The sequence below is a fragment of the Polypterus senegalus genome, chromosome 8, assembly GCF_016835505.1.
Source record: "Polypterus senegalus isolate Bchr_013 chromosome 8, ASM1683550v1, whole genome shotgun sequence".
Classification (NCBI taxonomy): domain Eukaryota; kingdom Metazoa; phylum Chordata; class Cladistia; order Polypteriformes; family Polypteridae; genus Polypterus; species Polypterus senegalus.
In genome coordinates, this window is record NC_053161.1 from 180394508 (window position 1) to 180465252 (window position 70745).

The window sequence follows — 70745 nt, forward strand, 5'->3', positions numbered from 1 at the left end:
TGCCTGTTGAGCGCGCATACGTTATAGCTGGAGAGAGGCTGGGTGGCTCAGTGTCCTGCTGCCTTATAGGAGCCTATTAAACCAATAACGTCATCGGAGAAGCTGCGTTTGTCTGGTGCTGCCACTGAGCCGTTTGTTTTTGTGATCATGAACTGAGTTTTTTTTTTTTTTTAATTAGTGTAAGATTTCCTGTAAATAGTTCTTGTAAAATTTAGTAAAGTTCTTCGTGTCTTTTTTGTTTTTCAATGGAGCAATAATATATATATATATATTAAAGCATATATCAGTACGCTCAGTTCAGATTGGGCCGTGTCGTAAAGTTGAGTTTATTTTATTTTCTTCATTAAGCACATGTGCAGTGTGTCACAGCTCAGATATGATATCACACACTCCACTCTTTATCACTTTAAACACTTCAGTCTGGCCGCTTCTTTTCTTAAACTGTAAAGGCTCAGCTCTTTTAATCTTTCCTCATAACTCATTCCCTCTCTCTCTCTCTCTCTCTCTCTCTCTCTCTCTCTCTCTCTCTCTCTCTCTCTCTCTCTCTCTCTCTCTCTCTCTCTCTCTCTCTATATATATATATATATATATATATATATATATATATGTATAGAGAGAGAGAGAGATAAGGGATAAGTGTAGGTCCCTCCTCTCTTTCTCTCTGCAAAGACATTCTTATTAATTGCATACTTTGAAAGAAATGCTCACCGCCTCTTCTCTACTTTTAAGTCTCTCTTGCAATGCAACAGTCTGTGTAGCCTAGCAATATTCAACCCAGAATGCAATGCATTTTTTGTATGTCTCGAGGTGGGGTTAGTAGTCTATGATACTGTGACCACCTGTCCAACTTAAGGTTGATGTTCTTTGATTTTGGAAATTCTGTATTTGTAAATCTAAACTATCAGGCACAATATTATGTAGTACAGGTCACCAGTGCAAGTGACACAACGGTAGCTCCGCTGACGCACATTAAGGAGATCATGGGTTCGTGTCCTGGGACCTCCATATGTAGAGTTTGTAAAGCAGTGAGAGTTGCAAGTTGTGGGATACAGTCCGGAAACAGACAGGCAGACATGCTGGTTCTCCACACACACGTTTATTTGTATCACTATGTACAGTGCTCTGCTCTGCTCCGCTCCGCTCCGCTCCTCTCCTCTCCTCTCCTTTCCTTTGAGCTCCGTCCACTTCTTCCTGACGGAAGGGAGGCGGCCCCTTTAATGCAAATAATGCACGCCCGTATTGGCTCCAGGTGCTTCCTGAGGAGCCTCCGCCGACACACCCCCGTGTGGCGGAAGCACCAACCGTGTAGCCAGAAGTCCTCCAGGTGTTCATGCTCCTCTTCCCCCCAGCACTTCCTGGTGTGGTAGAAGTGCTGAGGTCCAGGGCTCCCAAGGCATTGTGGCGCCCCCTGGCGTTGACCACGGGCCCCTACAGGGTTGGACTTCCAAGCCCTTTACCTGTGGCCCCCAACACAACCAGGGCAGTCGCCCCCTCATAGTCTGGAGGAGACGCAAGCCCTCCTCCTGGCCTCCTGGGCGTCCCGGCTGGGTACCACTCCCAGCCGCCCGCCACAAAGTAAAGCACTCTGCAAATGTAAACAATTATTATTAGAATTATACTTGATGATTTGTCAATTTCAAATTTTAAAACGTTATGTGTTTTCATCAAATAAACAAAACATGTAGCACTAGGACTTATAGCCTCTGTGTACCTTCACAGTCCTTCAAACTTGATCCAAATGCAATGTATGCACACCGCCACCTTTATGTTAATAAGCTGGTCACCACCTCTGTGACTGTCTTTGAATTGGACGCCACAGGGTGACAAACGAGAAACAAAGGTAGAAATCAAAGCACCGTACATGTGAAGTTGCTGTCTGTGTGACGCTATAGCCTCACCGTAATGCTGATACCTGGTGGATTAAATGGATATGGGGCAGGACTATCAATGTTTTAAGTGTGAACAATATATCAGCAAGTTTACCACGGGGGAAAGATTTTTTTTTTCTTTTTCATTTAGGATTTTTGGGCTAACTCTCCGGTAGTTTAGTTTATTTTCTAGATGTTTTACCATTTGGTTCTATTGCGAGTGTTGCGCGTAATCGATCGTTTTTTTTCCGTTTAACAAGGGCACAGACGCTAAATGCAGTCACAGGTGCCTGGGAAGTTTAAACGACAGCTATAGGGGGAGTCCAAGTTGCGTTAGTAGTGTGCGTGTATCGTAATGTTCAAGTTTGTTTATTAGTAATCTCGAGGTTAGGTATAAATGTGGTGTTTTGTTGATTGTTGTTTTATTATGTAGATGTTGTTGTCGGCTATTTTTGATTTGTACTAGCAGTGTACGATTTCCCCCCCGTCAGGACTTAAATGGTTCCTTCCTATGATTAGGTAAGCTGATCCTGGCAATGGAAAAGGCTTTAAATACTGTTGTGGTGGCAAGAAGTGGGAAAAAAAAGAAAAGGGAGAAAAAGCAGGTAGTGCGAGGGACGCCAGCCTAAGAGGTGCCTAGTGGCTGAGCTGTTGGTTGCTGTAAAGGAGTGGGTTAAGCTCCTGAGGACCAGAAAAAAACGACTCCTGAGATTTTTTTTTTTTTGGAGGAGTTGTACTGGTGACCTGGACTGAAACAGAGTCTAGTTTTTGGTATTATTTTAAGGCTGCCCTGGACTTTTCATGAACGAGAATTGATTATATTAGGGTAAGAGCCTTGGTGTTTCCCACTTTCTATTTTTTTTTCTTTTCTTTATAATTTGATTGTGTCTTATCACTGGATTATTTATACATTTTTGTTCATTTTTTTTTTTTTTTTTTTCAACAACTTTAATTTTTTTTTTTTTTTTTTATTCCATCATGGTATAAATAAATTACCTTCTGTTTTGAACATCTGCCTCTCTTGAGCCTCTCTTGTTACTCCCTCAGTCCTGTTCGGTCCCAAACTACTAGCAGGCCATCTGCTTTAGTAGACGGCTTGTGATATTTTGGTGGCAGCGGTGGGATCCACTGGGGGAGTTGGAAGATCTAGAGAGAGCAGAAATGGCACCTAAGAAGGTTTCTGTATCCGTGCCAGATTCTTTATCGGGTGAAGAACCACAGACACAGTCCCCAGAGTCATCGGAGGCAATGTATAAAGAGACACAGACATTGGAAAGAATGTTCCAGCAGTTTCTACAAGCACAGGAGCAAAAGGAGAAACAACAAGAGCTGAGGTGGAAGTCGTTGCAACATCAGTTTACATTACTGCAGGCGGAGGTGCAGCAAAGACGTGAGGGAAGTCCTTCAAAGAACCCTGGAGTGGGTCGTTCACCACCTGTAAGTCCCAATCTAATGTATATGGATGGTGTGGAGGCTAACATCAGTAACTCTGCTGCAGGACCTGCCAGGTGGGTGGAAGGTTTAAAGCTTCTCCCCTATAAGGAAGGTGAGGATGTAGAGATGTTTCTTTCCACCTTTGAAAGAATGGCTGTTTTCTCATGGCCTAAAACTGAATGGGCAATAAGATTAGTACCCCTATTAACTGGCAAAGCACGCACAGCTTTTATGGCTATGGACCCTTCTGGATTATTAGACCATGAGTCACTTAAACAAGCCATTTTGAATAAATTTGAGATTAGTATTGATAGTTCTCGTCTGTGGTTTAGAACTGCAGAATGGAAGGAGGGTGAAACCGCATTAGAGCTGCAAGCTAGATTGAAGGATCTATGCATTCGTTGGCTTAAGCCCCAACAACATGATAAAGAGACAATAATTGACTATTTTGGAGCAGTTTTTGCAGGGGGTGAAGCCTGAGCTGAAGACTTGGATTTTAGAACATCGGCCAAAGTCTTCACGCCAAGCCGCTGAACTGGCAGAGGTCTTTCAAACGGCTCGAGGCTATCCCATGAATCTACAAAGAGTGACCAAAACTAATAGGGCTCCAATGACTTATCCAATCCTTCCTAGTGCATCCAAGGTCATGGTAGGTCATGGTTCTCTTACCTCTAAGAGTGGGAGGGATGGGGGTGTAGCCAATGTAATATGTTATCAGTGTGGACAGCGGGGTCATAAGAAAATACTGTGTCCTATGGCCAAGAGTAGAGCAGGGTGTGAGGAAAATAAATTTTATGTACCATGCCCAATTCCTTGGAAATTGGGGCAGAAGAATCAAGAAAAAGTGGTTAAAGTAAAAATAGCAGGTCGAACCAGAACAGCATTGCTTGATACAGGAAGTACTCAAACCCTTGTAAGACGAGATATCCTTGATTAAAAAATTGCTGTCGACATCTAGGAAGGTGGTTCTGAGATGCGTCCACGGAGATGAGGTTTCTTATCCTCTGGTGAAGATGTGTATTGAGATAGGAGGTCAGATGTATGCAATGTCAGTGGGAATAGTGGATGACATGCCATACCCAGCCTTGCTTGGACTGGATGTGCCAGATATTGATGGCTTACTGCAGCAGAGCCTGGTGCAGGAAGCCCGGGTCTTGACCAGAGCTCAAGCAGCTGCAGTCAAAGTAAGTGACCAGGTGGACTGGAACACTTTACCTTTTTCCCAGGGGAATGAGGTCTCAGTCCGTAAGACCCACAGGCAGCGGAAACGGGCAAAAATTTTGGGCACGCCTGCCCTAGATACTGGCATTGCTCCTGCCTTAGGTGATCTTGATTGTTCACCTTTCATTACAGGGGAGATCGGGGCCTTGCAACGTGGCGATCCCAGTCTGCAGTCCTGTTTTGTCAAAGCTGAGAAACAACATCAGTCAGTTACAGGAGAAACCTTTGTACTAGACCAGGATATTCTTTACCATCAAGATGGGCATGGCAAACAATTGGTATTACCTAAAGAGTTTAGGGTCAAGGTGTTAAAAATGGGGCATGATATCCCATGGGCCGGGCATTTAGGGCAAATTAAGACTAGTGATCGTATTGCTAAATATTTTTACTGGCCAGGTTGGTCCAAAGATGTGGCCAGTTATTGTAGGAGTTGTCCTGAATGTCAGCTTGTAGGACCTGTTAAAGGAGACAGAGCTCCGTTAGTGCTGTTACCTGTGATAGAGGAGCATTTTAGTAGAATGGCAATGGATATTGTAGGTCCTCTACCACGTAGTAGTAATGGGTATCGTTACATACTGGTCCTATGTGATTATGCAACGAGATATCCAGAGGCGTTCCCATTGAAGAAGGTTAAGGCTACTCAGGTTGCTAACGCCCTAGTTCAGTTGTTTTCCAGAGTTGGCATCCCTAGGGAGATGTTAACCGATCAGGGGGCTAATCTTACCGCTGGGCTAATTAAACAGGTGTATGATCTGTTAGGGATCCAGGGTTTGAGAACCACACCTTACCATCCACAGACGGATGGCCTAGTAGAACGCTTCAATGCCACTCTGAAGCAAATACTAAAAAAATTTGTGTCTGACACTGGAGCCGACTGGGATCAATGGCTGCCATACTTGCTTTTTGCTTACAGAGAGGTCCCTCAGGCTTCCACCGGATTTTCACCATTTGAATTCGTCTATGGGCGAAATGTTCGAGGCCCTTTAGCTGTGCTGAAAGAAGCATAGAAAATGGCAGTGGTCAAGAACACCTGAATATTTTAAGTTATGTTGTTATAATGAGAGATCGATTGTCTGCAATGTCCGAGTTGGTTAAAAAGAACATGTTGCAGTCACAAAAGAAGCAGAAAGCCTGGTATGATCAAGCCTCCCGTACTCGCAGTTTTCAACCCGGTCAGAAAGTCTTATTGCTGGTGCCCCTATCGACTAATGGTTTGTTGGCAAAATGGCAAGGTCCATATGAGATTGTTTCACAAAAAGGCCCAGTAAATTATGAAATTTATATGCCAGACCGGTCTAGAAATAAATATCAAGTCTTCCATATTAACCTGTTGAAAGAGTGGAGGGAAAAAGCTAATTCTGAGGTTCAGCTTTTGATTCGTAGAATTCAAGACGAAGAGGAATTGCCAGAGCAGTTCCTGCCTGAAACATCATCTTCTGCCGTTCTACCTGCGTTGGACCATCTTTCGGAGAAGCAACAGGAACAGTTAAAAGCAGTGATTCCGGAGCATATGTTCAGTGAAATACCTGGTAGGACTAATTTAATAGAGCATACTATTTGCCTCACCTCTCCATGTCCCGTACGACATGCAGCAGAGTTCCAGCTCGTCTGCAGGAGACACTAAGGAAGGAGGTACAGTCTATGCTCCAATTAGGTATAGTAGAACCATCTACCAGTGAGTGGTGTAGTCCAGTCGTATTGGTCCCAAAGAAGAATGGACAAATTCGCTTTTGTGTGGAAGTAGTATAATGTCAGGCGGCTTCTGTCAAAATTTAATCCGAGTTTGATTGATGAGATTAAACCACGCCCCTTTTTAATCGAAGACCGGAAGTCCCACCCCCACCCACCATCTGTTGTTAGTTGACCTTGGATGACCTTTCAGGAAGTCCCCCCCACCACCGGTTGTTTTGTTGACCTTGGATGACCTTGATCCGGGCCCCTGGTGATTAATGACAGGAAGTCCCCACCCCCAACCACCGGTTGTTTGTTGACCTTTAGCCCTGCCATCTGTTTTCCCCAGGAAGCTGTCAAGGGCAATTTGATGGATGCCCCCCACCCTCCTTGAACCCCCCACCACCCGCCCCTGCTTGGCCACCTGCATTAGCCCCATCTCACTAGGGCAAGTTCAGACATGCCCAAGGGCTGCCTAGGCCCCCTTGAACCCATCACCAACCCCCACCACTTCCCAGCCACCACCCCTCTTCCAAAGACAAGTTCAGGCATGCTGCAGCCGGTCCCAGGACAAGTTCAGGCATGTTCCTATCCATACCCAGACTGAATGGCCTGCCTAAGCCTCACCGCAGCACATGATGTCTGGCCCCTCCACTTCCTGGGCCATTTTCGAGGACATACACACACACACACACACACACACACACACACATGCTCCGTTCCTGCCAATATTGCTTTGGGTAAGAATCCTTATATCTATGTAACAATTATTTTTAAAATATCTATCTATCTAATCGATGCTATATCATTTGTATGCCACTTTTATTTTTACCTAAGCCCACTTACAGATCAAGCCTTTTCACAGAACAACAGCCATCTCACAGACAGGCTCTGAGTTTAAAGCCTTTCAACATCGCACACAGAAAGACAAGCAGTCTCTGCGCAGCCCCGCAGGCACACTGAAATACAAGCTGTCCGGCTCTCAGATCAGACAGCCCCCGCGCTCGCGAAATGGTCAGGGCCGAAGCTCTACGCAGCCTCCGAAAAGATACGTAGCTGTAAACTGCAGCCTGTATGTCCCTGCAGCGCTGACGAGGATTGATTCAGACCCTACTGAAGCGTGCGCGATTGTCTTAACACAGATGCCAAAACCCCACCTCCCACGCCCGCTCAGCGCTGATTCAGTCCAGGAGCGTACATGCTTTTCATCAGCTGAACGTAAGCCCCCATCCCCATGCGCTTAGCACTCAGATACACAATTCAATCCCCCGACGCATGTTTCTTAAAAAGTTAAAGGCTTTCATGATAACGTGTAAAAAACGTGATAACTAGTTCGCTATAAGTCCTTTAAACATCACACAGTTAAATAAGATGCAGCAGTTCCCTTTTAAAGCACATTGGAGACGTCTAAATGCTAAATGAATTAATATATTTATAATTTGTATTAAAATCGATCTAAAACCAACCCTTTTTCTACCCCTGTTAATCCTCCCCTCATGAAGAAAGGCGTTTAGTTTTTTCTAAAAGTTTGAATGCCTTAATCAGAGCGGATATCTCGGGCTGTGGTCTTTGGGGAATCGGTGGCACTTCCGCATCATAAACGGCCTGAGCCGCTGATGACCTTTAACCTCGGAGCAAAACAGAATGCGTCTGTTTAATCAAATCTACCAGTTACAACGGAATCTATTAATCAAATTCCGGATAACCCTTAACTTTGTGACCGGAACAAAATTTTTGCAAAGGTGAAAAGGTCTTGCGGAGATACGTACAGATGTTTAAACAAATCTATTAACCAAATTCCTGACTTTTTTAGCGTCCGCCGAAAGTGGTGCCTAGACACCGGACAAAGGCCATTATACGGATGTCCGATTAAAATGATTGGGGCACATTCCAAAACACCCAGCTTTTTGGGTCTATAAAAGTGTTCAGACTGGTCCATTACTCAGCAGGCCGTTAATACTGAAAGAGGACACCGAATCTCGTCGGAAACATCAAGGATCACGGTATGGCATATTTTTGATTATTATATGCGCCAAACAAGTATGTTTTTAGAAAACGGATGGATGAACCCTTATATTTTATTCTTACTATGAATAATTTCCAAGTTTATTCTCAAGTGCGTGCGTGCGTGCGACTGTGTAGACGCATGAGCGCGTATAATAAAGATGTAGCATTTATATCCATCTATCTGCGTGTACGACGATTAATGTACAAATTCATAGGACTGAAGCAAACAATATTAGCTTTTTCATACCGAAAAGGGCTTTACAATCAAGTAGTTTTTGTCTCGGCGTCTGAAAATTCAAACAGAGCCTCTTCTCTGAGAATACTCAGGCATGGTTTAAAAGCGCAGGCCGGTTGTGTATCAGCGCTGGCGTAGTAAGAGGTCAGTATTCTGAACTACGTACAGAAGGGTCCCGTTTGTGAAATGCGTACTCTTTCGAATCGGGCTTACTGTAGCAGGGGAATGTCTGCACCAGGGTCCGCATGTTTTAAAAGTCTGGGATATCGAAACATTTTAACTTTATAAACTCTCATTTGTTACAACCGGTTGGAGACAGCCTCCAATGATGAACGGGATCCAGGAGCATATATCGAAGCGAATGCTTAATAGACATAAGGCAACTGTGTTTTCATTCATTTCGCTAAATGAAAAGTAATTATTTTAATACGGAATAGTAGCCCCACAAAGGCCGGGTGATTTTAGACGTGCAAGTTATTTTTAAAAGTAATCCCACACTGCACAAGAGACAGATTCCACGTGTGTTTTAGGATTTGCTGCGGTCAATGATGATTTTAATTTTTCCTTTAGCTTATTTTTATAACATTGGAGCCTTTTGACAAAGGAAAACTCTGTAAATACACTTGTGCATTAAAACGGAGATTTAAGAAAGCAGGTTTCTACCTTAAGACAGATTACTCACCTTAACCCAGTTTTGTACGTGCATGTAAAAGCACTCACTGTTGTTACACTAGCACAAAATTGATATTTTCTGTCTACTCAAAAACTAAAATTCTTTCTATTAACACAGGTGATAACTGGAAAGCATTTTCACTATTTTTAATTAAAAAGTTAAACAGAAAAGCTCAATTATGATTTTTGTTTTGTCATGCTAGGGTCCTAGGGTGACACTTGTGCCCTTTATACTCTCTTATGTAGACCTTAACACATATTCTTACCAAAATAGTTCATCACTTCCCAATTCCTGTAACTTCAGGTAATTAGACAGAGTGAGCTCCATAACAGGCAAGAGAAAAGTATTATAGGTCAGATACACAGAGCCATAAAACAAAAGCACTGAACGCCACACAACCTGGTATTGCTAGATGTATTTTGTTACCTGGAGAAAGAAGAAAAAAAAAAAAAAACATTTTTAGTAGTCACGTAAAATGACCAGTTGCTTTAACATGAAAATAAAACATCTTTAGAAAATAAAGCATCTAAAAGCATCTTTGTAAAGGACCGATTTTAAAACATAAGAAAAATCCTTGTTCCAAAAGAGTTCTGCCCATTTTTCCAGCAGTTTTCTTGACTGATCTCATTTTAAATGATAATAGCCAGTATAAAGTCCGTAAAGGAACTGGGTAGGAACTGGAGACATCTGATATCTTCTAGCATATCTTTTTTGCGAACAGAGTTTTCATAACAGTTTTAATCGAGCCCTTAACGTTTTTTTTGAAAGTAGACCACTATTACCAATATGTCCTTTTTTAAAATTAATGATATACCATAGATGCATATTTTATTATAATTACTTAACTTTTATCAACTTTTATCTAACTCAATATTTATTTTTCTAGTATCAGAATGTAGTTCAAGTTATTTTGTTTTCGGTTCAATAGATGTATTTTTCATATTTGATTCTTTGTTTTTCACATCTTTGCCCCTTTTTGTTACTTGCCCCTAGGGGCCATCCCACAGTTTGAGAACTACGGTTGTAGGGGATTATTTGTAAAACGCTCTGTGGCACTTCAAGCTAAATTAGATTTCCTTGGTTATTCAGCCGTTCATCGGTGTTCCATTTTGTTATAAATTGTATTTAGTCTCTCTTTATTTACTAAACATTTTATATTTTGAATAGAAAACAGTTATTTTGTTCAGGCTTTAATTTAAAACCGCATTTTCATCAACAGGCTATAATCACTTTGGTACTTAGGATGCTTTGTATAATACAAAGTTTTAGAAATTCTGTTAATGCTTGGTAATAGCCTTCCATTTTACATCAGTTATGAACCCCTGAAAATAAGAATGGTTATAGTAGGTTATAGGAGCCTGTACACTACAGGGCCGATGATTAGGCTTATACTGGACACGTTAGGCAAATCAGGATGGACATTTTTTTAGTAAATAGTTACATAATATTATATGTGTTTTACAAGGATTAAAATTTTACTAAAACTTTGTGGTTTATTCTTTCTTTTAGTTAGTCCAGGTTACATAGGACAGCTATCATTGAAAACTGCTTTTCCCTCTGTTTGTGAAAAAGCACCCTTGGTTTTGGTAGCATTCAGGGTGAAGGGAATGTAAGTTTAAACTGTGATTCCAAGAGTCAACAAGTGTCTGCAAACGTCTTGAATACGAGTCAAAGGACCAGGGTTTGTGCAGGGATCATAGTCAGGGGCAGAGTTACGCTAGACATTATTATTCCAAAATGTAACATTGACTCGCCCATATCACAAATATAAGATAGTAAAAACTAAAATTTACAAATACTAAGTCACAGAGGAGATTAAAAACATAATTAAGACCGGATCAACAAGGGATCACCCCAAAATCACAGCACACTACAACAGAACCTACGTTTTCTGAGGTATATTATCAGCTAAACTGTCATCTGTTTACCAGTTCCACGGGTTGCAAAGAGTTAGGGAAAAACGTTATTTAACATCTGCTAGTATGAGGCTGATTAACATGAGCGGTTATTGTTAGAATCTTATCTGGAACTAAAAGTCAGGTTTGTGTTCCTCCTGATTCAGGAAGAATATTAAATATTGGAGTTTAGAATATGAACTAGACTGGTAAGGACATTTATGCCTAAATAAATAAATAAAGTTAATTATGAAATAAATAATTACATGAAAAAGTGGATTTATAAAGGAGTTATTACAATTTGAAAAACTGCTGTGATGTATAAAAAACATTGATAGGTGACAAAACCAGCACGAAAAGAAACCTTTTGAAATAAATAAGCTTTTTTGACATGCGTAGTCTGGAATAGTCTGAATATGTCTTAAAGAGTTCATTTTAATAAAACAAAAGGCAAATTAAAAATAATAAATAGTAAACCCGAATAAAACACAGAAGTATCATTTAATGATATCAATTAGTGTTAAGTATTATCAAGCACCGGGATCTATTTATAAGGATTATTTAATTTAGTTATAAACAAAATGATTGGTTGCATTTTGCTTTGAAATTAACAATAGTTTGATACCGCTTTAAGAATTAGAATGCAAGACAAACCTATACACTTAATAACAAATATTGCGGATGCAATAGGAGTATCTCGGATCTCTGTTTTATTTTAACCTTTTGACAGGGAAGTATACCACCTATATTGAAAATGAACAGCCGACATGCTAACGAAATAGATATAATCGAAGATGTTTTAGAATATGGACCTGGGCACTAACCCATGATTCTGACCAACTAAAGGGTCTTTACTTAATTGTCGAACTTCCTGTGGGTGCTATGGATCTCGTAATGGAGAGTGCAAAAGATTCTAGAATCTTTACTCTGTAATGGTCCATATGACGGAGATCTAGCGCCTGTGTCCACAGTGTTAACCAGTCATAGGACATGATGTTCAAAATTCACCTAGGGTTTTTCAGAAGAGATAGGACAAGTGCGGTGTGTGTTCTGTATTCTCTTTTCTGTATTAACTATTCACAATGACCATACTCCCGAGACCTTAGGTTTTTATGCAGAAGTACATTTCACAGACCCGAATAAGAGACATCCATCAAAATGTTCTTGACACAAAGGAGGCCCAATCAGGCCGGTGGGGTGGGAGTCTCTTTTCAAAGAGTCTTTGCCCCAAGCGCCTGGATTTGTTGGGCTATAAAAAAATTTTTCAACGACCCTCCATCCTTGACGGCGAAAGAAATTAGGGTTAGAATTTAAAAATCAAATGGTACTTTATTGGTCATTTTCAAAAACAATATTAAAATTGAAAGAGGTTTTACCAACCACTTCAAAACATATTACAACTTAACAGCGTGATTAAAAGCAGACAAAAACTGGTGATCTCACCGTACATTCAGTTCAGACACTTCATCTGATTTTCCAGGACGTATACCCATAAAACCTTAAAGGTCCATCAGACCTATTAGGTCCATAAAATGGCGTTTAGAGAAAGTCTCAGCTATTTCAGGTATTTTTGAGTAAGAGTCAGCATCCATGTTATGAAAGGCTTGTACAATCAACTCTGAATAGACTGTTCATTTTTCCAATCATCGACAGCACTTTGTACAAAGGCGTGAATCTGGTGAAAAGTAGAAAGATGTTGAAGCAGCACAGAGTCTTTATGACTAGACTCCTGAGCCACGGTTTGTGGAAAACAGACAGCCGCTGTTGCTGAGCCGGTCAGTGTCAAACAGACACGTAGGCGGGTCTGGCTGGGTTGGTCTATTAAACATCCCTGCCCGGTACTTTTTAGGTGCCTATGCGTTATTATATCCGGCAGAACTGTAATCAAACTCTTGAACAGCTATTGAGCCTTTCGAAATGTCTCAATCAGGGTCCGTCAGTTTGTTCAGGGCCAGGTCTGCATAATCCCATCCTTGGGTGATATGTTCCAAACGGCTGGTGCCTGTACCAGGTCATCCACGGCCTGAATGGCTATCTCCTCACTCCTGCTAGGAGCCCTGGAACATCATTAGCAGATACAAAATGTCAGGTACTGGCGGTTCTCCAGGAAACGATCCGACCAATACATATCACCATGGGTAGGTACCTGAGGCTCAGGATCCTAGATCTGGTCAGTTCAAGGCATAAGAAGGTCTGGCCAAGAAGATTGGTCTGGAGGTTAGCTGTTAGTCGTAGAGTACTCGGAGTCGGGCACGATAGCCTCAGGTCAAAACAGGCCATCGTAGGTGGCCGTCTGGTCCTTAGACCATCATGCCTGATCAGGAGCATAGCCGAGAGATGTTGATTGTTAACCGTTCAAAACACGTTGTTGAAAAATTTTTATAGCCCAACAAATCCAGGCCGCTTGGGGCAAAGACTCTTTGAAAAGAGACTCCCACCCCACCGCCTGATTGGGCCTCCTTTGTGTCAAGAACATTTTGATGGATGTCTCTTATTCGGGTCTGTGAAATGTACTTCTGCATAAAAAAACCTAAGGTCTCGGGAGTATGGTCATTGTGAATAGTTAATACAGAAAAGAGAATACAGAACACACACCGCACTTGTCCTATCTCTTCTGAAAACCCTAGGTGAATTTTGAACATCATGTCCTATGACTGGTTAACACTGTGGACACAGGCGCTAGATCTCCGTCATATGGACCATTACAGAGTAAAGATTCTAGAATCTTTTGCACTCTCCATTACGAGATCCATAGCACCCACAGGAAGTTCGACAATTAAGTAAAGACCCTTTAGTTGGTCAGAATCATGGGTTAGTGCCCAGGTCCATATTCTAAAACATCTTCGATTATATCTATTTCGTTAGCATGTCGGCTGTTCATTTTCAATATAGGTGGTATACTTCCCTGTCAAAAGGTTAAAATAAAACAGAGATCCGAGATACTCCTATTGCATCCGCAATATTTGTTATTAAGTGTATAGGTTTGTCTTGCATTCTAATTCTTAAAGCGGTATCAAACTATTGTTAATTTCAAAGCAAAATGCAACCAATCATTTTGTTTATAACTAAATTAAATAATCCTTATAAATAGATCCCGGTGCTTGATAATACTTAACACTAATTGATATCATTAAATGATACTTCTGTGTTTTATTCGGGTTTACTATTTATTATTTTTAATTTGCCTTTTTGTTTTATTAAAAAATGAACTCTTTAAGACATATTCAGACTATTCCAGACTACGCATGTCAAAAAAGCTTATTTATTTCAAAAGGTTTCTTTTCGTGCTGGTTTTGTCACCTATCAATGTTTTTTATACATCACAGCAGTTTTCAAATTGTAATAACTCCTTTATAAATCCACTTTTTCATGTAATTATTTATTTCATAATTAACTTTATTTATTTATTTAGGCATAAATGTCCTTACCAGTCTAGTTCATATTCTAAACTCCAATATTTAATATTCTTCCTGAATCAGGAGGAACACAAACCTGACTTTTAGTTCCAGATAAGATTCTAACAATAACCGGCTCATGTTAATCAGCCTCATACTAGCAGATGTTAAATAACGTTTTTCCCTAACTCTTTGCAACCCCGTGGAACTGGTAAACAGATGACAGTTTAGCTGATAATATACCTCAGAAAACGTAGGTTCTGTTGTAGTGTGCTGTGATTTTGGGGTGATCCCTTGTTGATCCGGTCTTAATTATGTTTTTAATCTCCTCTGTGACTTAGTATTTGTAAATTTTAGTTTTTACTATCTTATATTTGTGATATGGGCGAGTCAATGTTACATTTTGGAATAATAATGTCTAGCGTAACTCTGCCCCTGACTATGATCCCTGCACAAACCCTGGTCCTTTGACTCGTATTCAAGACGTTTGCAGACACTTGTTGACTCTTGGAATCACAGTTTAAACTTACATTCCCTTCACCCTGAATGCTACCAAAACCAAGGGTGCTTTTTCACAAACAGAGGGAAAAGCAGTTTTCAATGATAGCTGTCCTATGTAACCTGGACTAACTAAAAGAAAGAATAAACCACAAAGTTTTAGTAAAATTTTAATCCTTGTAAAACACATATAATATTATGTAACTATTTACTAAAAAAATGTCCATCCTGATTTGCCTAACGTGTCCAGTATAAGCCTAATCATCGGCCCTGTAGTGTACAGGCTCCTATAACCTACTATAACCATTCTTATTTTCAGGGGTTCATAACTGATGTAAAATGGAAGGCTATTACCAAGCATTAACAGAATTTCTAAAACTTTGTATTATACAAAGCATCCTAAGTACCAAAGTGATTATAGCCTGTTGATGAAAATGCGGTTTTAAATTAAAGCCTGAACAAAATAACTGTTTTCTATTCAAAATATAAAATGTTTAGTAAATAAAGAGAGACTAAATACAATTTATAACAAAATGGAACACCGATGAACGGCTGAATAACCAAGGAAATCTAATTTAGCTTGAAGTGCCACAGAGCGTTTTACAAATAATCCCCTACAACCGTAGTTCTCAAACTGTGGGATGGCCCCTAGGGGCAAGTAACAAAAAGGGGCAAAGATGTGAAAAACAAAGAATCAAATATGAAAAATACATCTATTGAACCGAAAACAAAATAACTTGAACTACATTCTGATACTAGAAAAATAAATATTGAGTTAGATAAAAGTTGATAAAAGTTAAGTAATTATAATAAAATATGCATCTATGGTATATCATTAATTTTAAAAAGGACATATTGGTAATAGTGGTCTACTTTCAAAAAAAAACGTTAAGGGCTCGATTAAAACTGTTATGAAAACTCTGTTCGCAAAAAAGATATGCTAGAAGATATCAGATGTCTCCAGTTCCTACCCAGTTCCTTTACGGACTTTATACTGGCTATTATCATTTAAAATGAGATCAGTCAAGAAAACTGCTGGAAAAAATGGGCAGAACTCTTTTGGAAACAAGGATTTTTCTTATGTTTTAAAATCGGTCCTTTACAAAGATGCTTTTAGATGCTTTATTTTCTAAAGATGTTTTATTTTCATGTTAAAGCAACTGGTCATTTTACGTGACTACTAAAAATGTTTTTTTTCTTTTTTTTCTTCTTTCTCCAGGTAACAAAATACATCTAGCAATACCAGGTTGTGTGGCGTTCAGTGCTTTTGTTTTATGGCTCTGTGTATCTGACCTATAATACTTTTCTCTGCCTGTTATGGAGCTCACTCTGTCTAATTACCTGAAGTTACAGGAATTGGGAAGTGATGAACTATTTTGGTAAGAATATGTGTTAAGGTCTACATAAGAGAGTATAAAGGGCACAAGTGTCACCCTAGGACCCTAGCATGACAAAACAAAAATCATAATTGAGCTTTTCTGTTTAACTTTTTAATTAAAAATAGTGAAAATGCTTTCCAGTTATCACCTGTGTTAATAGAAAGAATTTTAGTTTTTGAGTAGACAGAAAATATCAATTTTGTGCTAGTGTAACAACAGTGAGTGCTTTTACATGCACGTACAAAACTGGGTTAAGGTGAGTAATCTGTCTTAAGGTAGAAACCTGCTTTCTTAAATCTCCGTTTTAATGCACAAGTGTATTTACAGAGTTTTCCTTTGTCAAAAGGCTCCTATGTTATAGAAATGAGCTAAAGGAAAAAATTAAAATCATCATTGACCGCAGCAAATCCTAAAACACACGTGGAATCTGTCTCTTGTGCAGTGTGGGATTACTTTTAAAAATAACTTGCACGTCTAAAATCACCCGGCCTTTGTGGGGCTACTATTCCGTATTAAAATAATTACTTTTCATTTAGCGAAATGAATGAAAACACAGTTGCCTTATGTCTATTAAGCATTCGCTTCGATATATGCTCCTGGATCCCGTTCATCATTGGAGGCTGTCTCCAACCGGTTGTAACAAATGAGAGTTTATAAAGTTAAAATGTTTCGATATCCCAGACTTTTAAAACATGCGGACCCTGGTGCAGACATTCCCCTGCTACAGTAAGCCCGATTCGAAAGAGTACGCATTTCACAAACGGGACCCTTCTGTACGTAGTTCAGAATACTGACCTCTTACTACGCCAGCGCTGATACACAACCGGCCTGCGCTTTTAAACCATGCCTGAGTATTCTCAGAGAAGAGGCTCTGTTTGAATTTTCAGACGCCGAGACAAAAACTACTTGATTGTAAAGCCCTTTTCGGTATGAAAAAGCTAATATTGTTTGCTTCAGTCCTATGAATTTGTACATTAATCGTCGTACACGCAGATAGATGGATATAAATGCTACATCTTATATTATACGCGCTCATGCGTCTACACACGAGTGCACGCACGCACGCACTTGAGAATAAACTTGGAAATTATTCATAGTAAGAATAAAATATAAGGGTTCATCCATCCGTTTTCTAAAACATACTTGTTTGGCGCATATAATAATCAAAAATATGCCATACCGTGATCCTTGATGTTTCCGACGAGATTCGTGTCCTCTTTCAGTATTAACGGCCTGCTGAGTAATGGACCAGTCTGAACACTTTTATAGACCCAAAAAGCTGGGTGTTTTGGAATGTGCCCCAATCATTTTAATCGGACATCCGTATAATGGCCTTTGTCCGGTGTCTAGGCACCACTTTCGGCGGACGCTAAAAAAGTCAGGAATTTGGTTAATAGATTTGTTTAAACATCTGTACGTATCTCCGCAAGACCTTTTCACCTTTGCAAAAATTTTGTTCCGGTCACAAAGTTAAGGGTTATCCGGAATTTGATTAATAGATTCCGTTGTAACTGGTAGATTTGATTAAACAGACGCATTCTGTTTTGCTCCGAGGTTAAAGGTCATCAGCGGCTCAGGCCGTTTATGATGCGGAAGTGCCACCGATTCCCCAAAGACCACAGCCCGAGATATCCGCTCTGATTAAGGCATTCAAACTTTTAGAAAAAACTAAACGCCTTTCTTCATGAGGGGAGGATTAACAGGGGTAGAAAAAGGGTTGGTTTTAGATCGATTTTAATACAAATTATAAATATATTAATTCATTTAGCATTTAGACGTCTCCAATGTGCTTTAAAAGGGAACTGCTGCATCTTATTTAACTGTGTGATGTTTAAAGGACTTATAGCGAACTAGTTATCACGTTTTTTACACGTTATCATGAAAGCCTTTAACTTTTTAAGAAACATGCGTCGGGGGATTGAATTGTGTATCTGAGTGCTAAGCGCATGGGGATGGGGGCTTACGTTCAGCTGATGAAAAGCATGTACGCTCCTGGACTGAATCAGCGCTGAGCGGGCGTGGGGAGGTGGGGTTTTGGCATCTGTGTTAAGACAATCGCGCACGCTTCAGTAGGGTCTGAATCAATCCTCGTCAGCGCTGCAGGGACATACAGGCTGCAGTTTACAGCTACGTATCTTTTCGGAGGCTGCGTAGAGCTTCGGCCCTGACCATTTCGCGAGCGCGCGGGGGGCTGTCTGATCTGAGAGCCGGACAGCTTGTATTTCAGTGTGCCTGCGGGGCTGCGCAGAGACTGCTTGTCTTTCTGTGTGCGATGTTGAAAGGCTTTTTAAACTCAGAGCCTGTCTGTGAGATGGCTGTCGTTCTGTGAAAAGGCTTGATCTGTAAGTGGGCTTAGGTAAAAAATAAAAAGTGGCATACAAATGATATAGCATCGATTAGATAGATAGATATTTTAAAAATAATTGTTACATAGATATAAGGATTCTTACCCAAAGCAATATTGGCAGGAACGGAGCATGTGTGTGTGTGTGTGTGTGTGTGTGTGTGTGTATGTCCTCGAAAATGGCCCAGGAAGTGGAGGGGCCAGACATCATGTGCTGCGGTGAGGCTTAGGCAGGCCATTCAGTCTGGGTATGGATAGGAACATGCCTGAACTTGTCCTGGGACCGGCTGCAGCATGCCTGAACTTGTCTTTGGAAGAGGGGTGGTGGCTGGGAAGTGGTGGGGTTGGTGATGGGTTCAAGGGGGCCTAGGCAGCCCTTGGGCATGTCTGAACTTGCCCTAGTGAGATGGGGCTAGGCAGGTGGCCAAGCAGGGGCGGGGTGGTGGGGGTTCAAGGAGGGTGGGGGGCATCCATCAAATTGCCCTTGACAGCTTCCTGGGGAAAACAGATGGCAGGGCTAAAGGTCAACAAACAACCGGTGGTTGGGGGTGGGGACTTCCTGTCATTAATCACCAGGGGCCCGGATCAAGGCCATCCAAGGTCAACAAAACAACCGTGGTGGGGGAGGGACTTCCTGAAAGGTCATCAAGGTCAACTAACAACAGATGGTGGGTGGGGGTGGGACTTCCGGTCTTCGATTAAAAAGGGGCGTGGTTTAATCTCATCAATCAAACTCGGATTAAATTTTGACAGAAGCCGCCTGACATTATACTACTTGTGGATTATTCTAAACTAAATTCAATTTCTGCATTTGATCCTTACCCTATGCCAAGAGTGGATGAACTGATGGAGCAACTGGGTCCAGCTATGTTTTTATCAACTTTAGACCTATGCAAGGGATACTGGCAGGTGCCATTAGCAGACGCAGCTAAACCCGTCACGACATTTAAAGTGCCTAGTGGATTGTATCAGTCACCATCATGCCTTTTGGATTACACGGAGCAGCAGCAAATTTCCAAAGGTTTATGGATATTGTTTTGAGAGGAGCAGAATCTTATGCTTGAGCTTATATTGATGACATTGTAATATACAGTGAGTCTTGGCATGAGCATTTGTCACATCTTGCTGATGTTTTTCACAGGTTAACGCAAGCCGGTCTGGTGGTAAATCCAGCTAAATGTGTACTAGCTAGATCTGAGGTACAATATCTGGGATACACCATTGGAGGAGGATTTGTAAAACCTCAGGTGGACAAGGTGAAAGCTGTTCAGGATCGTCCACGTCCTAACACCAAAAGACAAGTTCGGTCGTTTCTAGGACTGGTTGGATGGTATAGGAGATTCATTCCTTGTTTTTCGGAGATTGCCATCCCACTTACTAATCTCTTACAGAAGAAAGAGCCCAACCATGTGAAATGGACTGAAGAATGTGAAATCTTTTGCTAAATTGAAAAATGCAATATGTTGTAACCCTAATTTGAAGTGTCCTGATTATAATCTTCCTTTTTGTTTACAGACCGATGCTTCAGGAGGGGGTCTGGGTGCTGTATTGCTTCAGGGTGAGGGAGAAGATAGACACCCTCTTGTCTATATAAGTCGCAAGTTGTTCTCTAGGGAAATGAGATATTCCACGGTTGAGAAGGAGGCACTGGCAGTTAAGTGGGCAGTGGACTCTTTAAAGTATTACCTGCTTGGTCATCCTTTTGTTGAGTCTGACTATCGTGCGTTGCAATGGTTAGCACGTATGCGTGACTCCAATGCACAAATTTCACGGTGGTATTTGTCATTGCAACCATATAAGTTTACAGTAAAGTATATACAAGGGAAACAAAATAAATGTGCTGACTTTCTCTCTCGAATGCAAGATATCGAGGGTCTGAGTGAGGGGGTGTGTGACGCTATAGCCTCACCGTAATGCTGATACCTGGTGGATTAAATGGATATGGGGCAGGACTATCAAAGTTTTAAGTGTGAACAATATATCAGCAAGTTTACCACGGGGGAAAGTTTTTTCTTTTCTTTTCATTTAGGATTTTTGGGCTTACCCTCCGGTTGTTTAGTTTATTTTCTAGATGTTTTACCATTTGGTTCTATTGCGAGTGTTGCGCGTAATCGATCGTTTTTTTTTTTTCGTTTAACAAGGGCACAGACGCTAAATGCAGTCACAGGTGCCTGGGAAGATCAAACGACAGCTATAGGGGGAGTCCAAGTTGCGTTAGTAGTGTGCGTGTATCGTAATGTTCAAGTCTGTTTATTAGTAATCTCGAGGTTAGGTATAAATGTGGTGTTTTGTTGATTGTTGTTTTATTATGTAGATGTTGTTGTCGGCTATTTTTGATTTGTACTAGCAGTGTACGATTTCCCCCGTCAGGACTTAAATGGTTCCTTCCTATGATTAGGTAAGCTGATCCTGGCAATGGAAAAGGCTTTAAATACTGTTGTGGCGGCAAGAAGTGGTTAAAAAAGAAAAGGGAGAAAAAGTAGGTATTGCGAGGGACGCCAGCCTAAGAGGTGCCTAGTGGCTGAGCTGTTGGTTGCTGTAAAGGAGTGGGTTAAGCTCCTGAGGACCAGAAAAAAAACGACTCCTGAGATTTTTTTTTTTGGAGGAGTTGTACTGGTGACCTGGACTGAAACAGAGTCTAGTTTTGGTGGTACTTTAAGTCTGCCATGGTCTTTTCATGAACGAGAATTGATTATATTAGGGTAAGAGCCTTGGTGTTTCCCAATTTCTATTTTTTTTTTTTTTTTCTTTATAATTTGATTGTGTCTTATCACTGGATTATTTATACATTTTTGTTCAATTTTTTTTTTGTTCGTTTTTTTCTTTCAACAACTTTTTTTTTTTATTCCATCATGGTATAAATAAATTATCTTCTGTTTTGAACATCTGCCTCTCTTGAGCCTCTCGTTACTCCCTCAGTCCTGTTCGGTCCCAAACTACTAGCAGGCCATCTGCTTTAGTAGACGGCTTGTGACAGTCTGCTCAAGTTCGATTTGAGAAGGAAACAATAAAAAGAACAAACGGAGAGGAATGCATAGGAGCCAGTGACTTGGTGCAACCAACTCAAATTTTGGACTCAGCCACGTGACGTGAACTGCAGATACCAATGAACCGCAGCTGTAGGCGGGTGGGCACAGGGGGACTCCAGTCACTCAGGTGGTGATTTAAACGAACCTCCTGTGTCCCCTCAGAGTGCAGTAGCCGATGTATTCCCGTGTGTTAGTCGCTGTTATCACTTGTCATGGCTTTGTGCGCTGAGAGCTTTGAGAACGGTGATAGTGCTTGGCTAATCTGTTAAATACACTTTGTGATGTGCCAGGGTCATATGTGACCAAAATATTTAACTTATTTCAAAAGGGAAACAAATGTTATTGCTAATAGTGTGGACTTTTATTTGATGTTATGAACTTTGAGATACACCTGGGTCAGATGTGAGCAAAATGTTTATTTTTAAATTTCAAAGTTGAAAAAACAAGCTGTATCGCTACTACTTCAAATTCTGTTCGGTTGTAGCTTTTTAATAGATTTTTATGCTCTTTTTGATGAGCCTGTGCCAGATGTGACCAAATTTTGTCAGCACATTCATTTGTGTTGGTTTAAAATTTCTCTGTTGCTTACTGGCCACTGAAAATGTCTGGCCCAGCTAAATTTCTTGGTTTGAAAATCTGACTCAACTGAATTTGTAATTGAATAACCGGCTTAAGAACACAGCACTCCAGATGAGGTTTCACCAGTGTGTTATAAAGCTGGAGCAGAACCTCCTGTGACTTGAACTCCACACATCAAAGCACTATATAACCTGACATTCTGTTAGACTTCATAATGGCTTCTGAACACCGTCTGGCACTTGACAGAGTCAAGTTCACCACGACTCTTACATCCTTCTCATAACGTGTAGTGTAAATTTTCAGACCTCCCCAGCATTACACCTTGTGCACTCTTAAAAATATTAATGGCACTTTACCAGGTTGTGCGGTTCCTAATAGACCACTGCTCGACCAAGAACCATTTCATCCATTTACATATGAAGTGGACTCTTTAGGCTTTAAAAAGGCCCCTGTGAGGCCAAAACAGAACATTAGACTACCTAGCAGGACACTGAGAGGTCAAGAAAACTTGAACTGAGCTTGTGGTTACTGGATGAAGGGAGAGACCTTTAAAAATCAGGAAGACATTGGGATTCCATATATCTACTTCATCTATTCACGAGTATGAATATAATCTGTGTGAGTGATAGATCTTTATTTGTCCAAATGAGATATTTGGCTTTTTGCAGAAGTTCTTTAAATAAATTATGGATCTAAGAAGCAAGTTCTGTCTGGAACCTTTGTGTGGATTTTGAAACTAAAAATGGTTTTCCTATACAGAGTCCCTCAGAATAACCATTTTTATACCCTTATTTTTAAACGTAGGGCTACAGTTCACATATATACGGAAGCGTATTAGGGCCACGGTGGAAAAAAAAAAAAAAGAAAGCCCGCTCAGAAGAACATCCATTTAATCCTGTGTTCTTGTCTCCGACCCACCAAGCCCAATATTTACACAATATTTAAGTTAAACCTGTGCGATACCCATTCATATATCCAGTTTTTGGGACTTTGCACTACACTGAACATACAACTGGGGACCCCTTAATGCAAGGGAGCAGCACGACAGCCACGCCACCCATGTTTAACACATGCTTTAATGCATTTCATCATGAAGAAGATATCAAATATTTATCTTAGTATTCTGAATATTCTTAGAGCAGGAATATCATGAAGTCAATGTGCGGCGATCGCTGTCTGCGCCTCACTTTGCAAGAGGAGGTCAGTTGAAGAAGCGTATAGAGATTAAAAACTGGGTCGGGGAACACTTAATATAAAGCATTTAATGTGCTACATTAATTAATGAAGGGGTTTGAGAAAATCTAGTAAATTGAACATTCATTTAAAGATGTTTAGTTTGCGACATTCTACTGACAAAATAAACAATAGAATAAAGTGTAAATGTCGACTTTAATTTTCGACATAAATGGCGAGATTAAAGTGGAAATGTCGAGAATAAAGTCAACATGTCGACTTTAATCTCGACATTTAGATTTTTTTTTTTCTTCACTGTGTCCGTATTTTTTTTTTCCACCCGTGGCCCTAATACGCTTCCGTACATATAAATACATAAATGTCAGTTGTGAAATATTCATGGGTTTTCCTTGCATTTTGTGAGTAATTCTTCTCTGTATTATTATGGGTTTTTTTTTTTTAAAGCTGGATTTACATAATATGGAAATGTAATTGTTTAAAGGTCATTATTATAATTATTAATATTTTTGTTGTTGAAGATTCCACATTTGTATTCTTTTAAATATTGATATGATTTATTTGGGGACAACTGTAATTAAAATGCATTAAAGGTAAAAGTCTAATTTTGGAGTGGGGGAGATTAGGATTTCACAATTCCTCTTTCTCTTTTAAAATGCTGCTGCTACATTCATGATTATCAATGTGTATGTAAGGGTGTGGGTTTATCTTTTATGTAATGGTTGGTTATTCTTGCAGTTTTGTGCTGTGTACATACAGTATATTTGAACTGCTTCTTTTACCCTTTCTTGTACAGAACTTTGGTTCAGTTCTGGCTGCTGTTGTAAATGTGCTTAAAAAATAAAAATTGCCTTGCCCGCTTTATAAAAAAAGTATTTTAATACATAACACTAAGAAGTGCAGATCTGAGTCAATGGCCTGTAAGGATGAAGTTGGTTTGCAACATTTATTACAAAAAAGTTAAAGAATATATAAAATATAGAACAAGAATTGTAAGTTATAACTGAACAATGAGAGACATGTATGCTTGTTACATTTTCTCACAAAACAGTAATTTTTCTTTTTTCTCTCACGTTATCTAAAAACAGACACATCTTCCATGTGTGTAAAAAGGATGATGAAGGGTCCAAAAGACATATTCCCTCTTGTCGTCTTCTAGAAATTCAGATAACAAATCAAATTTCTGAAGGGCCTCCTCAATGTCGTCTTTGTCCATTGACAGTAATGAAGGGAGTGAGACTGGCCACCTGAACACAAAAATGTTCTCAGCACACCACTTCTCTGCCTCTGTAAAATGCTGAAGGATTCTGTGTTGCTGTAATATGTTTTATTAAAATAATAATAATAATAATAATAATAGGTCATTATAAAGCTTATTGCCTTACAAGGAATGTAAAGAAAGGAAAGTAAAAAATTTGTACAGTATATTCCGAATTTGTTATACAATATTAACATTACTGCTTTTGATCACAGATTATACAAGTCTTCAGTGTTTCTTACCATACACTATTATTAACACAGCACACAATGCATTTCAACTGTTTTAAGGCCGTTAAGAGTTGTACTAGTACTCTAGTTTGTCAAATGATGTAAAACAGGCTTTTAGTCTTTGGGGCTTTGACTCCTACTGGTTAATGATTAACGGTCAGCATCTGAGACAAGCATGAAGTCTTTTTATACATTTTATTCACAATACCATAGGCATTGTAAGCCAACATCAACAAAATGTAATTCATCTTTCTTATGGAAGTTTATAAAGTGAGGTGTCTGTACCTGCTCATCAGTGCCCTGTGCTGGATGTTGGAGAAGGTGGCTGACGTTTTTTCTAAAATAAAAGATCTGAAATCTGCAGAACGCAGTGCTATGGAACAGAATAGCAAGACATTTTTTGTTCACTTCAGAGGTGGTGCAAGTCTTTACTCTGTCTTCTCATTAATGGCTCAATAAAGTCTAAACCTGAAAACTGAGAAAATAATATTTACCTAAGGAAATGTTAAAAAAAGAATAAGCACAATAAATGACCCTGTCCTGGCTGTCCATTATTTCTGTACCTTCTCATTTTTTCTTTGGTTCTTGGCCTTCATTTAGAAAGGCGTTTGCTCGCTCAGTCCGATGTGAGCAGTTACTTCAGTGATTTGTAAAAGAAACACTAAGTTTAGAATGGTAAGCATTTTGACTATTTGTCTTTGATTTACAATATGGCTAAGTATATTTGCCACCTTACCACAGAACTAAATGAAAGTTATTAAAGGAACATTAAATTTCTTTTACCCCTTGGGCTGGAGTTCTCAAGCAAAATTCTACAACAGCACTTCCTCTAAGCCGGCATGTCATTCCAAAGAGGACTGAGCAGAGTCACGTTGTTAAAAGGAGTTTAATGTTACAAAAATATTTATGCAAACCATTAAAAACATTCATTTTAAATATCTGGATTTTGAAAGGTAGGCGTTTCTGGAACTTCAAAACACTGAAATTAAAAAAAAAATTACAAATAAAATAAAATAAACATAACACAAATATCCAACACAAATTGTAGAAGGTGACAAAAATGGGAACCAACAACCAGATGTAATCCTCCCTCTGCAAATACTACAATGAAAGAAGAGAGGACTAAAGTTGAGACACAACTCATTAAAAGTGAAGGGGGCCACGAGGATGGAATACAGAGACACCACAAAATGGTTCTTTGGAAACCTGGACACAACATTAAATACAGACACAAAAAAAAGATAGTTACAATATGAAATGGTCACACCATCAACATCACAATTCCACAGTCATGGCTATTCATCTGACTTGGAAGGCCCTAATACAAGGGGTAAAAAAATAATCAAAGACAAATATTAAATACTGACATTTTACTGACAGTAAACTGTGGACAATGATTTTTAAACAAAAACAACAATGGAAATGGCCACTGGTGACACACCCTGTGTTACATCTGTAGATAGTAAAACCTGCTAAAAAAACGGAAAATGCAGGATTAGCTCCGCTTTTTAAACTATATTTTAAAAAGTACAAGTTCAGAAATCTAAACGTCAGTATTTTTACACAATGTGGTCTTCATGACACAGGATGCTGTAGTCTCTTTGCTTTTTACAAAGAGGGCACGTGGATTCATTTGGATATTTAATCAATGTAATCAAAATTGGTTTTATATTCTCTGCCTTTATGGAGAAATGTGACTGTGTAAATCAAGACAAAAATAATATGTAATACTAATTTGGCAGAAAGCGCTATCGTGCTTTTATAAATAGCTAACTTAACTACAGAAAAATCAAGTTAAATAAGATATTTAGCAAACGTTAATGACGACGATAAACATGAATACCTTTCATATTGTACACTAACATTGCAGATTCTCTACATAACATCTCATAAATAAGTGAAAAAGTTAATATTGGCTAAATAATATGGCAAATATTAAAAACAAATAATACAAGAATAAAAAATAATTAAAACAATATGCTTAAAAATAGGATATGTCAGCAATGACGATAAACAGAGAACACTTGGATTCGCTATACAGTATATAATCGTACATCTCATTAGTTTTATTTGGTGGATCTAAAGTTTCTTTAAATATACTGAGCTTTTTATTCTGTGAGTCCATATCTGGTTCTGTTTTGCCATTGTTCAGTGGCGGAAAACATTATCAGCTCCTTTTCTTTTTCGAATTGGAAAAACTGTACAGCAGCTCTTATTCTTCTCTTTCTATGGACTGTGGGAGTTCGTGGGGCGGACTGAGGAAGGCCAAGTCTGTGACCTGCAGCCGGACCTTTCTAATTGTAGCGACAACTAGTGATGGGCGGAGTGAAGCCTCACAAAGCATCAAAACGTTTGAAGCAATTGTGTCGGAAATCGTACCGACGCTTCGAAGCATTTGACACTCACCTCTCTAGTGACACCTCCTGGCCATTTTCATTAACATTATTTTTTCTCTGCTACAGACTGACAACGAAGAGAAGGGTTCGGCAGCAGCTTCTAGTGTCTGATGTCTAAAAAATATAAATATGTAAATATAACTAACGCCGACAGGCAGATTGCACTATACGATAGCAAGAGTTAAACATAATAAGACGCCTCACTCATGGATCCCAGTCTCTTTCAATTAGTATTTACTTTTGCACTGTATCATTATAATCGCTCCTGTTATTAGTATTAGAATTAACCCTCATCTTTTCTTGAGATCACATTTAATAGCCTTAAATGTTTTCTTTGGTCTGACTTAATTAAAATGTGAAGCCTCAGCACACTCAAAGGCATTGACCTCTATATTTTGAGAGTCAATCTGGCACATAACTCTCTACTTATATTTTGTAATTCGTATTAACATTACACAGTTCATTTGATACTTAAGTGATGGCCTGAAACTACAATTCAGATGGTTGCTGAGAATGAATTATTGTTCTTGTGGATTGCTGTGATTTCCTTGTCTGATACATAGTGTCAAAGATATATTGTCATATGTCAACTGTATAAATATAAAAAGATTAGGTAAATCATGCAACCTTTTTATGGAACACTCAATTTTGTTCAAAACTGTACGTCATATAGTATACATCTATAAATATTATTTTTTCGCCTTCATTAGGAGAATACAGCAATGATACTCTCGTGTCAATTAAACCAATTTAACGTGTATATGTCAAACAACATATTTCTACATCCACCACAGTAAGAACAGTAGTAGTAGTTCAGTTGTGCAGAGCTCATTAATTACAATCATCCTTCACCTATCGTGAAGGTTATGTTCCAGAACCCCCCGCGATAGGTAAAAATCCGCAACGTAAAAACCATACATCTATATGGTTATTTTTATATTGTCACGTTTTGGTCACAGATTTGCACAGAAACACAGGAGGTTGTAGAGAGACAGGAACATTATTCAAACATTGCAAACAAATATTTGTCTCTTTTTCAAAAGTTTAAACGTGTTCCATGACAATACAGAGATGACAGTTCCGTCTCACAATTTAAAGAATGCAAACATATCTTCTTCTTCACATCAGGAGCACAGAATGTCAGAAAGAGAGAGAGAAAAGCAAACAATCCAAAATCAATAGATGCTGTTTGGGCTTTTAAGTATGCGAAGCGCAATGCGGGAAGCATATCGCGCAACAAAGTAACAAGTAAGCCCAGCAAGGAAGGAAGCAAAGTGAAGGTAGACTTTCAGCATTTTTTGAGGAGCGTCCATATCCTCTAGGGGTGCAAACAGCCCCCCTGCTCACAATAAATTTGAGGAGTTTTATTTAATACGTAATATATGCTCTGATTGGGTAGCTTCTCAGCCATCTGCCAATAGCGTCCCTTGTATGAAATCAACTGGGCAAACCAACTGAGGAAGCATGTACAGGAAGTAAAAAGACCCATTGTCCATTGAAACCCACGAACCAGCGAAAAATCCGTGATATATATTTAAATATGCTCTTATATAAAATCTGCGATAGAGTGAAGCCACGAAAGTCGAAGTGCGATATAGCAAGAGATTACTGTATCCCAATCAGGTGGCTCAGTGGTGTTGTCACTGTCTCTCAGTTAAAACACCAGGGATTCATGTTGTTGATCCTCCTCTTGTGAAAGTTTTTTTTTCCAATTCATCCATTTAACATTTTGAACTTGGATGGATAGCAAGTGAATCGAGCTATTGAGGGAAGGTTGGGCCACCGTAGTTGGGTAGGGGGCACACATCCCTAATTATGTTGTGTATGTAAAGAGTTTCACTGTAAAATGTAATAGGCTTCATATTTGTGTGTTTGGAGACCCTGGTGTCATACTGAATTTGTATTGTAGAAAAACAAACTACTGTCCAGCATGCCTAAATGTGTCTTTTCGTTTCTGATCGCTATACGGCACTTCCAACTTGGGAAAATTCGCTATAAACAGTTTTAGCCAATCAGTGCCTTCTAAACATGCAGAACGACAGTTTGAACCTTTATTGTAGCGGCGCAGCATCTTCGTTTCAGTCAGTCACTGTCCTGTTAGACTATTTACTGTTAAGTGCTGCTTGAGCTACCGTTTATAGTACAACAGGTGGCCTACGTAGTTCTTAAATCGATATTGAAATGCATGCACATTTAGGAGGCTTCCTAAATTATTTATTAAAATACCCACATTTACAGTGTCCGTATTAGGAAGTCGTAGTTTTTACTTGTTCCCGTTATTAGGAATTATAATTTCTCAGTGTCACATATTATTCATTACTACTCGCGAGTCACGCATCATTGAGATTCTGTTTTATATTAATTGAACTGACTATAGCAGACTTTTCATCTTCTTAAAATGACTTTATTGATTTGATATGACAAATTAATCATAAGGTCAAAAATCAAGGAAAATTTGAGTTTGCATGGACTGCGCTGTTTCTTTGTTTTCGTGACATCGTGTCAGTAGAGAGTGCATAACATTAACAAGGCATTGTGTCCTGAATGACAGCGCACACACTTTTTTATATTTCCTAAAGGCCAATGTGTCTCAATTTGCTCATTAATATATTTTGACAGTGTATTTTAGTGAGAATGATTATAAACATATTACCCATGTTCATGTGCCATGTAGATATGTAACGTTTGGTGAGAATAAATACAAAAGTAACAACACATAATAGTTATGTTGCATTGTTTATGATTAATAAAATTCATCGTTTATCTGAAATGTTCTACTTATATAGTCGATTTATTCCACTTCTGAAGGTGTACATTGTCGGTATTCTCCATTGCATTTGCCCCCAGTGTAACGTGTGCCAGTGTAACCAAGGGATGGCAGACGAGCTCACCTAATGGGTGACAAGGCACATTCTCACCCTGGTGCCCAGGCTCTTGTCATGAATTTTCCCACCTTGTGCTTTTTCTCGTTCTTGCCAGTTTACTATTATTATTGGACACGTATGTAGAGGAAATGTGTTTTATTTTATGTGTATGAAAGGAAGGACGGTAAAGCCTTGAATGAAACTGAGTGTTGATGCTTTGGGTAACAAGGCAGGTTAAGGAGCAGAGAACATTGAATGTGTCAGTGACTGCAGGGGATTGTGGGACTGGAAGATGGTTTAAGAATGCAGAAATGACAAAAGCTTAGTGTTTCAGTAATTCTATTTACGTCAATGATTTACTCTGTTGTGCTGCACTTTGGAAGATTACTTATTTACCCCCCAGCGCAGCCTTTGATAAGATGAATTCACAAGGAATGGATGTTGCTGACAAAGTCCGGTGCTTTTTTTGAAAGTTTGGCCCCAGATGTGCTTATCCAGCTGCTCCGTCTTGTCAGTACTTGAGTGATCTTTATGTTCACCTCTGGATGAATTTGCAACTTTTTTGTCTCATTAACGCAGAAATCCCAAGGCTTTCCTAAAATTTCAGAAGACACTGTTGATGGCGCTGAAAGATAGTTGTGATTAGTTATGCAGTACACGCTTTTAATCACATTGCTATTTAGAAATCAATAATACAAATCAGCTACAGATCTGGGAATCACTGAATAGTAAAAACGTTTAGTGAGGAGTGTCTTGCGCACAGAGGCGTAGTTACGGTTTTCAGTGCCTGGGGACAACTGAAGATTTCGCGCCCTCTCCTGTTTGCCAAAATGTAATGGGGAAGGGAAATTTTTTTTTTTAAAATGTATTTAAAATAATAGTATTTTAAGAAAAAAAAAATTTTTTTTATTTTAAATAGTTTTAAATATTTACATTTTTTAAAGCACTTTTATGCGTATATTTTCAAGGTTTCGCTAATTTATGAAGATAGAACGAAGTAAAATAATTAAGACAACAATGGTAGTTCGAAAATATAATTATTCTAAAATATTATTCAAATATAACATTGCAAAAACTTAAAACATTACATTGGATATAATAATATAATAACCTGAAAACGAAGTTAGTATAAAGTAAAAAAAAAAAAGAAAAAGTTTGATGTATAATGCTTTAAATGTAATTATTAACTTCAAAGAGAAATTTCCCTTGCCTTTGCTGCTACAAATTTATCGATTAATTCATCAAAATGTCTGCTGTCGGTAACCTCCGGCTCCACACTCAGCAAAGCCAAGGCTGACAATCTTTCCTGTGCCATGGATGATCTCAGGTAGGACAAGATAAGTTTTAATTTACTTAAAGATATTTCACAAATGACGATTACTTATCCCTTAAACTATGTTGTCTAAAACATTGAAAAAAATAGATACCAGTATGAAAGAATGCACGAGATCCTGATTGTTTTATTGTAATTAAAAAGTCAAATGTTTGTACGTGTTTGTATAATTTAATAAATAAAACGTCTCCGAAAATGATAACGCCGCTTCGTATTCTTTAAAATCTAAATCCGTCATTAGTTTTTGTAAGAAAAACATCGTTTTCTGCATTTTAAAATGATTTTAAAGAAAGTATATAACAAATTATTAATCAAAATAATTATATATTTAATAAAACTGCATTACTTAGAATTTATTTGTACGAAAATATGATGGGGAAACGTCTAGACTTTTGCAGCCATCTACTAGAATACTTCACCACAGCCCAATCAATTTTCTATCAAACACCTAAACACAAATCACTTGGCACACAGAAATGGTGTTTGCAGCATCCAGACATGTCAGTCTCGCGACCTGTTTAATAACGTTAAAAATGTTTCGGGGTGGGAATCAAGCACGTTAGAGTAGTGGAGGGGATACATCAGTGGCGGCTGGTGAAAATGTTTTGAGGTGGGGCTGTGGTACAGCAAACAATTTCTCAAACAATTCTTCACAAATCAAAGCAATATGATTTATTGCAATGCAGACAAAGTTAAAGAACATTATTAAATCATGTCTGATCAATTATTTCAGTATATATATATATATATATATATATATATATATATATATATACACACACACACACGACAAATGTGAGGACAACCATGTACAGGAAAATAACTGTGGTGGGAAAAAAAAACTGCATCTTTTTTTTTACTTATTTGTACAGGAACACACTGTCTAGCACACTGTCTAGCGAGGCAACAAAATCCACTAAACCCTTAAAAATGCCAGGGTTGTCTGACGAGTCAGTCTCATCGTGCCCACGCAAGGCCAACTCAAAAGCCCCACAAAATTTAACACAATCAATTATCTTGGATAAAATATACCGATTTTTATCTACCTCCTCGTTGTGTTTTCTTATCGCAATCCTGTGACCGTCGCCTAACTGAGTAGCGATGTTTACTCTTCCCAAAATGGCTAGTTTGACGGAATTATCCATGTGTGTCCTGGTGTTCTCATGTTTTCTTACTTTCTCGGACAGGTGCTTCATATCTCTCACTCCGTAACTGTCCAAGCAGGATCTGTCCCAGTTGCTTTAAACAACAAGCACGGGAAACAAAATAAGGCATTAGCAGAAACGCATCCACATAGCCAGGCCTTTTTGGTGTACCAACTGGAAGAGTAGCTTCGCGTGTACTTCTTCCCTTTTCGCTTATCTGCTGTCTGATTAAGAGGTTAGGCTGATCTGGACCCAGCTCCTTTACCTTCAGTTTTTCTGCCAAAGTTCTCTTCTCAAACGGATATTGGAGTAGAGATTAAACAGAGTTGGGTTCGTGTCCGAATTAACAACACCTGAGTCCACCATTGTCACGTAATGTTAATTGAAAATTGCGCCACTACAGACCATCCTTGATTTTAGCTGCTTGGGGCGACAGAAAAATCGCCCATTTCAGTTAAGATTTGAGGACGCTGATTGGCTAAATTTTATGTCACATCTTGAATATATTTATATCTTGAATCAGCATTTGACTAAATTCTACAAAGACCCGCCTCCTTTGGGCGATATCTCGATCGCCCCTCAGCTGAAATTGAGACGTGCTGACAGGCAGAGAAGTTATATGGTGATGGTGAAAACATTTATTTTTTACAGAAGATTTTCTAATATATCACATCATATAATTATACATTTAAATAATTTATATAATTATTATTTTGTGTGTGTGGTTCAGGGAGGGCGGCGCCCTAGCGCCCTCTATTGGCCAGCCGCCACTGGGATACATTATTGTCTGTTGGGTATGTTTTTTATTTACTTTTTAGTGGACATTTCATTCTAAAATCTCGTAACATCAATTTGGCGACCCCTGGATGCTGCGCCCGCGGACAGATGTCCCCCCTTGTCCCAACCCTCCCTCCCCCAGCTACGCCACTGCTTGCGCATATACTGGTGTAATGGCCACGTCGGCTTTAGTGAAGCGTGTCTTAGTCTCTCTGATATGATCGACATGGGGTAGAATAGATTCTGGATTGTTATAATACGTGCTACCTTACGCAAAATATGCTCATTAATTTGTTACAGATTCTTGATGGACACGATTCCACACCAAGGAAAAAAGTGCCCCATGTAAATCGTTCATAATGTCTCTGTTGAAAAGGCAATATATTATTTATGTGTTGTATCCCTTCGTTTAGTTGTCTTCCACCTTTATTTATTAGTTATTGTGATTGGCCTGTGCTGAGTTGGAACTTGGCCAATCACAGGGCTTCACTTTGAACATTACAGATTATTTTGGTAGCGTCTGAGCAGTAGAGTGGAAGCTTCGTTTAAATGTGAAAGTTTGCGTAATTAATTATAAAATAAGTGGAATTGTTTGTCCTTAAAGTATATTGTTTATGTGTATAAATTTGTAATTGTGTGTGTGGGTGTACAGTTTCTAAATATACATTTGAGAAAGTTAAAGTATAGCTGAACAGACGCTATTTGGAGTTTCACCTATATTGTTTATTACAGAATTACAGTATTGTCGCTACCTCATGTGTAATATGTATATATGTTTAAGAATAATTACTTATTTAATTTGATTAATTGCTTTATGGTTTAACGTTCTTGTAATTTCCGATGTTGATGTTATCTTAAGTGTAGTACGCCATCTACTGGATAAATAAAGTACCGGTTAATGACTAATGTTAAAATTGACAAACTGAAGAGAAAGAAACTGGGATAGCTAATTTATGTTTATTTTTTTTTTATTTAGACCATATCTTCACATTTGTATAAGTTTGGAAGAAATTAATAAATAGAATTTGGACATCTTCATCCATCCCTGACCGGATATGTGCAGTGGTTGTAATTTAACCCGAACCAACTTAATTCTTCACTACTCTCTCCAAAATATATTTGTTAACTTACAGACAAATTCTGTTTCGTACAAAATCCTTATTTTAACATATGCGTGCCCCGATTAAGATTCGAACTGGCGTCAGCGCACTTTTCCGCTGTAGCAGAGGCAAAGCAAAGTTCGAGTGAGTGAGCGATCAAACCGACTGCAGACCGCGAAGATATCAATGACGTCATTACGCTAGCGTGCCTCAAAATCACGTGACGGGCGCATTTAAAACAAGACTCGGTCTCGAAGCGGTGCTTCGAAAGCTCGACACAGTGCGGAAACCTCAGTATCGAGCGGTTCATCACTAGCGATAACTCCACGATAGAAAGATCGTGGTGAAGTGAGGCGGGAGTTTCACTTAGGTTACAAAGTTCTCCATCGCCGACAAGCAGAAGGTAAGTGCTCCGGGTTTTGGGGGCGCACTTTACGGACGTGTGAGTTTTAATTCGCTCCACGCGACTTGAGTGAGAGGCGCGCTAGGCGTTCGTTTTCTTCAGCTCAGCAGCTAACTTTACTGGAGTGAATCCCCCTGTGGCCTCCCACGTGCTGCTGCTCATCATTTCTGTCTCCGATTCATTTCACGTGGTCGAGTTTCATTTTTACTTTAAGGCACCCAGAAGCAACTTGCTTTATATATCGAAAGGCCGGAGTCTCTTTAGGATGTTCGGTCTGCTGTGGCACTTTTTAACCTGCGCCACTGTGTTATCAGACCAGCACAATTTGTTGTTGATGTCGACCCCCAGGTACTTGTAGCTCTGCACCACTTCTGTGTTCTCTTCCCTAATGGCGACTGGTCTCTGAGGCTCTTTGGCGCGCCTGCAGACCACCAGCAGCTCTTTTGTTTTGCTGATGTTGAGGTGCAGAGCACACAGAGGCCTGCGGTGTTGGGGGAAGGCTGGACAGACAAGAATGAGTCAAACCTGTTGAAGATCTGCATCAGTACATTAGCTTTGCTCTTGTTCCCTCCTTCTGCATGTTTTACAGCTGCCTGTGATGATCCTCACCCCATTCCACACTTCCTTCATGTTGTTTTGTGGTAACTTGTGGTCACCTTTTGTCCCTGTAGTGGGCTTTCCCCTCACAGAGCTCTCTCTTCACGTCTGACTGCACCACCTTGATTTCATCCTTATCTCCAGGCCTGCAGGCTCTCTTCTCCATATTCATTAGGCTTTCAGGTTTTTTGTGATACATCGTTTGTTTTTGGGTAAACAACACACTGACTTTGTGAGGACTGTGTTATCCACACAAAGCTTGATGTGATCTGCGATACGGTGGCTGAGACCCTCCGTGTCCTGGGTGTGTGACTCACAAAGCATATCCTACTCGGTGTTCTCTCTCGCATCCTTCTGAGCCTCCTCAGCCTTTGTTGTCAATTCCTGAATGATCCTGGTGGTGATTAGCAGCTGCTGGACAATGAGTTTATATGCAGGCATGAGCTGTAACAAATTATGGTCTGATCGGCGTAAAGGTTGCAAAGCACCAGAGTTATTTGCCTCTTTAACACTGATGTACAGCAAGTCCAGGGTATTGTTTTACTTTGTTGCCCACTCTACAAAATGCTAAAAAATTGGAGAGGGGGAAGGAAAGTGAAACCGGGTCATACACCCCTATAATTATGACAAAAGTACGGGGGTGGTCAGTAGAGAATTTGCTTATTACAGAATATACTGTGTCTGTTGTGATTGCTGCATTTGCCGAGGGGAGATGTAAACTATTAGCACAATGGCGTGTGAAAACTGTGAGTATATAATATAGAATTTAAGGCGCCCTACCCCCATAAAAGCAAAATATTCAGGTCTGGTGCTTTAATAGTAATGTGCCCCATGTTGCACCATTTTTCATTCACAACAATGGCAAGGCCACCTTCTTTCTTCCTAACGCTTTCACTTCTGCTTCTGTCCACTCGTAAGATTTTAAATCCATCCAGTGCACCCACAGAGTCTGGTGTTTCAGCTGTAAGCCTCATCTCACTGAAGCACATGAGACTGCTGAGTTTGTATTCCCTTTGGCTCCTGACCAGCGTTGAGAGCTCATCCATTCCCAAAGTGATTTTACATTATTCATGATGACTGAAGGCAGCTAAGGTCTGTGCTGCTTGTGGTGGTGTGGAGTCTGAACGCAAGCTAAGGTGATATGGACGGTTCAGCTGTGCGTCGATCATTTAAAACCCTGCACAGCAACTGACCTTTGGTTTCATTGCTTTGTCTTGCTGGACGTCAAAGTGTCTCTCGCGGGGCGTCCAGACTGATTATTACTTTCCTTTTTATCTGAGTTTGCACATAGATTATTACTGTTCTCTTGTGCATTCTTTTTTGCCGCCTTTTCACTCCAACGCTTTCGTGTCTCTTTTCAACACGCTGCTCTTTCTTCTTCCCTTAGTCGTTCACGTGCCATCTAGAACGTATAACATTTTTAACGGCTGGGAGCACATGAAGTGCGTCTGCCAAAAGCATTCCAACAACTGCGAGGTTAGATGTCCGTGAACTTGTTTTAAATTGTTTGTAAGTAGGACGTGACATGCAAAAGTCACCGTCTCACGGGTATTGCTTCCTAAGGTTGTAATGTCGAGTCTCGCGTGTCGTCAAAGTGTGTCTCTGAGATGATCACGTCTCGACCCAAGATTTTTTTATATAGTAGATTTATTTTTTCTTTTTATTGATATGAAATATGACAAACTCCCATGTTTCATTGCTAAGCCAAACCAGTAATGCCTGTTAGTGAGTGTTAGAGAAGTTAATAGAGATTTGGGGTTTGTGTTACTGCTTTACAGTTCTGTCGGAATGAATTTGAATCTCAGCCTGTTTTTAAGTCTCTATGCAGTTTCCATGTCTGCTCTTGTATTCTTATTTTCTCCACTTCTCTAAAGATGCTCCGGTTTAGTGGCCTGGCAGGTCTAACTTGTCTTGATGTGGTCGTGGACTTGAGTGCGAGTTTACCATATGATGGTCTATAGCTGGCTCCTGACCTGTACAGGTACTCTTGTTTTTGCCCCAATTCCCAATTTGTTTTGAACTAGACGATGGTAGTAAGGTGGAAGCTAAGTTCAATTTTGGATGACTGCTACACGTAAATGTATCCCAGGCTGTGTGGGTCACCTGTTTATGCCACTCTTATGTGAACACCAGTGTCAGGACTAGCATCTCTCTTCTGGGCACAGCCAGCGGGTGTGTATATATATATATATATATATATATATATATATATATATATATATATATATATATATATATATATATATATATATATATATATATATATATATATATCATCACAAACACTCTAAGGAAAGGCAGTTCCGATCAGCTGCAGGGTTGTTGCTGCTGCCGAGCTGTGTGTTCTGCTTGTTGCTGTACAGGCTTCCAAATGATCGACGCGTAGTGCATCTGTCCTTGATTACAAGTCTGCAGTTCTTACCGCTGCACCACAGAAGCTGGCACCTTTTGTGAAAGTGTTTATTTTATATTTGGCCTTTAGCCTTCACATAATCTATAGTTCATGTCAATATTTTGTCATTTATTACTAAAACATAAATAAATCTTTGTTTTAATGATGTGTTTACAAAGATTGTTGTAGACATGGAATACGCATGAAATGCATGTTTTCCAATTAATGATCTATGATTTCCCCTGTAAAACTACAGCACTTTACTCCAAGATAATCAAGGCTGGAGTTGACCCATTCTGCATTGCTGGAGGGGGGTGGTATAGCAGGCTGCTTGGGCTTATTGACACATTTTACAAGATAAAATACGGTGATGGAGAGGTGGGAAAGGATTTAAGGTTGGCCAGAATTACAAGTTTTTTTTGTGGGCTTTGGGTAATTCTAGTGTTAAGCTCCTCCACGTTTGCCTGCTCTACTTCTTGCATCCTCGCTATTCCACTGGCCTCCATTTAACTTGCACACACATTCTGTCTTGTTCCTACTGACCTTCATTGCTGTCCTCTCTAGAGCCTCTCTCCACCTCCAGTGTCTCCTCAATATGCTCCCTAGTCTCGCTACAGATCACAATGTCCACAGCAAACATCATAATGCACGGGGACTCCTGTCTAATCTCGGCTGTCAACCTGCCCATTACCATTGTAAATAAGAATGGGCTCGGAGCCGAACCCTGATGTAAGCCCAAGTCCACGTTGAATGCGTTCGTCACTCCTACTGCAGACCTTACCACTCTTGCACTTCCCTCATACATTTCCTGTACTACTTCATACTGCTGACTTCCTCATACAATACCACAACTCCTCTCGATGCACCCTGTCATATGATTTCTCCAGGTTCTCAAAGACACAATGCAACTCCTTTTGGCCTTCTCTCTTCTTCTCCATCATCACCCTCATAGCAAACACCACGTGTTCTGCTCTTTCTTAGCATGATACTATATGGCTGCGCACTAGTCATCACCTCACTTCTTAACCTAGCTTCCACTACTCTTTCCCATAACTTCATGTTCAATTTGTGGGCAACAATACAGAAATGAATTTTTTTTTTGTTTTGTTTCTTTTCTCCCAGGGCTGAATATTTTTCCAAAACTAACTTTTTTTTTTTTTTTTAAATTGCACAAAGCAATTGTTTCACATATCAAATCAACAAAAAAATATTTACTTTTGGCAAATGTTACTGGCTTACGTATTGTATGAGCCTGCATACTATATGATTTCACATACATATCACATGTTACACAGCAAAGTCTGATCTCACTCAAAGCTGTCAATTTCAGTCATTGCCACATGGTACTGTTTACAATATGTGTTGCTTTGGTGCCTACTTTTCAATTCTGTTCCTGCACTCTCTCACATATGTTAGTGTGTTATGTAGAGAGACAAGTCACCTGTTTGCCATCGTGCCATGCCACTGCCACCAAGTTTTCTGCTCGCATGAAAACCGTATTGTCACCTCTTCATCTTCAGCCTGTCTGGCATCAACTGTGAAGCCATGTGTCTCCTGTTCACCCTCACAGTGCCACAAGCTCCAATTCCCCTGCTCTGTAGCTCCATGAACAATATTCTGGTGATGTATAAAAATTGTCCAAATGTACACAACATGACCCAAATGTTCATAGCAGCTCCAACACAAGCTGTCTTGTCAAGGGACAGTTCTCTCTTTGAAAGAAATACTTTCCTGTATAATTACTTTCAGGCAGAAACCAGTGTTTGCTTCTGCCAGTACAAAATCCATCCTTCCATCCATTTTCTAACCCGCTGAATCCAAATACTGGGTCACGGGGGGTCTGCTGGAGCCAATCCCAGCCAACACAGAGCACAAGGCAGGAACCAATCCTGGGCAGGGTGCCAACCCACTGCAGGACACACAAACACACACACACACACACCAAGCACACACTAGGGCCAATTTAGAATCTCCAATCCACCTAACCTGCATGTCTTTGGACTGTGGGAGGAAGCCGGAGCGCCCGGAGGAAACCCACGCAGACACGGGGAGAACATGCAAACTCCATGCAGGGAGGACCCGGGAAGCCAACCCGGGTCTCCTAACTGCGAGGCAGCAGCACTACCACTGCGCCACCGTGCCGCCCCAGTACAAAATCCTTTATGCCATACTTTATGGGCTTGTCTGGCATATATTTGCAGAAAAAAGGTGTCCCTTTTATTTTATCTTAGTTTCATGAACAGACAAATCACGGCCAGGCTGATAAAATTGTTTCTATGTTGGTTCCACAATGTCAAGCAGGGGCTGAACTTTATGCATGGGTTTATAGCCTAGCTCACCCCTTGGGATTTGCTTCTGTTTATTACATAAGTGAATAAAACTTTGCAGCATCACATACCTATCATCATACGGCATAACCTGTCCAAAGCCACCAGGGAGCAAAGCACGTTTGGACCAATGCTCCCTGAAGTTATATCACCAGTTCTGTCCCATCTCTATTTGTAATGCCACAACGCCCTTCATCTCGTCTCTTGTTGCAGATTTCCACTTTCAAAAATGATGAGATGCAAGCACAGCACACGATTCAAAAAATTTCTCTGCCTACCTGTTTGTGTCAGACAGTAGCTGAAAAGCAGCATCAGGAGAGAGCAGCCTGAAGTAGTCCAGCAGCTGGTGATCTGTCATGTCCATCAGCAAGCCATGCCATCTTGTGAAGTCCGGTAGCCAGTTTGACTCCCACGGATCAATGTCTGGGTATTCCTCCCACACGAACCTTGCCATAGGTGCATCGGCTGCGCGAATGTGCTCAGTTGATGCTGCATTGGCTTGTGTCAGATCAGCTGATGCCAGCTTCTCACTCTGTTGCTCGATCCCCTGATCACTGTCAATAAAATCCTATTCTGAAAATCGGTCAGACTCTGTGATAATGCGCAAAACATCGTCTGCCGAGTGTTTTCTTTTCTGCACTCGCTTTGCTCCCTTGTGACCTGTCCATGCCATCTTTCCTTTGTTTACATTTCGCAACTCGCGCACACGCAAGGATTAGTTGACGAGTCAATGAGTTTAGCATTCCTCCAAGCACAGAAGGAATGCCTGTGACATGACAGTGAGTTTTGTCACCATTAACCGCTGATTGTCGCCCTCTATCCCTGGATGTCGACTTTTGCTGACATTCGCCCTCAACCCTTCCTGTTGACAAAAGTCGACATCCACCCTAAAAGAGTTAAAATTGCTTGATAAGTTGTCCAGTATGATATCGCCCTAAGATTGAAAAATCCAGATCCATTATTTAAGTTCATCCATTTGCCCCATTTATTAATGTAATCCTGAGGCCTGACTTGTATAAACCTTCCTTTAAGATTAACTGATAACAGAATTCTGGGCACCAACGGTACTGAATGTTCAAAGTAGTGAATAAATATTGAAACACAACTATGAAAGATGGCCTCATTTTTCTAGCCTGCTGGATCCTCCTCTTATTCCCAAACTCATTTTATACATAATTTGATATGAGTGATGAGTTACTGTCACCTTGCTACAAATTCTGACTTGACATCAGCTTTAACAAAGAGGATGTTATAAAAATCAAATGTTTAGATCTTGATGATGCAGTTTGAATTGAATCCTTTTGTTTTTTTTCCCCCACAGAGCGAGAGAAAAATCTTCCATTTACCGTAATGTTTAAATGGATGTGAAAGAGGAGACATACGAGGCCAACATGAATATCATGGAGGAGAGGACTGTAAATTTTGAGGAGGACTGTGAGTGGGAGAGTATCCACCCTAAACAAGGGAGTCTGAGCATTAAGGAAGAGGACCGTGAACTGGGGTCAATGAGTAAAGAGGAGGATGAAGAGAAGTGTTTCAACACTGAGATGCACAACTATAGAAGTATGGAGAGTGTCGAGGAAGATGACATTCTTTATGAACATCAAGATGGAGCAGTGACCGGATTAGTCTCTTCTCATAGCAGACACTCTTCATCTCCAGAGTCTTCTATCAATGTAAAATATGAATTATCACAGTCTGACAGAAAGACGATTGAAGAAATTTCATCTCCTAGAACTTGGGGCAGTCAGTCACCACCTAAAACATCATCTGAAACAAGTAAGTGAAAAATAAAAATCGGTGTACATTTTAGGGTTATGGGCCTGAGAGTGCTGTCTTGTGCTTTTTAACACTAGAATTACTATAGCCTACAAAAAAACTCGTAAATCTGTCCCTCCTTCAATCCCTTTGCACCGTTCCATCTGTTTTTTTTTTTTGTTTTTTTTCTTTTAAATGTGTTGATAAGGGGAACATGCAGCTTGCTATCACATTCCCCCCTCCACCGCACAAAGTTTTCTCAGCTCAGGTCTGTTTACCTGTGTGTCAGTTGCTTAGAGTTTTATAGAGTAAATACTATATTTGCAATACATGCATTTTCTGTGTGTTCTGTGTCTACAACAATCTGTGTAAACACATTAAAACAAAAGTTTTTCATGTTTTAGTAGTAATTGACAAAAGGTAGATGTGTGAAGCCTGAAGTCCAAATATGAAATCAACACTTTCACAAAAGGTACAAGTATAACAAAACAAGTGCACTTTTATTTAAGAATTTAACTGCAGAAAAAGAACTTGCGTTAGGGCGGGACATTGATTCGGATTGAATAGAACTGCTTTGGTTGCATAACGATTAGAACTACTGACTGGTAATCAAAAGGTCACGAGTTCGACTCCAGGTGACTCAGTTTTGACGACAACAACAACAACATTTATTTATATAGCACATTTTCATACAAAACGTAGCTCAAAGTGCTTTACATAATGAAGAATCTCTATATATAATCTTCATTTGGATCTTGATCTTTGTTTGTCCGTGAATGAATTAGAGGAAGAAGCACTAGATGGCAGTAGAGAGACAGCTAAAACATAGGCTTAAGAATCTCCTCCAGGCTTATACTACTGAAGACTGTAGTACTCCAGTCACACCTCAAAACACAGACATTCAAACTAAACAAATTGTTGTGCTTTAAATTAACTAAAGAGATCTTAATTTAGATCTTGATCTTTGTTTGTCCGCGAATTCCACGCATGCGTAAACCACCTTCCAGTTTAGTACGTTATTGTTACTCACTGATGTCAACAATGTGCCGGAATAACGAAAGGGGTGGTGGACAGTGTTACGCTGGTTAGCTCCTGAGGCCTGGTTAAAGAATGAGATTGCCGAAGATAAAAGGTACGTGCCTACGTAACATATGAATGACAATGTAACCGCACGTTCTGGAAATTATTATTGTTACGTTGTAGCCGGTGAGTGCTACATGTCTCACAGTTGTACCGTGGCTTGCTCACATGTCAGTGAAGTGATCCCTATTTATGCTTTAAAGAGCCTGGATACCTGTTTGTCCCCCTTTTATAACCATTGGTCCGTGTATATTGCCTTACTCTTTGGATTGCCACAAAGCAACCTGCGAGATTGGAGAAAGGTTGAGAAGGCATCGTGAGAGGAAACAATAGCATCATGAAAATGAGATGGACAGTGAACGGACAGAAGCAGAAATGCTCCTACACCACCACATAATTACTATTCGGACAGTGATTCTGAGTAGGCCGTTCCTATTGAATCAATATCCAAGGGTTTTCTTTTGTAATTTTGTTTCCCTTATAAAAAATCATAATGCTGTGCGATGAAGGGCCCAGTTCACGACTGGCGGCCGCGTTTAAACAGGTAGCCCTTCACTGACAACTTTAACACGCGCAACGTGGTTGAGCGCACATGGCTAGTAGAAAGATAAGAGACCGTAAGAAAAATAAGTCAACATTAATTAACATAGAATAAGAGTAAGGTCGATGGCCAGGGTGGACAGAAAAAATAAAAAAAAATTCCAGACGGCTGGAGGAAAAAAAAAATCTGTAGGGAATCCAGACCATGAGACCACCCAGTCCCCTCTGGGCATTCTACCGAACATAAATGAAACCGTCCTCTTTGGATTTAGGGTTCTTGCGGAAGGACTTGATGCTGATGGTCACTTAGACTTCTGGCTTTTGATCCATCCATCATTGTTGGAGCATCAAGATGCTTTAAGTAGGTGGTGGTGGCTTCGCAGGCCAGGAAAAAGAAACAGAAAAGAGAGTAGGGGTCAGTACGAATTTTAGAGCCACCATGAATAGTTATTATGATGAATTGAACATGGAGTATCAGGATTAAGTTAAATTAAGTTGAAGTTATAAAAAGGCCATGTTAAAGTAATGTGTTTTCAGCAGTGTTTTAAAGTGCTCCACTGTATTAGCCTGGCGAATTCCTATTTTCAGGCTATTCCAGATTTTGGGTGCATAGCAGCAGAAGGCCGCCTCACCACTTCATCACTTTGAGAAGTCAGCTGCTCTTATTCTTACTATTTAAGAATGAAAACATACATTTGATTTGAGTCTGTAACAGCCGGTGTAATTTTCGGGTACTAAAGGTTAGCATTGTTACAAAAAAATCGACAATAGAAAGCTTCATCAAAAGTAAGACTCGGATTCAAAGCTTCAACTTCCTGCTACAGCCAGAGCACGAATGGCCTAAGAGACTGGATGAAGTGGACCTGTCTATTAGCGAGGATCCGGAAATCAAAAGGTGTGTAGTAAATCTTATAAGTGTAGAAGAAAAAAATGAATCCGTAAAAAGATTTGTGGGGTACTATTCAGTATGGTTCAATTTAAACAAAGCAGTAATGTGGTTCCTTAGGTTCAAAGTGCTGCTGCGTCTGAAAGAAGAGAAAAGGCAATCCAATATACAGTCAGTCAATCTGGACACAGCCCAGAAAGACAAAAAACACTAAACAAAGAACCTATCAAGGAATACAAATCAACAATGAGGCTGAACCCACTGACTCTTAATTAAAAAAAAAAAAAAAAAACTTGTTTAAAGCAAAAAATGAACTTATTCTCCTCCATCAATTATAAGCTTACCCAGAAGAGGTTAAAACTTTACACAAAAATCAGCATGTAATGAAAAGTAGTAAAATCATCAAACTAGACCCAGTCCTGCAAGAAGGGATTTTGAGAGCTGGAGTAAGACTCGGTAAATCAGCTATGCCAGAAGAGGCAAAACACCCTGCAATCATTCATAAGAATTCACATATTGTTAATGAAAGTGTTGGATAATACAACAACGTTTATTTATATAGCAAATTTTCATACAAACAGTAGCTCAAAGTGCTTTACATAATAAAGAATAGAAAAATAAAAGACACAATAAGAAAACAAAATAAATCAACATTAATTAACATCGTATAAGAGTAAGGTTCAATGGCCAGGGGGGACAGAAAAAACAAAAACTCCTGACGGCTGGAGAAAAAAATAAAATCTGTAGGGATTCCAGACCATGAGACCACCCAGTCCCCTCTGGGCATTCTACCTAACATAGATGAAACAGTCCTCTTTGGATTTAGGGTTCTCATGGAAGGGCTTGATGAATAACAGTAAGAGAATGGACATTGTGGACTTAACTACATACTAGCTCAGTTATGTCAGAAATATTGGATCCCACAAGCCAATTCAACTATTAGAAAGATTATTTCAAAGTGTATTACATGCAGAAGATACAATGCACAAATAGGTGAGCAAAAGATGGCCGATTTGCCAGAAGATCATCTACTCCCAGACCAACCCCCCTTTACCAGTGTTGGAGTCGATTATTTTGGTCCCTTCCTGGTAAAAAGAGGATGAAGCCTAGTGAAGAGGTTTGAGGTAATTTTTACTTGCCTTATAACTAGAGCAGTACATTTAGAAATCGCATATACTTTAGACACTAATTCTTATATCTAAGTCTTACACCGATTTATTTGTAGAAGAGAACAAGTTAAAATCTTGTGCTCAGATGATGGAATAAACTTTATCAGACCAAGAAAGAGAGGTATGAGAGGCAGCTGAAACTCTTGAACAAAAATAAAATTTTGCAATGCCATAATGAAGAATGAAATCAAATGGAAATTTAATCCACCAGTGGCCTCTCACCAAGGCAGTGTGTGGGGAAAGACAAATTAGAAACATAAAGGTCCTGAATTCAGTACTTAAACAAACAACAAAGTCTAGATGATGAACATCTCCACAATGATGTACGAAGCAGAATACATCCTAAACAAAAGACCCCTTACACAGGTATCCGATGATCCGAATGACCTGGAGCCACTGACACCAAATCACATGTTACTACTCAAGACAAAATCCAGCCTTCCCCCAGGACTTTTCTCAGAAGTGACCAGTATGTCCGAAGCCATTGGAAATGAGTACAATACCTCTCGGATTTGTTTTGGAAAAGATGGACTAAAGAGTATTTAACAATACTTCAAGAATGTCAAAAATGGCTCACACCAAAAAGAAACTGGTGACTTTGTTCTCATTGTAGATCAATCAGTACCCTAAAGATCTTGGGTAATAGGGCGAGTCATCAAGACAATGCCAGATGCAAAAGGAGCAGTAGAAAGAGTTAGTGTGCAGACCAAAACCAACACACTAGACAGACCTGTGAACAAACTGTACCTGCTCCAGGAAGCAGCAAATGATTAATGAAATGAAAGGATTAATTTTAATTATGTATGCTCTTACAGTAGAATTTTTGTTTTAAGTTTCATAAGTTTGGTTTAAGTTCATTAAAGTAGTTAAGGCTCTTATTAAGTAATGTTAAAGTAATTGATTTCTGCCCTAGCATAAACAATTAGGGGCCAGATGTGTAAGAGCCATTTTGTTACATAAGATACATAAATGTTTTACTAAATGATGGTGCATTATCTATGGGAGGTTCCTGTAACCCCCATCAATTGAATTGAACTGGTATATTCCAGCTATTTCTAGCTTATCTGACTAAACCTTATTCTTAGTTAGTGGTCAGCCTTGCCATGTGTATGGTGTTGAGGGCATATGGTTTTATACCGGGTGTTTCATGCCTTGCGCACCTTGTGTGCATGTTTTGTATGCCAAGTAACATTTAAAACAAAGCACTTAACTGAAAGTACTGCGCCATATGTGTTAAAGCGTACAGAAGTAGTTAAGAATCTTTTTAAGTATAGAAACAACTAAAGTTTTACAAGAAAATGTACATTTAGAGAAGATTTTTTTTTCGCTTTTTACTCTACGTGTGCAACAACTTTTCTCTTTATTCATGTGTGGATTGTTTGCTTTGAATTTTTACTAAATATTTTAAAATGAACTTTTGGACTGAGAGGTTTCTTTTGGTATGCGTTTTACCCGTTCTTGAACTCGCCTTACACTCTTACGGCTACAATTAGAATTATTGGAGTTCCAGATGATGTTAAGAGTGGGAATATGTTCAGCTTTTTGGTTTCTGACCATCCTAAATTTGAGGCATGAAATTATGTGAGCACATAGAATATAATCCAGGAAAAGAGACAGCGCATGTCTACATCCAATTATCATCAAGCTGCTTTGCTATTCTGACTGAGTTATTATTCTGAAAGAGGAACTCAACAGTTCAAATGTAACTTGTGAAGGATAGAAGATCTACGTTTACTGCCCATTACTCGGTGCACACCACACAAGGCCTCGTCTCTGGTGATCACTAAGGCTCCACAAATTGGTCTTTCTGCTTTCCTCATTTATCTGGCCAAGCCTCAAACGTACGTCCTTTGTTGGCAGTGTCTGTTCACCAACCCTCAACAGGCACTCGGTGTCCTTGACACCTTAATGTCACTGCTGCTTGGCCGCTTTGACTGTTTTATGTGTGATATTCCAGTATTGCTTAGACATTTTCCTGAATATTGTTTCATAATTACTACGTTTTTCATGTGTGTATTTCATTTTCTGTACATACACATGTGATTAGAGAGTCACTGGAGGTTGTGAGGGGTCAGGACCCGAGCCATTCGTGCCCCACATACTCTCGACCCACAATTGTTTAATATTTGCTTGCATGTCATATTTATCTTCAAATGTGTTTTCATTTTATCACCATATTGACTCTTGTATTGTGAATGTTGGGGTGAGGATGGGATTATTTACTGAGCTCTCTCCATGTTTGCCCACTCATAGGCAGAACCTGTTTATTTTTACCTGTGTTTTATTTGAGACCCCCGTTTAGTTTTTAGCATATACAGTTGAGGGGTTGGATTCTGGAGTTACTGTCTACATAATACAGGATTATTGGTAGCGCTACGGAGTAAACTCGTTTGGCACCTTGTAAAGTATTTCATTTACAATTCTCCTTTTATTACTGTTCTTTTTTTCCTCTCTCCTGTCTAGTCTCTGTGTTCTTTCTTGGATTGTAAGGTTGCACTCTTCTACTTGCAAGCATTCAGGTGTTGCTGATTTATTATCTTTGAGCTATGCTGATACAGTCTGTTATGAAGAATCATTTCTTTTGGTTAAAGACATTCATTGAGCTGCCTCAAGGTGCTACTGTGTGGCTCTGTCCTCTCTGCCCCTAGTAAAAAACATGGAGGTTTGGGCCGAGTTCACTATGCTGTGCCTCTGAAGGTTTGTGGTTCTGGAGGTGTTTCAGAAGGCAGGCTTGGTTATGTGTTCAAGGGGATTGATTGAAGAACAATCAGTCGGCATACAGTAATATTGACAATCTTGAGAAGCATCTGAATAATCTTGAAAAAACACCCGTGTGTTTCTGATCCAGTACAGAAGCTCAAAATGACGCTATTCAGAGTAAAGGTAAATGACCATCTTGTGCAGAGTTGAGAATTAATTTCATGTGCACTCGTTGCTATCTCTCTGGTGCTAAACTGAGCAAGTTGTGAGCTCTTAGATTAGATTAGATTCAACTTTGTCATTACACATGTACAAGTATAAGGCAACGAAATGCAGTTTAGGTCTAACCAGGAGTGCAATTAGCAGAAAGTGCAGGATAAAGGTATAAATTCTAAGTGCACCTAAAAGGGATATGTGCAGGTAGTGCTGTCCATATTAGTGTAGTCGTAATGGGAAGAATATAGGGGTGTGTAAGGTATGGGCAGGTGTCAGTGGGGGGCAGAGTTCAATAAGGAGACAGCTCTGGGAAAGAAGCTGTTCCTCAGTCTGCTGGTTCTTGACCTTGGACACCTGAAGCCTCCTACCAGAAGGCAGGAGAGAGAACCATTTGTGGGCAGGGTGAGAGTAATCCTTACGAATACTGTGTGCTCGACGCACACAGTGTTTCTTTTGAATGTCCTCAATGGCGGGAAGTGGAGTCCCTATAATACGCTGGGCAGTTTTCAACACCCGCTGCAGTGCCTTACGCTCAGCAACAGAGCAGCTTCCGTACCAAACTGTGACACAGTTGGTTAGAATGCTTTCTATTGTGCAGCGATAGAAGTTCACCAGAGTAGTTGAAGACAGCTGATTCTTCTTAAGTGTTCTCAAGAAGAATAGGCGCTGGTGAGCCTTCTTGACCAGGCTAGAGGTGTTGGTGGACCAGGATAGGTTCTCCGAAATGTGGGTCCCCAGGAACTTAAAGGATGAAACACGCTCAACAATCATTCCGTTCATGTGAACCTCTTCTTCCTTTCCTGAAGTCCACAATGAGCTCCTTGGTCTTATTGGTGTTAAGGAGCAGATTGTTGTCCGTGCACCAAGTGGCCAGGTGCTTGATCTCCTCCCTGTAGGCAGACTCGTCGTTGTTGCTGATGAGGCCGATCACCGTAGTATTGTCTGCAAACTTGATGATGTTGTTAGATCCATACACAGGCCTGCAATCGTGGGTGAAGAGGGAGTAAAGGAAGGGGCTCAGCACACAGCCCTGTGGTACTCCAGTGTTAAGCATGACGGTAGTGGAGCAGATGTGGCCTGACCTAACATGCTGGGGTCTGTTGGTCAAAAAGTCCATAATCCAATTACAAAGTGAGGTGTTAATATCCAGATCTCTAACTTTGGTAATTAACTTAGAGGGTAAAACAGTATTAAAATCAACAAACAGTCTTGCATAGGTGTTTGTATTGTCCAAGTGTGTGAGTACAGAGTGCAGCGCTATGGAGACTGCATCACCTGTGCTCCTGTTGGCATGGTAAGTAAACTGGAGTGGATCTAGTGAGGATTGAAAAGAGTCCTTTAGGTGTGTCAGGACCAACCGCTCAAAGCACTTCATAATGATGGGTGTGAGTGCTACGGGGCGGTAGTCATTCAGGCACGTTGGGCTAGAGTGTTTCGGCACGGGCACAATTGAGGTAGATTTAAATTACGCTGGTACAGCTGCTTGGGCAAGGGACATGTTAAAAATGTCTGAATACCCCATCGAGCTGCTCTGCACATGCCATCTGTACGCACCCAGGGATACCATCTGGTCCAGCAGCCTTGTGAACGTTGATCCAGCTCAGTACGTTGTAGATGTCAGATGAGGTAAGTGTGATGGGTGAGTGGTCGGGTGAGGAGGCGATCTTGGTGACATTTTCTTTATTGTCTTTCTCAAAGCGAGCATAAAAGTCATTAAGCTCATTCAGAAAGAAGACATTAGTAGCTATAGGAGTGGGGTGACTTGGTTTGTAGTTGCTGATGGCCTGGATGCCCTGCCACATGCGCAGAGGGTCAAAGTTTGAAAAGTGCTCCTCTAGCTTTAGTTTGTAGCAGTGTTTGGCCTTTTTGATGCCCCTCTTCAGATTAGCCCTGGAAGTGCTGTAGGCCTGTGCATCACCTGATCTGAAGGCCGTGTTGCGTGCCTTCAGTAGGAGGTGCGCCTCCTTGTTCATCCATGGCTTCTGATTTGGGTATGTGGTGATTTGCTTCTGGGTTGTGACACTGTCTATGATAGTATTGATGTAATCCAGAACAGAGGAAGTGTAGCTGTCTATGTTCGTGTGAGAGCCACAGTTGGCCTGAATAGCAAACATACTCCAGTCTGTGTGTAGAAACCTGTCCTGGAGTGTGAAGTCTACCCCGACTGGCCACACTTTGATGGTCTTCACTGATGGCTGCACACGGTTGATGAGGGGTGAGTATATGGGAGTAAGGAACAAAGAAAGATGGTCTGATTGTCCCAAGTGGGGAAGGGGATTCACATTATAGGCTTCAGCCATGTTTGTGTATACATGGTCTAAAGTTTTATTTCCTCTGGTGTGACAGAAAATGTTCTGGTGAAATTTAGGGTGTACTGTCTTTAAGTTGGAATGATTAAAGTCCCCCGCAACAATAAAAGCAGCCTCCGGGTGAACAGTTTGTTGTTTGCTGATGGCCGCATGAAGTTCGTTCATAGCAAGCTTGGCATCGGCGTCAGGAGGAATGTAAACAGCAGTTATAATGGTGGAGGTGAACTCCCGTGGCAGATAAAACGGTCTACACTTAACCATGAGAAACTCTAGGTTAGCTGAGCAGTGTCTCCCAATAATAACAGAGTTCGTACACCAAGCATTATTAACATAAATGTACAATCCTCCACCTCTTGTCTTACCGGATTCCTCCACCGTTCTGTCTGCCCGGAATGTGTGGTGCTCAGCTAGAGCAATAGCATTGTCCGAAATATCGCTGTTCAGCCATGTTTCAGTGAAAAACATAACATTGCAATTCCAGAGTATCTTACTGTGGTTAATGCGAAGTCGAATCTCATCCATTTTGTTCATCATGACCGCACATTGGTGAGGAAAATGCTGGGTAAAGAGAGCCGATGTGGTGTTAGCCTTAACTTGGCTCTTAGTCCTCCGCGCTTCCCCCGTCTTTGTTTACGGTCTCGACGCCGCCTTCAAGCACTTCCGCCCGGCCGGATAGGACGCACAGCCTCGGATGTTCTGATGATCTCAGGAACGAGTCGAAGATTATTAATAAAACTGTCGGGACTGTACAGACCAATATCCAAAAGCTCCTGTCGGGTGTACGATGTAAAAGCACTACTGTTCTGCACGAACAGACCCGAGAAGAGCAAGTAAAATACTGCAAAACTGCAGAAACTGGAGAGACACTGAGCCTCGCGATATGTACGCGCTACCATAGACTGCACAGATGAGATTTGTTAACCTCCATGTCCCAAGTCGAGAAAAAATATAGTACAGATATATAGATAATATCACTAACTACTGCTTGGAAATTAATACGGTTCATTTTATATTCCTGAACTTCCCCTCTGCTGAAACCCCATCTTCAGAGTGATTGATGTGCTTTTTAATTTTATTTAATTTACCAGAACTCTCCCAAAATGATGCTGCTTTTCTGGAGGTACCTGTTTTAGCTAAAGAAATTAAATCCATTAAATGCATTTCTAAATCCATTTGCATTACAAGAAAAAGCCCCTGCTGCAGGTGGTATAAAGACAGAAGTATAATTTGCATTTTAGCCACAAGTGTCCAGTTTGCTGTTTCAGGTCATGAGTCTTTGGGATTTGTCAGTGACCTGCTTGTTTTATTCATTTATGTTTTACTCTGTTCTCGTTGTATATTAAAGCTTTTTCTTTTTCTATCCTCTGCCTCTTAAAATCAAATAACACACAAAAAAAAAATCACATTATGGAGTCAGTTGGCTTTGGACTAATTGTTTAGAAATATTAAGACACATTCTGTTTGATAAAAATGCATTTCACATGTTTGACGTGATACTCTCCAGTATAAAGATAGGTGAAGATTATCACCTTCTACCTCCAATAGTTAAAATATTATACAAAATTATACATTTTTTTTTAAGAATATGATGACGTGATGATGTCGTGCTGTAATGTAGTAAAAAAAAATCAACAATTATCTTGATAATTGTGCCTACCTCATGTGATCCATTTTATTTTACTATTTAAACTTTTTGGATTATTATTAACTTTTGAATAGTTGCTCTTTTTTTTATTTATTTTCAAGTCGAGTGTCTATTCATGTGCTACTTAAGTTTGCTAATATACTTATCAAAATTTGTTCATAAATTAATCCATCTATTTAATGTTGTAGGTTAATGTCAGTATTAAAGCAGTAGATTAAAAACTGTGCGTTTTTTAACTTTATACAGGAATCAAACTTCACTGCTGTTCTGAATGTGGTAAACAGTTTTCACGAAGAAGCCATCTTCTATGCCACCAAAGAATTCACACAGGAGAGAAGCCATATTGCTGTTCTTTATGTGGTAAAAAGTTTTTACAGAAATGTGAGCTTCAGAGCCACCAAATAATTCACACAGGAGAGAAGCCATATTGCTGTTCTGAATGTGGCAAAATGTTTTCACTGAAAAAGGTGCTTCAGGGCCACCAAAGAACTCACACAGGGGAGAAGCCATACTGCTGTTCTGAATGTGGCAAAACGTTTATACGGAAAAATGTGCTTCAAGACCACCAAAGAATTCACACAGGGGAGAAGCCATATTGCTGTTTTGAATGTGGCAAAATGTATTCACAGAGAAAGCATCTTCAGCGCCACCAACGAATTCACTCACAAGAGAAGCCATAGTGTTGTTCTGAATGTGGCAAAATGTTTTTATGGAAAAATGAGCTTCAGTGCCACCAAAAAATTCACACATGGGAGAAGTCATATTGTTTTGAATGTGGCAAAAAGTTTCCACAGCGGAGCCATCTTCAGAGCCACCAAGGAATTCAGAAAAGAGGGAAGTTTATTTTTTGCTGCCTTGAATGTTGAAAACAATTCTCTTGTCATAGTAATCTTTAGACGGACTTTAAAACTCACACAGGAAAAAAAGGTATTGTTCTGAATGTGGCAAAATAATTTTGAGAGAAGCAGTCCTCGGAGCCACCAAAGAATTCACTTAGCAGAGAAGCCCTATTGCTGCTTTGAATGTGGTAAACAATTCTTTCTCAGTAGTTATCTGCAGAGTCACATTAGAACTAGCCCAGGGGAGAAGCCATATTGCTGCTCTGAATGTGGGGAAAAAGTTTTCACCATGAGCCGATCTTCAGAGCCACTAACAAATTCACCCTTGGGAGAAGCCATATTGCTGTTCCCAAAGTGGGAAACATCTCTCATAACATAATACTTTTTTGATACACATTAAGATTCACTCAGGAGCAGAGCTGTATTGCTGGTCTGAATGTGGTAAACGATTCTCTCTCGGTAGTTTAGCTACAGAGCCACATTAAAACTCACACATAGGATTGAAGCTGTGTTGCAAAATGTTTTTACAAAGAGGCTGATTTCAGAGATATCAAAGAATTCACATGACAGAAAAAAATTACAGAACCACCCTACCTTGTCCACAGATGAACACAGTACAATATACTAAGCAGCAGATAAAAATAATTGAATAAGCTTAATTAAAACAAAAAAGAACAAATTGGGGAAACTACAAGTAAAGTGGTAAATATGGTCCCCCTTCCCTCCCTCCCTCCCTGTGAACACAGTTCGCCCCTCATAAGCCATGCATGGATAAAATCTAAGACCAATAGGTGAGCACCTAAGCATAGTTGCACAAAACAGTGGCTTCGATGTAAGGTGGGTCAGATAATAAATAAAAAATATTGCAAAAAATAATCCATAATTGTTGCTTCTACCAAAGAGAACTGTGAACAGTCACACATCTTGTTGCTGAATCTGAGATACTGATTTCTGAAGAATTATACACTGCACAACACAACAACGTGGCCAAGCTCATTTGCTGGAAACTCAGCAAGAAGTACAACTTACTAGCACCAGAAAGACACTGGGACCAGAACTCGGACAGCACAATGGAAAATGAGGAGGTGCAGGTCACTTATAGCACAGCAATACCGACTGACTGAAAAACCACACCGTTCTTAAATTTCATGCTATTTGGCTTGCTCTCTCTCTTAGGGGTGGGGATCGATTTTGTTTTTAACTCATATTTTCTTTATGTAAAACTTGATTGATTTGTATGGAATGTAATAATAAAAAAAAAAACACATAAATCTATGATCCAGGCTTTCTTTGATTATTATTAGTTCCTAGTGGCTTCTCAGTCCTGCGAATGGAGAGGCTAAAAAGTAACAAAATACCAAGAAATGCGGTCTGAGATGTGTCAAATGAAATGTGGGACAAAAATAATTGCCTTTTGATCTAGGATCAATGTGACTGATAAAGAAAAACTTTCTAGCCCATCTTCACAAATTACAGTAACTCCTTATGATTTGCAAAAACACACCTTAGTAGGAACAATGCAGGTTGTACACTGAGTCCTTGTGGGAAACTTAAGAGAATGAGAAATTAAGCATTACAATGAGACTTAATATCAAAGTTCACTCCTGCTTTGATAGTAAGCACACCAAGAAAATTTGGAAAAATTAAACCTGAGAGAGAAGTAGTATTGTTCTGAATGTGGTAAACTATTACTACACAGACATACTCTCTTGTTCCACACTGAAATTCACAAAGGAGCGAAGCCACATCTGTTTTTGAAATGTGGTAAACAGTTTTCAAGAAAGAACAACCTTTTGGATGGAACAGCAACATTTATTTGTGTTGCACATTTTCATACAGTGTAGCTCAAACTGCACACACAATGAAATAAAGAGGAATTTAAAACAAACAAGATCATGCAATAATACTATATGGTATGTAGCAATAAAAAAGGCAATGTTGAATGGCTAGCAGGACAGAAAAAGACCAACAGTTCCAGTTAGGCTGATGGAAAATTATTTGCAGGGGATCTAAGGCAAAACTACCATAGTACTGCCTGGACCCCACAGGACATTCTACCTCAATCATTCCTCATGGTTTACATGCTTCACATGAAGAATTTGATGACGATGGCCATGTGGACACCTGGGACACCCACCATTCAATTCATAAACACGAGGCAGTGTGGTATGTTGATCAGGAGGTGGTGGAGCACATGGTCACCACAGAAGAAATGGAGAAGACAGCAGAGAATAGTACAGATCAGTATGGAACTGCAGAACCCAGAAGAAAATGATAATCCAGTGTCCATATAGACTAACAGGGATACAACTAAAATGTAGCTACGACAAAGCCTTTTTTTTTTTTTAAATTGTGCTACAGTATTAGCCTGGTGAATTTCTATTTTAAAGTATTCTAAATTTTAGATGTGTTACAGCAAAAGGCCACCTTTCCAATTCTTTTCAGATTGGCTCTTGAAACTGTAAGCAGACCTTCATTTGAAGATCTGAGGTTATAACTGGGAGTGTAAGGGGACAGACATTCTAAAATGTCGGACTGGGTGAGATTATTTAAGGCTGTGTAAACCATTACAGTCGATCTCCTACTTACAAACAGGGTCCATTCCAGCAGTCTGTTTGTAACTCTATTTTGTTCATAAGTGGTGTTTTAGTTTCAGACACCTCTTGATTTGGACCTGTAAAGTTTTTTTTTAGTAGTATTTAATGTGCTTTGAGAAGCTTACAAGTATTGTACATGAAATAAAGATTATAATAACAAAAATAAGATCTTCCCACCCCTACTGCCACCACTCGGCGGACATGCAAATTTTCCTTAAGTGCTAATTTTGATCTTAAGGACAACTTTGTTCATATATGAAAGTTCATACCTCAAAAGTTCATAAGCAGGGAACTATGTGACGTAGTATTTTAAAGTCAATTCTAAATGACACGAGTAACCAATATAATGACGCTAAAACTGGTGACACGTACACAGTTTTACTTTTTCTAGTTAAGATTCTTGCCGCTGCCTTTTCCACTATCTGTAAGTGACTGATGTCTGTCTTATGTAGTCCTAATATGTATGTATAAATATATATTTATACACAAACACACACACATAAATAAATATATTCAAAATATTTATTTCTTGATGAAGGCTTTTTTTTCTTTGAATGAACTTGTTTCCATTAAAAGTCAGATGTTTCTAATCTCACGAGTCTTCAGCAAATGTATTTTTTTCTAACCCTTCTTACTTAATTTTATAAGGGGTTCCAATAATAGTGGAGGGCACCGTGTATATAAAAAATGAATGGACCAGTTTTGAATCCGAGCATAGCATCACGTCAATGATACATCTGGGCTATTGATCTACTCAGTTAAGTAGCAGAGGGGCTTGTTCATCAGTTTCAGTTGCTTTGGTGCACTAGAGAGGCAACCATGAGACGACCCACAAAACAGGAATGAATGGTTTAACAGATGGAGGGAGGCTTCTGACATTTTTTCCTCCTCATTTGTTATTTGACTCATTTTACATTTGGCTACGGTTGGTGTCACTACTGGTAGCATTCGGCCATACCTGGACCCTACAGAGCTGGCACAGGTAGTCCCAACTTCTCCAGGATGGCAGGCACATCAATACCACATGCCATTGCCAGAAGGTTTGCTGTGTCTCCCAGCACAGTCTCCAGGGCATGGAGGAGATTCCAGGAGACAGACAGACAGACAGACAGACAGTTACTCGAGGAGAGCTGGACTGGGCCCCTTGTAGAGGGTCCTTCACCCAGCAGCAGGACTGACCGCTATCTGCTCTTTTGGGCAAGAAGGAGCAAGGTGGGTACTGCCAGAGCCTACAAAATGATGTCTGTCTGGCAGGCCACTGGTGTGAATATCTCGGACCAAGCAATAAGAAACAGATTTCAAGAAGTGGCCTGAGGGCCTGATGTCCTTCAGTCGGCACCATGGAGCTAGATTGGCATTTGCCATAGAATTCCAGAATTGGCAAGTCCACCACTGGTACCCTGTGCTTGTTACAGAGGAGAGCAGGTTCACCCTGAGCACATGTGACAGATGTGAAAGGGTCTGGAGAAGCCGTGGAGAACGTTATGTTGTCTGTAACATCATTCAGCATGACCAGTTTGGTGGTGGGTCAGTGATGGTCTGGGGAGGCATATCCATGGAGAGACGCACAGACCTCAACAGCCTAGACAATGGCACCTTGACTGTCATTGGATATCGGGATGAAATCCTTGGACCCATTGTCAGACTCAATGCTGGTGCAGTGACTCCTGGGTTCCTCCTGGGGCATGACAATGCCCAGCCTCATGTGGTGAGAGGATGCATGCAGTTCCTTGAGGATAAAGGAATTGATTCCATTGACTGGCCTCCACGCTCAATTGCCTGACCACAATCCAACAGAACACCTCTTGGATGTTATGTTTTGGTCCATCCAATGCTGCCTGGTTGCACTTCAGCCTGTCTAGAAGCTCTGTGATTCCCTGGTCCAGATCTGGGAGGAGATCCCCCAGGATACCCTCCGTCGTCTCATTAGGACGTTGTAAAGCATGCATACAAGTACGTGGGGGCAAAGCAAACTACTGAGTATGATTTGGAATGGCTGCAATGAAATTTCTGCAAAATGGACTCGCCTGCCTGACTGCCACTGCATCATTTTGTCATTTTGATTTTCTGGGTGTCTTTGAATTCAGCCCTTTGTAGTTTGATCATTTTTATTTCCATCAAATGATGTGGCATCCTTTCATTCCAACCATATTACCCATTGAGATCTGATGTGTTTTTAAACTGTTACTTTAATTATTTTGAGCATATATATATATATATATATATATATATATATATATATATATATATATATATATACAGGTGCTGGTCATAAAATTAGAATATCATGACAAAGTTGATTTATTTCAGTAATTCCATTCAAAAAGTGAAACTTGTATATTAGATTCATTCATTACACACAGACTGACGTATTTCAAATGTTTATTTATTTTAATTTTGATAATTATAATTGACAACTAATGAAAGTCCCAAATTCAGTATCTCGGAAAATTAGAATATTGTCAAAAGGTTCAATATTGAAGACACCTGGTGCCACACTCTAATCAGCTAATTAACTCAAAACACCTGCAAAAGCCTTATGTTCTCTGATGAAAGTAAATTTTGCATTTCCTTTGGAAATCAAGGTCCCAGAGTCTGGAGGAAGAGAGGAGAGGCACAGAATCCATGTTGCTTGAGGTCCAGTGTAAAGTTTCCACAGTCAGTGATGGTTTGGGGTGCCATGTCATCTGCTGGTGTTGGTCCATTGTGTTTTCTGAGGTCAAAGGTCAACGCAGCCGTCTACCAGGAAGTTTTAGAGCACTTCATGCTTCCTGCTGCTGGCGAACTTTATGGAGATGCAGATTTCATTTTCCAACAGGACCTGGCACCTGCACACAGTGCCAAAGCTACCAGTATCTGGTTTAAGGACCATGGTATCCCTGTTCTTGATTGGCCAGCAAACTCGCTTGACCTTAACCGTATAGAAAATCTATGTGGTATTGTGAAGAGGAAGATGCAATACGCCAGACCCAACAATTCAGAAGAGCTGAAGGCCACTATCAGAGCAACATGGGCTCTCATAACACCAGAGCAGTGCCACAGACTGATGGACTCCATGCCACGCCGCATTGCTGCAGTAATCCAGGCCAAAGGAGCCCCAACTAAATATTGAGTGCTGTACGTGCTCATACTTTTCATGTTCATACCTTTCAGTTGGCCAACATTTCTAAAAATCCTTTTTTTGCATTGGTCTTAATTGATATTCTAATTTTCCGAGATACTGAAATTGGGACTTTTATTAGTTGTCAGTTATAATCATTAAAATTAAAAGAAATAAACATTTGAAATACATCAGTCTGTGTGTAGTGAATGAATCTAATATACGAGTTTCACTTTTTGAATGGAATTACTGAAATAAATCAACTTTGTCATGATATTCTAATTTTATGGCCGGCACCTGTGTGTGTGTGTGTATATATACACACACACGTAATATACACATATACATATATCAACCTACAGAGGGCTGAATTCAAAGACACCCGATTGGGAGACAGCTAAAGGGCCTAAATAGATAGAAGTTCTGTGCCAGACCAGGGGGTGGTATAAACTGTAAAGAACTGAGATTGAAGATCAGCAGTGAATACACAAGAAGGGTTAAAATGATCTTTTGAAGTTCCTTGACCGTGAAGAACAAAATGCCACCAGTTAATCAGCCAGTAAACCATTTCATCTCTTACAGCTTTGGGGGTTATAAAGTGGCCACAGAAAGACCTCAACAGTGTGGCTGTAAAAACAAAGTTACTCTGTGCTAACCAACTGAAATACTAAAATCAATGCATGTCAAGGCTTTACTTTTATAGAGCAGAAAGTGGAAAGCACCAAACAAAAGTCGATTACAGACACAGATCTTCAATCATGGGTGGCACAGTGGTGCAGTGGAAGCGCTGCTGCCTCGCAGTAAGGAGACCTGTGGTTCGCTTCCCAGGTCCTCCCAGTGTGGAAACTGCATGTTCTCCTCGTGTCTGCGTGGGTTACCTCCGGGCGCTCCGGTTTCCTCCCACAATCCAAAGACATGCAGGTTAGGTGGATTGGAGATTCTAAATTGGCCCTAGTGTGTGCTTGGTGTGTGTGTGTGTGTCCTGTGGTGGGCCGGCACCCTGCCCGGGATTGGTTCCTGCCTTGTGCCCTGTGTTGGCTGGGATTGGCTCCAGCAGACCCCCGTGACCCTGTGTTCGGATTCAGCGGGTTAGAAAATGGATGGATGGATCTTCAATCATATGAGTGCCAGCATTCCTTCTCAGCTCACGGGATTGCCACATTTGTAAAATATTACAGCCTGAATTGGAAAGCCAAGATCATCTTCCATCATAAAGCTTGGTTAGGCAATCCACAAAGCTGAAGGAGTGCCTGACATTACCCCATAGCTCTGCACAGAGTGAGATGACACAATTTTGTGAAAAAAAACAAAAAGAAGGTAAGGTTGACCAAGAGAGGAGAAAAAACACAACTGGAGAGACCAGAAATGCCGTAAGAAATACACAGATCTGCTACTATAAGCTCAGGAGGATGAAAACCATGAATGGCTTATTAGAGGAAAAATGAAATGCAGCGATGAATACTTGCTAATGGTCACTTCAGAATGTGGATCACATGCAAGGTTATTTGCAATTTGTTTTCAAAGAAATGGAAAAAGCAACCAATGTAGATTTGGCAACAAACTGGTGAAAACAGTACTGAACCTTACTGCAGGATTTAAAATACATCAAAGTAGCCCAACTGCTTTATTGGAAACTGAGACAAAAGTATGACATCGCAGTTCCAGAAAGAATCTCTGAAAATGAAGACTTTATACCAATTGTAACATTCAGAAAATTCACAGCCGGAAAACCTGATGTTGTTTTTGAGAAGAAACATTCAGACAATGCCTGGATAATCGCTTTATCAGTCCCACATGATATCACTGTGCCTCAAACAGAGGGAGGAAAGGTGACAAAATATCAGGAGATACAATGAGAGATGTGAGCCTAGATATGAACAAACCTGAAATGATCCCAGTGTTCATTGGATCCACAGGTCTTGTTAGAAAGAGCATTTAAGCAGATTTACTCATCCTACCCTTCAAAGTTACACCCTATGAGCTCCAAAAGTGGGCGCTGTTAGGGACAATGCAGGTTTGGCAGAGAGCCCTAGCAGTGAACCTGAAAGAATAAATAAAGACAGGACTAAGAGGATACCATGACGTAAGAGTGAGGTTCATGAAAATAATGGAGAAATCAACCCGAGAGAAATGTGGGTTGTGAATGTGGGAAACAATTATACCATGATTCGTCTTCTGGGCCACAAACACATTCACACAGGAGAGAAGAAACGCAATGCGCCTCCTTCTCTTATTCTGACGTGGAACTCGAAGATCGACCTGCACATTTGGCTACAAACACAGATAACTCGTCCCACAGAGTCTGTAATGCAAATGGTCAGCACTGAATAACCGGGGGGCCGTCACATCAATGTTGGCTGTCACATCTCCAGAGGACACTGAGTAACAACATATAAAGAGGAAGAACCAAACACACAATTTGAAAGATTCAAGGACAATCCTCCATAACCACACATACAATTTGTCAAGGACAATCCTCCATAGCCATTCTTACGCCATACATTTGTAATTCTGTTATTTCTGTTCCTGCGTATAATTTTGAGTTTGTTGATAAATTGTTAATTTGTAAACTACGTCTGATCGTTGACTCCGCTATCAAGTGTTTTAACGTTGAAGCCATAGAATCCCTTTTTTCCCTTTGTGCACATGCCTGAGGTTCACAGTCTGAATATTCATAATCGCTGAGTATTCTTTTAATATTTAGGCTTTGTAACACACAGTAAGTTAAGCTGCCTGCTCTCTGAGGTTTTATTCTCAAACACACAGTAAGTAATGGCGCTCAGCCTCCGAGGTCTCATGTGAAATATTATTCATGTAACACACGCTAAGAAGGTGACTTGGCCCCTGAGGTTTCCCTATAAAACATGCACTAGTTAAACAGCTCTTAGCCTCGGAGGTCACAGATCCACTTTCTAAGGGTTTATAACAACTCAGATATTACAATAACTTATAATCAATTCATAATGTACAGCTAAAGTAATCTTTAAACAGCAATAATAAAAACTGGTGTCAGATTAAGAGATCCTCATCCTTTTTCTGTCATTGGCTAAGATGTACGACAAGTGTAATTTAAAGCTGGGGAAGTTTAACAATTAAAATAATAGGCTTACATGCAGAATTAATAAACACATAAAATAACAGCCAGCTAAGAAGGCCTTGAGTTTTTTGGTGACCCTGATGTGATTATATCTTCAAGTTCAAATTGAATCAGCATGACGTGTTCTTCAAAGACTTGAGTTTTTGTTACATTTTAGTCACATTTTATCATTTTAGAGTTGTTTTAATTTTCAAGTAGACATTTTAATCGATGACCTCTTGATTTCATTCCTGGCATGGCACCGGACCCCCACCCTTCATATTCAAGTAATGAAAGGTGTCCAGTCAGGATAAGCTATGCTGGTGTAGCTGTTTGCCTTCCTGTGGTAAGTTCATCTTGACGTGTTGTGTTCTGCTCCAGTGAGTGTGTCGCTCTAGTGAGTGTGTTACCACCATAACATCAGTTATCTCTGCTTAAAATGGTGTCTGGGACTGGAGGCGACCTTTACGAGATCAGCGGTCAGTTAACTTTCCATGAATGTGTCGTCCCATGCCAACATTGCTGGTCCTTTCAAACCTGATTGGACTAAACTTACATTACAGGCAGTCCCTGATTAATCGACGTGCTACTCCACCAGCAGTATGGAAGAGCATCATGAAGATTAAGCAGGAAATAAGAATCATTTGAGCAGTTTGACAAACGTGTTTGGGTTTCATTTAAAGATTACTCAGAAATAGCAGAGCCCACCCGGAATAACGAGATTCTGCTGCAACTTCTCAAGAACAATGAGGGCCCACATGTTCAACAGGCCTTAAGCCACGGCCGAGTCCTCCTGAATTGGTTCCTGGGTGTCAGGGATGGAAATGTGTTTCAAGAACAGACCCTCTTGTTTCACCAGTGCAGTGGAAAGTGGAGGAGATGACTGGTGCTGAAGGAAAACAAAATGCAACTGAAAATCAGTGTAAGAATAGAGAGGAACATATCACTGACGACTGATTTAAATTAAGAAAGCTAGAAGGTGATTCCAAAAAGTCTGGTTATGATCAGAGACAGCATAGAGAAACAGCAAATGCTGAGACCAGAGCACAGAGTGATGATCAAGATCTTAGACAGCGCTGGTGTGAATAAGAAACCAAACTGAAACAATCATGTTTGCTCTGTCCAGCTTTGACTTGGTGGTTATTTCTACTGGAACAGAACAAACTAATTGCTGAATGAGAAAACTGAATATCCATCAGTGGCCTCCCTCACAGCAGACAGCACAATCCATCGTGGACAGCATGTCAAACTCTGAGCTAATCATGGAGGCCAGTCAGCTGATCTTCTGGTTGACACACAAACTGCCTGTGACTGCAGATATTCTTCTCTGATTTACAGGACAAGAAACGTGTGACACTCAGCAAACCGGGTCAACCCAGCTTAGTGACGTCCATCTCTAATGGCTGTGCCATCACATGTCTCACTGTAATCACATCACAAGTACAAGTTCTCTCTGTTAATCTCTCTGTTTCTCCCACAGCTCAGCAGCCAGACTACCAGGGATGCCAGATGACAGTAAAGTGTTCAGCACCACAAGCATTTCACTCGGACAGTGGGAATCAATGAGCTGTCTTCACTAAGGCTCCCTTCATTATGGTGTGTGTGTGTGTCATGTAACATTTCAAATGTACACACAGCGTACGTCACACACTGCTGTGCACCTTCTAAACTACGCACTTCAAACAGAAACTGAAGATTTAATATCCAAGTTCAAACACCGGTTATCTGTTCAAACCCTGTCTGACAGTAATGATAACATTATTGAAACAGTCAGGTCAGAAATACAAGCTTTAGAAATCCTCATCTATTGGATGTTTAAATAAAAACTCATCTCTTAAGAACTTCATCAGCTTACAGAACATTTTCCTTAAGATTTCTTACTGCTGTTAGACAGAAAACGAGTCCCCCTCAGTCACAAAAGGCAAACCTCCGTGTCACGTAATGATAAGTTGTGCATTGATGGAGAGTTCAGTCAGACTGCTGTGGTGCTGAATTACTGACATCTGCCATGACGATGATATGATGAGTGTGATGTTTGTGCCATTCCTATAAAACTTCTCCTTTTGCACACCCTGAGCAGGTTCTGCAGATTCCAACCCTGTGCAGTCCGTTGGCGTTGTGATCACAGATCAGGTTATCAGATGGACTGATGTGGCTGGCCGTGAAGGAACAGTGAACGTCTGCTCATCACTCGCTGTTCTTGTTGTGAGACTTTGAACATCTTGGTAGGAGACACAAGGCTGATTGATATCCTCTCACTTTACGGTTATACCTTTCCATCCGTGTGTCTCACTCAGTCGCTTGTCATCAGTGAAATGACCTCTTTGAGTTATGGAGGACTTCTAGGCCCCACCAGGCACTCTGTTCATCTGAAAGTAACAAATGATTTCACTGAGGGGCACTTGAGCGTTCTTGGGTGGGTACCAGTGGATGTTGGTCATGGTTGAGCACACAGTCTATGGATGTACTGGGCCTTATGAAAGAACTCATCCCACTCAGTGTTTGTCCTGTCCTGTCGCATTATAATATGGAATTAAAATAGATTTTCATTTGGAGTTTTTGTAATAGACTTAACAATATAGTCCACATTGTTTAGGTGCAATGAAAATACAATATCTAATATAAGGATGTAAAAAACTGAAACACTGTGAGTGCTCATGTATTCATCCTCTTTGCTTTAAAACTCCTAAATAAGATATGTTAACTTCACAAGTCACCTAATTAGTGGTTAGGCCTTTAATTTTGACACCCGGCCAGGCGCAGTCCGAAGGTGGAGGAGGCCTGATTGGTGCTTTGTGGCCTGGGTGTCTGTCCACTGTGACATACCCTGACAGCAAGCTGTTGACCACCTTCTTACAGAAATCACCAGTAGTCCTTTATCTGTCGCTGTTTGTTAGTTTGAACCGTATGAAAATGATGACATCGCAACCTCACACAGCTGATGATACACAATGTGGCTCCATTCTGTGGACTTGTGGCTGTAGACGTTCGATCCCACCATCTGATCCAGTCGACTGTCTCCTGACATTTTACAATTGTAACTATCTTGTCTTCTGGCTTTCCCCTGTCATGACTAACTCTCTCATAGGTGTTATCTGTGAGCACTGTAGTCAGATAAGTAACACGTTTTACGTCAGGCCATGCCACTGCCAACAAGTTTCCTGTCCCCATTAAAACTCGATTATCGACACGTTTGATTTTCAGCCTGTCTGTCTTCATATATAAGGCGGAGTGCTGGCTCTGAGGCTGGGGATCGGAAGGTGGCTGGAGGTGAATGTACTCTGCTGGGCCCCTGAGCAGGGCACTTAACCTGCAATTGCTGTGTCCTGGGTATGGCGTTAATCTGCATCTAGCCATGCAAGCAGGTCCTCCAACTTGCAGGAAAACACTGGCGGTTGATGCCCGGACTGGCACTCCAGCCACTGTAAAAAGCCTCACAGTGTCCAGTGTGGTGCTGAGGTGTCACACGTTACACAACTGCACTTGGATGTCAGCTGTTTGGTGGGTGAGGCGACACGGTGCAATCAGCATATGATGCCAATCTCTGGCTTCAGTTGTGAAGGCACATGTCTCCTGTTTACCCAGACTGTGCCACACACTGCAATCCCCTTGTTCTGTAACTCAATAAATAATTCTGGAGATGAGTTAAAGTTATCAACATACATGATGTCACCCATGAGCTCAAACCCATCTAGCAGATCCAGAACAACTTGACTTATCAAGAGACATTCGAGAAAAGGAATATTTTACTGTGTAGGTCAGAATTTTAGGGCAGAATCGAAAGTTGGCTTCTGCCAACACAAAATCCTTCACGCCATACTTTTTCAGCTTGTTCTTGGTTTCCAATTTACTTTTGTGAAAGAGATATGAAAATAATCGCTCTTCTTTAAAAGGCATTCAGAGTTTTTAAGAGTATTCCGGCAGAGACCTCGGAGAATGAATTTGACACTAAGAAAGAATCAAGTTATATGCAAGGAATAAGCTCTAATGTTTGGAGTTGAAAATCTCCATGGGTCTCATAAATTATGATCCAATGTAAAACGGAAAAATTAATTTTGCCATAAAAAATAAGATATGAATCACACAGGAGAACAAGTGAGCACTAGTGATGGACATTCCAATTCACTCTACTGATTAATGTTAATCGATTGTTTGGTTTATTAACTGCATAATGGCCGACACCAATGGGGATTGAAGATGGGGGTCCTCATTTGAATTACAAAAATCAAATGAATTAATTCACACACTTGCCTTGGCGAATATTAAATTATTAGTTCAGTTGTTGTGGTGACCCATTTAAAGTGATAAGAACTCCTGTTGGCTTTGACGGCACTCTACACACATCTGTAACACTTTTTAAGAGCAGAAATTTTACAATAAGAGAAGGCTTTTTAAATATCATTTGTGTCGCATTTAAGACATCGACATGAAACATACTGCAGGTAATAACACAGAGGACCTCATTATGATTAAAACTTTATATCTGAGGGGAAAGATATCCTGAGATATTTTCAGAAAAATAATTCCTGTGAGGAATGGTGCAGAGGTGTTTAAGGATTATGGGATACCGATGATCTTCAGAAGAGTTGAGGCACTGACGGCGTGTCAAGAGCAGACATGTCCACTGGTGAGTGTGAATTCAGGAGATCACACTTTGACCATCCTGTCTCTCTAGTAGCGATCAGTTATACTTGGAAGGGTGCATGACAAGCTTCAGAATTCACCCAGGTAAAAAGTATTTTAATTATTCATATTGGCACATCTGTGTGATAATTCCTCCATATTCTGATCTGCATTACCTTACAAAGAATCAAGCGATTCAGCCTGAAGTTACTTCCACTCAAAGATGCCGGCTGTACTCTGTAAACACACAGAATTGTCACCAGGAAGAGAGCCGTAGAAATGTGCAGATATCAAGTGGACAATCACGGAGTAGAAATGAGCAGCAGCAGCGCAGAGTGTGCGGACATTAAAAAAGTTAAACATGGAGATGTGAAGAGCAAAGCGGGCACTCCGATGAGGGTCTCTGACGACTGGCTGACCAGCCTTCTCTTCTTCTTCTCTTATATGGTGCAAGTACGTACCTGTGCCTGTGTCTCAATCCACATCTTCCACCCGACTGACCAGCATGTCCATGTGGCCCTGTTGGTGGTCTCTGTGCACGAGTTTGCTGGGGGTCACAAATCAGCCTGACGAATTTAAAGAGCTGAGCGTCTTAAATCAGCGCTGCTCTCCAGGGGGCTTCAATCTCCCCCCTGCCTGTCTCTGTCTCTGACAGTATTAAATATCCACACATTTTACCAAAGCCAAAACATTCCTAGTACTAACAGTAAATAAATAAGAATATAAAATAAAGAAATAAAACATAAATGATGTAGAGAGCAATCATATATCAATACATAAATATCTAGCTATTTAGTAAATCTACGCAGGTTTGTTGGGCATCTAGAGCCAATTCCAGCAGTATTCAAGAACAGTGCAGGAGCAACACCTGGACACACACTCACACACACACATTTACACACACACACACACACACACACATACACATTTTCACCGAAGCCACTTTAACAGCGCCAGTTCACCAGTCCTGAATATCTTTAGAGTGTGTGTGAAAACTGATCCATCCATCCACATGTGTTCCATAACATGTTCAGAGAGACAGAAAGAGAGATAGTGTGACCACAAGGGGGCGCCGCTAAGCACCAAATCCCGAGCATAATCAGACCTGAAAAGTTCCAAGTTCAAATATCAATTCATTTATTAATAACACACCACCTTTTTAGCACAGCCAGATAAACACAAATACACGTAATGCTCAGCTCTGTTTCCTCTCCTTCTGCTCCTCCATGTGAGTGTCGTCTGACTCGGACTCCCTCACTGAGGTGAGGCGGCTTCTTTTATGTTGGGCTCAGGAGTACTTCCAGTGTCACAGCGTTGTAAGGTGGAAGCACTTCTGGGTCAGTAGGCAGCTCTCCAAAAAAGGAAGGTCATTAGTCAGCAGCACCATCTGGTGGCACCCAGGGACCTCAACAGGGTTGCTTTTCAGGACTACAGCTCTCATGCAACCCTGCTGGTGTCCAATCTGGGACCTTGACAGAGAAGCACTGCCACCTATTGTTCTGGAGGATAAATTGTCTTTGGTAGATGAACTCCCCCAGTGCATCCCTTAGTCTTTGCCCCAGACTGGGATTAGAATTAGACATCATTCAGAGTGGGATATACCTCCATCTACATGCTGTCCTTCTGTTATGGTCTCCTAGCCAGGTAAGATTTTGTTCTTCATTGCAGTCGAGATGCCTGTTCCTCCATTTTGGTTTCTACAAAATATAAATAGAGAGATAGATGTGGTAGGCACTATATGATAGATAGATAGATAGATAGATAGATAGATAGATAGATAGATAGATAGATAGATAGATAGATAGATAGATAGATAGATAGATAGATAGATAGATAGATTATTGAAAAATATTCCTGCTTGAAACACACGCCTTGGTATAAAATGTGCCATCATTAGTGCCAGCTCCTGTGCAGTCTGTGCCATTTCCACAGTAGCCACAGTTCCAGCCACAGTTTATGCCACCACCACAGTCTTCATTGCCCAGTGTAATTCCACATCATCATTACCAAAGGCAGCCTCCTCCACACATCTCTATCCTCACTGATTCTCTGGGGGTCTGGATTAATGGAAATGGCCATGGTATCGTCATATGGAATATGACAACCAAAATGAGCCTAAGAAGGATTTGGACAATGTTCTCACCACTTACTGTCATTTAAATGAGGACTATAAGTATCAAGTCCTGCGGGATTATCTAAATCTACCAGTGATTAACGGGTAGCTAAAGGGTACCTGAATACCCGGTTCACTGACAAAAGCGCGATAGACATATGAGCGCCGACAAACCCGCTAACTGGTTTTCGACAAATGCGCGCCGACAAAATTGCAAGAGAGGCCAAGAGAGTGGGACACGTACGTACGCATTATGTACACATTATGTGCTAGGTTATAACTGTTATAACTGCTGATGGCATGCCGCGAACCAATAACTCAGTCGAGGGTTGGCATAACGCGTCGTATACAAAGCAGAATTACCAGCAGTCAGGCAGCCAGCAAGTCTAAATACGCTCAACTATCAAGACGTCTTGCTGCAATTCTTCCTACATATGCAGGGCGTGATTTTAAGGACTATCTGCATGCCAGTCTCATAATATTGACTTCTAAAATAAACATTATTATATATGCTTTAAACTAGTAATTCATATTTAATTAAACTTTCGTGATTTTGTCAGCGCGATTTTGACGCTGTGTTTTAATCGGCGCTATTTTGTCAGTACTCATATTTCTATCACGCAAATGTCAGGTCACAGAATACCCCAATCCCATACACCAGTGCTAGGCAGGCTTGGAGCAGACGTATGGCCATCTAAGACCGTTAGTTCAACGTCATTTTAATTTAATTTTGAATATGCCAGCCAGATGATGCTCTAGGGTTTCAGAACTTTGCTGCTGCTGTTAACATTTTGATGGGCCTTCTTAACTCTATGGATGGTCCCTCTAGATCTGAACTACACTGTGGGTCTCATGTAGAAACATTGCTGGATAAACTGCCAATTACCTATGGAGACAGATTTGGAGATCACAGTCTCAATAAGCTCATTATTAGGAATGGCAGTGCCAGAACTACCACACTACCAGATCCAGATGAGCAGCTTGACCAGTAAACACAATACAGATACCCAGGTGTGCATCAGAGGCCATCAAGGGGGGACCCCACCCATATGAGCAGAAACCTTTCAAGTTTACAAACACGAGGACATGTACAGGTCTCAAAGTACATGAGCAGCACACACCTTCTACTGCAATATCTGGTGCTTCATCCATAGACACCAAATCTTCAAGCACAGCTAAGAAGCAGGACCTCTCTAAGTCATACTGTCCACATTGCAATAATCATGAACACCAGCTCAGTGCCACCTCAGACACACATGTTCGATGAAGGTGCTGAAAGGACACAAATATTATCAATGGCTGCCAATTATCTTGGGCTGGAAGGAGCTGAGGAGATTCTGTCACTGAGAACAGTAAGACATGATATTGTCCACCTGTCTCATCTGAGATATCTGCACAAGCAAACCCTACAGTGAGATATTCTATCTAAACGGCTTTCACTGCCAATGAATTGAACCCGGGTAAACCATCTTGACCTGCTGAAGCATTGAAGATGATGTTTAAACACTTAAGAGACAAGCCGACCGGGGGATTCAGTTGAGTTCAAGATTACCGACAACTGATTACCGCTGCTGCTCCTCTACTACTCCATACTTGTTTCAGATTTCTATTCAGCATTTGATTGCACAACCACTGATTATGTTTCTGAAGTTTTCTGTCTCCTTTATTCATTAACACGTTTAGTGCACTTTAAGTTTATAACCCACACTTTAACGTCTAATAATAAGTAGTTCTTGTATATGTGAGTGCACCATGATAACGCCGTTTTAGGTTATTAATATTAATCACTGATAACACCGAAGGGCAATACGTTGAACTTTATTTGCTCTCAGACGCTAATTTCGATTTGTTTC

At 40.3% G+C, this 70745-nt stretch overlaps 1 pseudogene; it reads left to right on the forward strand.

Annotated features, from left to right (window-relative positions):
- The first annotated feature begins 34801 nt into the window (after nt 1–34801).
- Nucleotides 34802–54560, forward strand: LOC120534739 (annotated as a pseudogene).
- Nucleotides 54561–70745: the final 16185 nt, after the last annotated feature.